General features: G+C 43.9%; 2 long non-coding RNA genes across 2 annotated transcripts in view; one reads left to right on the top strand and one right to left on the bottom strand.

Moving 5' to 3' along the window:
- The window catches only part of LOC142670920 (uncharacterized), a 986-nt gene extending 766 nt beyond the window's left edge, over positions 1-220 (bottom strand). The window contains exons 1-2 of the long non-coding RNA XR_012851777.1: positions 171-220; positions 1-86 (exon numbers count right to left, since the gene is read on the bottom strand). The exon at positions 1-86 is cut by the window's left edge and continues 142 nt beyond it. This is a non-coding gene — a long non-coding RNA (uncharacterized LOC142670920). The remainder of the gene's footprint in view (positions 87-170) is intronic.
- A 49,140-nt stretch (positions 221-49,360) lies between these two features.
- On the top strand, positions 49,361-67,919 carry LOC142670922 (uncharacterized). Its single transcript, XR_012851778.1, has 3 exons — positions 49,361-49,502; positions 67,193-67,353; positions 67,842-67,919. It is a non-coding gene; the product is annotated as an uncharacterized LOC142670922 (long non-coding RNA).
- Positions 67,920-72,089: the final 4,170 nt, after the last annotated feature.

Raw genomic sequence — 72,089 nt, 5'->3', positions numbered from 1 at the left:
TCTCGATGGTTTTCAAGCAATTTGAGGACACATAGGCTTCTGACATTCTCCTGACCGCCTGGCTGGTCACTGGCTTTAATTCAAATCTATACAATAAAAGAAATAATTATTAAAAAAAAGTTTATTACGTTGGCATGTAGAGTGGAAATCTAACCGTCACTAATAATTACCATGTATGAAGTCTTGCTAGATTGGTTGAAACATTGTGTAGCCTTTCTCTGGAGGTGGAAATAAAGAAGTTGCCAATCTTTTTGTTCGCCTTCACAAGCAGAGGCCTCACTATGTCGTGATATATTTCAAACCACTGAAAAAATTAATAAAAAAAATACATAGTTGTTAGATTGATGAACGAAAGAATGATAGATGACAGATGCAGTAGATGACCTTGTACTGTAAGATTCATACCGTTTCCTCTTCTTTATTTAGGGGATTCACACTGCACATATAACGTTGTCCTGATATTGCTAGATGTACGTTCACTTATATTGCAAATTGGATATCACTGCCTTTATGAACGATTAAAATTACATTTTATTATAGATATCAAAAACTAAAAAAACGGCTAAATAGTCATAGAAGTATTTTAAGGCAAAAGCAGGGGGACCAGTAGGGGAACGCAGGTGGATACTGTACTTATCCACATATACCTCCACTTGCATATAGGATTTAGGTCCCGTTAAATTATAGTATAAACCTGGTCGTCCCTGCCACTAGAGCTGTGTCCCAACGCGTTTCCGCACCCCCAATTGGTAGGGTGCGTCATCAGGGGTCACAGTATTTGTTTATGAATTTGAAACACAAATAGGCCGGTTAGCACATGTTGCGTGCTCTAACATCCACCCGGCTCGTGCACGACACTAGTCAGCTGGTCGCACGCCGACCTGATATAGTCCTGGCCCCTCCCACTATCTGGAGGCACGGCCCCCGGTTTACCAATCCCACGCAGGTACGCAGGAATTACGTCACCTGCACGAAATGGGCCTCCGCAAGCGCCGTGATGCCGACGATGGGAGGAGAGAAAGCGTCCCTAGAAACCAGGGATACAAAGGCGGCCATTTAGAAACCTGGCAAGGATTGTTTGGCGATAGATGGCTTTATAAATAGACGGAAGCAGTGACTGACTGTGTAATACAGGAGCTGCAGGACTGTTAGATTGAATGATGGAATTAAAAATGACCAAAGTTAAATGGCATATGACTCGTAGTGTGGCATAGAGCTGGAGTGTACGATGACTCATATAATAGGGATCAGGTCATGCAAAAGGGAACATAGAATAGAATGATCGACTTGCATGTGGTACACCTTAGGTGGCATATGACTCATATCATGGCATTAAAGAGAGGTATGTAATTAGTAGAGATCAGATCAGACCAGTAGCACTATTGTGGAAAACGGGTTATAAAAAACAATTAAAGGACAATTGTTTGTTGAGGCCCGCAGGTTTCACAGTTTGCATATGGAAAATCCATTGGGCCTGTTTTTGTAAAATCCTCTTATTCAGATCACCCCCCCTGGCCGACGATCGTATATGCTCAATCCCCTGAAATAGAATCACATTGGTGTTACCAGCATGGCATTCCCATACATGTCTTGACACCGGAGTATCCTCATTTCTGCGAATGTCCACTAGGTGGTCCCTGATCCTCCTTCTGAATTCCCTTGATGTCTTACCAATCAATATATTGCAGCCCACACACACACACACACACAAAATAAGATATACAACTCCTCTTGTTTTACAGTTAATGAATGATCTATTGTCAAAAGTCCTCCCTGTAGTATGACTCTGAAAATTTTTGCGGCATAGTATGGAATCACACGCCTTGCATGAGCCACATCTAAAAGTGCCCTTAATGTCATGTGTTAACCATGATGTAGATGAGGTAGATTGCAGGTGGCTATGTACCAAACGGTCCCTTATCTTTCTACCCCTCCTATATGTCACCAATGGTCTATCACCCATCATACTTCAAATATCCGGATCTGCTTTGAGAATACCCCAATAGGCTTGGAGTACACTCATCACTTCCCAATTGGAGGAATCAAATGTCCCTATGATGCGTATCTGCTCATCAATCGACCGCTTCCTAGGAGTAAGTAGATCACTTCTATTGAGGTTTAGAGCATGCTGATACGATGATCTCAAGACTTTATGAGGATAACCTCTACGGCGGAATCTATTTTGTAGGTCTGTTGCAGCTATTTTGAAGGCTGTAATGGTGGAGCAATTCCTACACACCCTCAAGTACTGCCCCTTAGGTATTCCCCTTTTCAAGGGCACAGGGTGCCAGCTCTCCCACTTAAGTAGACTATTGGTCACTGTGTTCTTCCTAAACACACTGGTCTGGATACATGCTTGTTCGGTCTTGAATATACTGATACCAAGGAATGTTATTTTGTTGTCATGAATCTCAGAGGTGAAGAAGAGCCCCATCTCATTGACATTAAGGATGGCTACAAATTCGCTAAACTGTTCCCTGGTTCCCGTCCAGAGAATTAAAACATCGTCAATGAATCTTAGCCAAAGAGGATCATAGATGTCCATCTCTCCATGTCCTCATTAAACACAATCTTCCTATCCCACCAGCCCAAGTATAAATTGGCATATGAGGGGGCGCAGGGACAACCCATCGCCCCCCCCCCTGAGCTGCTGATAGTATTTACCATCGAACAAGAAGAAGTTATGTTCAAGGACAAATCTAAGTAAGTCAACTACAAACTCATTGTGTGCCTGAAAATGTATTCCCCTTTCATTGAGGAAGTCCCCTACAGCCCTACACCAAGATTCATGGGGTATAGATCTGTAGAGGGCCTCCACATCCAGTGAAGCCAAGTGTACCCCGGTATCACATCTGATACCATCAAGTCTTCTCAATACATCCATAGTATCTCTAATGTAGGATGGGAGAGTCGACACAAGGGGTTTAAGAATTTAATCAATATAGAGACCAGCATTTAGGGTCAGATTATCTACCCCTGAGACAATGGGGCGACCCTTGAGGGGAGATGTACCTTTATGCACCTTCGGTTAGCTATAAAAGGTGGCATATTGTGGATGATCGCCAAGGATGAATCGTTGTTCATCAATACTGAGCAGATTCAATGATTTACCTTGATTTATTAGTTCCTTGAGGATGTTGCCAAAGGTCCTCATTGGGTCACTTGGTAAAATACGATAGCAATTTGAATCTCTCAAAATACGATGACACATTGTTGTATATTACCTCCGATCCATCACCACAATGTTGCCCCCTTTATCAGAGGGCTTTATGACAATGGTCTCATCTTTTTCAAGTGCTTGTAGAGCAACCATCTCATCTGTCGAAGTATTAAACTTAATTGGAATACTAGAATCCATTTTCCTCAATTGATCAACCACTACATCTAAAAATACGTCAATCGGTGTATTATCATTAACGGTGCATTTCTTGTTGATGGAAGCCTCAAATTAGTAAATGGTCCATCCCCCATATTTTTTTGACCCTCTTGCAGTAGTTGATCAAGTATTCTAAGATGTGGTAGGTCCTCCTCTACAATCCCTAATTCCATGCACTGTCGCCTGTCAGGAGTTTAAAAAAAATAAAAAATTCCATTTAAGCTTGCGCCCAAAGAGATTGAGATCCTTGACCCATGTGAATAGGTCAAATCTATTTGTGGGCACAAATGACAACCCCTTCTTTAAGATGCTGGCCTCTTCTGTAGTCCAGATAAGTGATGAGAGATTCATTATCTGCAAGTCATCCTCCTTATGACTAGAGATCATACTTCTCTCCGGTCTCGTAGGAGGTACTCTGAGATAAGATGGTTCCTGGCTAAAAAACCCTCTCTGTTGGAGTTCTTTCCTCTACCTCTACCCCGTTGGTTCATACGGGTAGGGTTCCTCTCCTGATAGTGATTGCCCCTGAGCCTTCTATTAGGGAGTCTAGGGTTATCTGAATCAGATTGTTCTTGTTCGGAGGAAGAGAGTTCCGTATCCTGTTCTTGACCCCCCACATTCTTTGTACTGTAATCAAAGATTTTGCCCTCCTTAAAGTCAGCGGTATCACAGACAAATTGGAAATGCTTCCGTTCTTTAATGTGTCACGTGAATTTCTCTATGCCCTGCTGGAGTACAACTTCTTTTCTTTCAAAGTCTGGATTACTGGAGAATTTCCTAACTGCTTCAATCCCCTCTTTTAGTTCATTAGAACTGCGGGCCAATAGAACTTTCTCTTCCTCTAATAGAATCCCCATGAACCTTAAAGATGAATCAATAGATTCCTTCTCCCATTTTTTTAGGAGGTAAGGTGACCTTACCCTTGCTGCTGGAATGAGGGTAATACGTAGGCCTCGAGGTACGATCTTATTTTTCAGGTAGGTATCTAGGGTTTGAATCTCCCACCAAGATCTAATATGATCCTTATAGATTTTTGTGAGTTTACTAAAAGAGGCACTAATCCTGAGGTGTTGTATTTGAGACGCCAATTCATTTTTAGAAAATACTTCCTTTGCATCGCTCATCCATTTAGCCACATTAATCTCACCAGTAAGGAAGCCTGCCATCCCCACTGTAATACTGAAAGATCAATAAAGGATTCACACTGCACATATAACATTGTGCTGATATTGCTAGATGTATGTTCACTTATATTGCAAATTGGATATCACTGCCTTTATGAACGATTAAAATTAGATGTTATTATAGATATCCAAAACTAAAAACTGCTAAATAGCCATAGAACTATTTTAAGGCAAAAGCAAGGAGACCAGTAGGGGAACGCAGGTGGATACTGTACTTATCCACATACACCTCCACTTGCATATAGGATTTAGGTCCCTTTAAATTATAGTATAAATCTGGTCGTCCCCGCCACTAGAGCTGTGTCCCCAGAGCTGTGTCCCAACGCGTTTCAGCACCCCCAATTGGTAGGGTGCGTCATCAGGGGTCACAGTATTTGTTTATGAATTTGAAACACAAATAGGCCGGTTAGCACATGTTGCATGCTCTAACATCCACCCGGCTCGTGCACAACACTAGTCAGCTGGTCGAACGCCGACCTGATATAGTCCTGGCCCCTCCCACTATCTGGAGGCACGGCGTCCGGTTGACAAATCCCACGCAGGTACGCAAGAATGACGTCACCTGCACGAAACGGGCCTCCGCAAGCGCCGTGATGCCGACGATGGGAGGAAAAAAAGTGTCCCTAGAAACCAGGGATACAAAGGCGGCCATTTAGAAACCTGGCAAGGATTGTTTCGCGATAGATGGCTTTATAAATAGGCGGAAGCATTAACTGACTGTGTTATACAGGAGCTGCGGGACTGTTAGATTGAATGATGGAATTAAAAATGACCATAGTTAAATGGCATATGACTCGTAGTGTGGCATAGAGCTGAAGTGTACGATGACTCAAATAATAGGGATCAGGTCATGCAAAAGGGAACATAGAATAGAATGATCGACTTGCATGTGGCACACCTTAGGTTGCATATGACTCATATCATGGCATTAAAGAGAGGTATGTAATTAGTAGAGATCAGATCAGACCTGGAGCACTATTGTGGAAAACGGGTTATAAAAAACAATTAAAGGACAATTGTTCGTTGAGGCCCGCAGGCGCAGGTTTCAGAGTTTGCATACAGAAAATCCATTGGGCCTCTTTTTGTAAAATCCTCTTATCCAGATCACCCCCCCTGGCCTATGGTCGTATATGCTCAATCCCCTGAAATAGAATCACATTGGTGTTACCAGCATGGCATTCCCATACATGTCTTGCCACCGGAGTATCCTCATTTCTGCGAATGTCCCCTATGTGGTCCCTGAACACCAATGCGATTCTATTTCAGGGGATTGAGCATATACGACCGTCGGCCAGGGGGGGGGGGGGGGTGAACTGGATAAGAGGATTTTACAAAAAGAGGCCCAATGGATTTTCCATATGCAAACTGTGAAACCTGCGGGCCTCAACGAACAATTGTCCTTTAATTGTTTATTATAACCCCTTTTTCCACATTAGTGCTCCTGGTCTGATCTGATCTCTACTAATTACATACCTCTCTTTAATGCCATGATATGAATCATATGCCACCTAAGGTGTACCACATGCAAGTCGATCATTCTATTCTATGTTCCCTTTTGCATGACCTGATCCCTATTATATGAGTCATCGTACACTCCAGCTCTATGCCACACTACGAGTCATATGCCATTTAACTATGGTAATTTTTAATTCCATCATTCAATCTAACAGTCCCGCAGCTCCTGTATAACACAGTCAGTCAATGCTTCCGTCTATTTATAAAGCCATCTTCGGCCAAACATTCCTTGCCAGGTTTCTAAATGGCCGCCTTCTATCCCTGGATTCTAGGGACGCTTTCTCTCCTCCCATCATCGACATCACGGCGCTTGCGGAGGCCCGTTCCGTGCAGGTGACGTCAATCTTGTGTACCTTGGTGGGATTGGTCAAACGGGCGCAGTGCCTCCAGATAGTGGGAGGGGCCAGGACTATATCAGATCGGCGTTCACTCGGCTCGTGTTCGACCAGCTGACTAGTGTCGTGCACGAGCCGGGTTAATGTTAGAGCAGGCAACATGTGCTAACCGGCCTATTTGTGTTTCAAATTCATAAACTAATACTGTGACCCATGATGACGCACCCTACCAATTGGGGGTGCTGAAACGCGTTGGGACACAGCTCTAGTGGCAGGGATGATCAGGTTTATATTATAATTTAAAGGGACATAAATCCTATATGCAAGTGGAAGTGTATGTGGATAAGTACAGTATCCACCTGCGTTCCCCTACTGGTCCCCCTGCTTTTGCCTTAAAATAGTTCTATGGCTATTTAGCCATTGATATCTATAATAAAATATAATTGTAATCGTTCATAAAGGCAGTGATATCCTCTTCTTTATTTAGAACCAATACTGCTATTTGTTTTGTTGCAGTCTTGTGTTCCTGGATCGATATTACCACGTTGCTGTAGTTTTTTTGTGTTCTTTCTTTCCATTCATTGACCTACAAGATAAATATATTGTGAAAACCAGCACTACACAAATGTTCAAAGACAGCAATAAAAAACAAAGGTTACTTACTGTCATATTTTGGACCACCCTAGGTCGTTGCATTTTTTTTTAAGATAATGAGGGACTCCAAATAATTGACAACTGTTAATTTTTCGCTATCAAGGAGTTCATCGCCATTTTCAGCCATCTTCAACACCCTTTGGAAAGTGGGTCCAGCAACTTTCAACACCGTTCTCAAGTCGTCAGGCTTTGAAACGGTCTCCGATAAGCGCTTATGTCTGTTGAAAGAAAAGAAATGAAATTTAAGAAATGAAAAGGCAGAAGAAAAAATTAATACATATTAAATTATGTTCTTGTCAATCTATTCTAAGACCTCATAAAACTATTCTTAGACTTACTTCTTTGCAACATTCTCCTTGGAACTTCCTTTGCTCAGACTCTTTTGAAAAACTGCAAGCTTGCCGAGGTACATTTTGGCTGCATTGTAGGTCTTCTTGTCTTTGTCACCTAGACATCTGGCATTCATCAGGTAAAAGACGAAACGCTTCAAATTCTTCAGATGATTGAAGACGGTCGTATGAGTGTTTCCGATTGCCAGCAACTTGGCAAAGTACTCGTTTGTCTTCTCAATGTCGTAGACAAATTTCACAGATGGCTTCTTGCTGTCCATGAAATACAGGAAGCGAGCAACGTTCTCTACCTATAATAATGAAATGGGATAAATTAAAAGGAACAGAATCTTACATAGATGTATGTTATTTACATGATGATTTGGTGCTTACCTCCTGCTTGTTTCTGACAACGCTTAAGGTTGTTGCAAGATAGTTATCAAAACCAACGATCAACTCTGAGTTCAGAGAATGCCTCTTGTACAATCCAGCTTCTGATATTTTCTTCCTCAGTGGGTTGTTCCAGGATATCTTGGGATCGTCAGTCAGTGCTTCTTGGTCCATCGCATCATCCTCTTCTTTTAACTCATTTTCTTGCCGTTCATACTTCTCTTCCACAGTGCCTTCATCATTTTCCTTGTCAGAGTCGCTTATCATGATGACTTCTTCTTCCTCCTCCTTTATGACATCCTCTGACTGTTGACAGCTATTAAACAAAACATTATATATTAATATCACATGCAAGGAAAATGTTTCCACAACATGTATAAAGCTTGGAGACAAAACATTTCTCACCTTTTGTGTGGACATTTTTAGTTTTTTTCTTCGACCGCTGGCTGACATTCTTTTGTTTCCGGGGCTTTTGCCATCTCAACTTCAGAATTATCATTTCTGACTGGATTACACCTTAAAAGTGTAAATACAAAATGAATGATATTAGAAACATACATACAAAAATATAAAACAAATACTAATTTTTATAAAAGACCAATACTCTAGTTGTAATAGTGCATACCTTGGCACAGGAGGAGTGTTGATGATTGTGAACCCACGACCACTGAGGAACCCAAGGAGGTTTTCCATTCATTATATTATTACCCAATGGAGCTCCCTTCTCCTCTCTGCCTCTGTGCCTTGGAATGCAAATGCCACTGTATTGTTTCAGCCCAACCCCTGGCCCAGCTATGTGTGAGATTTTCTAATGCACATACCACAGTATTGTTTTAGCTCAATCCTATGCCCAGCCAGTTGTGATTTTTTTTCAATACACATGCCTCTGTTTTTTTCAGCCTAATTTCTGGCTCCAGCCAGCTGTAATGTTTTTACATAGATTCTCCAATCTGTTGTTACAGACAAATATCCGATTTCACTCAGCTACCATTAACCTTAAGCAGCCCACAGACCATTATCGGCCTCCAGGGCTCCCCCACATTACTAACAAGTATATAACTGCAGCCATAAGGCCTTCAGGGCTCCCACACTTCTCTAAGAAGCACCCCACAGCCTAACCATAACAGGCAAGGAAAACAAAATTATGCAGAAAAAATAGAGGAACACAAAGTTACTTACAGTCATATGTCTGACTACCCCTGGCCGTTGCAGATGCTTTAAAACAAGCAGGGCCTCAAGATAAAAAATAATTTTGAGTTGGGGGTGTGGCTTCATGCGTCTGTCTTTTGCAGCTTTGAGGCATTTCAGGAAGGTTGGCTTTGCCACAACTAAAAGCCTCTGACATTTCTGGGGTGTCTTCATATAAGTTGTCAATGACAACTCCTGTGGCATGTCGCCCCCATTGCCACTCCTCTTTTATGTAAGGAGTATTGATCCTTGAAAAGGAATAGATTATGATGTAACACAAATTTGAATAGGAGAATCAGACGTTCAATCAGATCAGGTTCTGGGTTAGTTCTGTTCATATAGAATTGAGTTGCTTCAATTCCATTCTTATGTTCAATTATGGTGTAAAGTGACTCTACATCACATGTCACAAAATAATCATCTGGTCCCATGAACACTCCCTCCAATCTATTGAGGACTTCCGTAAAGTCCTGAATATATGATGGAATTTCGGCCACCAAAGGTTTTAAATAAAAATCTGTAGGTCTTCCTGGGGGGATCTGCTATGTTTTTGTGGATTTTGGGGAGCAAATAGAGGGTAGATATTACTGGTTTGTCTTCAATAAGCCACATTTTGTAGTTCATCAGGGGACAACTATCACGTTTCTGATAGCATGATTTGTCATTAAGTTGCCGAAATACTTTCTTCTCATGTTTATCAATGGGTCATACCACCATGTTCCCACCCTTGTCGGCTGGTTTGATACCCACCGTTTTTAGATTTTTTAATTCCTGCAAGGCTTCTCTTTATACCTTGTGCAGATTGTCATGGGTGCGATGTGGGGAGACAACTTCCTCAACTCACTTGTAACAAGTTTAACCCCTTAAGGACGCAGCCTTGTTTTGGCCTTAAGGCTCAGAGCCCATTTTTCAAATCTGACGTATTTCACTGTATGTGGTAATAACGTCGAAATGCTTAAACCTATCAAAGTGATTCTGAGATTGTTTGCTCAAGACACATTGGGCTTTATGTTAGTGGTAAAATTTGGACGATATATTCAGTGTTTATTGGTGAAAAATTGCAAGATTTAGAGAAAATTTATAAAAAATAGCATTTTTCAGAATATAAATGCATCTGCTTGTAAAACAGACGCTTATACCACCCAAAATAGTTACTAGTTCACATTTCCCATATGTCTACTTTAGATTGCCATCGTTTTTTGAACATTCTTTTATTTTTCTTGGACGTTACAAGGCTTAAAACTTAAACTACAATTTCTCATATTTTTAAGAAAATTTCAAAAGCCTTTTTTTTAAGGTACCTGTTCAGTTCCGAAGTGGCTTTGAGGGGCCTATGTATTAGAAACCCCCATAAAACACCCCATTTTGAAAACTAGACCCCTCAAAGTATTCAAAACAGCATTTAGAAAGTTTATTTAACCCTTCAGGCATTTCACAGAAATTAAAGCAAAGTAGAGGTGAAATTTGCAAATTTAATTTTTCTTGCTGAATTTCAATTGTATTCAATTTTTTTCTGTAACACAGAAGGTTTTACCAGAGAAACACTACTAAATATGTATTGTCCAGATTCTGCAGTTTTTAGAAATGTCCCACATGTGGCTCTAGTGTGCTCGTGGACCAAAACACAAGCCCTAGAAGCAAAGAAGCACCTAGTGCATTTTGAGGCCTCTTTTTTATTAGAATATATTTTAGGCAGCATGCCAGGTTTGAAGAGGTGTTGAGGTGCCAAAACAGTAGGAATCCCACAAAAGTGACCCCATTTCGGAAACTACACCAGTCAAGGAATTAATTAATTTTGACCACACAGGTTTTGAATTGGGCTGTGAAATTAAAAAAATTAAATTTTTTCCAATAAGATGTCATTTTTGATAAAAATTTCTTCTTTTCACAGGGAACAAAATACCCCATTGTGTTGCCCAATTTCTCCTGAGTGCAGCAATACCCCATTTCTGGCGATAAACTGCAGTTTGAGCTCATGGGAGGCCTCAGAAGGGAAGGAGCGCTGTGTGTTCTTTGGAGTGCAGATTTTGCTGGATTGGTTTTCGGGTGCCATGCCAGAGGTATCAAAGAAATGGAAACCCACCAGAAGTGACCCCATTTTGGAAACTACACCCCTCAAGGAATAAATTTATTGGTGTTGTGACCATTTTGAGCCCATAGTTTTTTCACATAACTTATTTGAATTGGGCTGGGAATTCAAACAAAATCACTCCCAGTAAGGGGGGCTGAATACTGGTGTCCTTCCCTTCATATATCCTAAATTTGTAGGTATGCCCTGATGCACTCTCGCACAGCTTATACATCTTCACACCATACCTTGCCCTCTTACTCGGCAGGTAATGGCGTAATTAAAGCCTCCCTTTAAAATGTACCAAGGACTCATCAATAGAAATACACGTCTCGGTGGTGTATGCTTGGGAAAACCAGGCACTGAAACGGTCTAATAGGGGTCTCCGTTTATACAAACGGTCAAAACTGGGGTCGTCTTGGAGTAGGCAATGCTCATTAGGAGAAGCGAAGTATTGCCTCATTTTTATTTTTTTTTAGGTTCCAGTTCAGTTCTGAAGTTGCTTTGAGGGACCTATATATTAGACACCCCTATGAAACACCCCATTTTAGAAACTAGACCCCTCAAAGTATTCACAACAGCATTTAGAAAGTTTATGAACTCTTTAGGTGTTTCACAGGAATTTAGAGCAAAGTAGAGGTGAAATTGACATATTTATTTTTGTCAGAAAATCCTTTTTATACCATTTTTTTTTCTATAACACAAAAGGTTTTACCAGAGAAACGCAACTTAAAACTTATTGCCCAGATTCTGCAGTTTTGAGAAATATCCCACATGTGGCCCTAGTGCAGTAATGGACTGAAGCACCGGCCTCAGAAGCAAAGGAGCACCTAGTGGATTTTGAGTCCTCTTTTTTATTAGGCACCATGTCCGGTTTGAAGAGGTCTTGTGGTGCCAAAACAGTGGAAACCCCCCCAAAGTGACCCCATTTTGGAAACTAGACCCCTTGAGGAATTCATTGTATTTTTCATGGGGTGCATGCGGCTTTTTGATCAGTTTTTATTCTATTTTTAGGTGGCGTGGTGACTAAAAAAACAGCAATTCTACTATTGTTTTTTATTCTATTTTTTTTTACAGCGTTCACCGTGCGCTATAAATGACATATTCACTTTATTCTGCGGGGTGATACGATTATGGCGATATCAGATGTTTATAATTTTTTTATGTCTTATGGCGTTTGCACAATAAAATACGTTTTGTAAAAAATCATTCACTTTTGGTGTTACCTTATTCTAAGAGCCATAACTTTTTTATTTTTCCATCAATAAATCCGTGCGAGGCCTTTTTTTTGCGTAACGAACTGTAGTTTCAATCATTACCATTTTTAGGTACATGCGACTTTTTTTATCTCTTTTTATTCCATTTTTTGGGAGGTGAAGTGACCAAACAATTGTGATTGTGGTACGGTTTATTATTATTTTCTTTTACGGCGTTCACCACGCGGGATAAATAACAAAATAATTTTGTAGTTCAGGCCGTTACGGACACGGGGATACCAATTATATATAGTTTGTTTATTTATCTATTTTTATTAATAATAAAGGACTTATAAGGGAAAAAGGGGGATTTTTACTTTTATTACTTTTAAAACTTTTATTTTCTTATTTTTACACATCTTTTTTTTAAATTTATTACTTTGTCCCACTAAGGGACTTGAGGGCAGGAGGCCCTAATCGCTATTCTAATACACTGCACTACATGCGTAGTGCAGTGTATTAGAATGTCAGCTACTCACTGACAGCAAGCATAGTGGGTCCAGACTTTGTTAGGACCCACTAGGCTTCTGTCGATGGCATAGCCGGACACCATTGTTTGGTGTCCGGTTGCCATAGTTACAATCGCCGGCCGCTATCGTGTAGCAGGCCGGCGATTGTAGCTTAACCCCTAAAAGCCGCGATCCCTATTTAACGCGGCTTTTAGGGGTTAATCAGCGGGGACACAGCGATCGGTCCCCGGTGTAGGAGCTGCGGCAGCTGCTGTACGAGACAGCAGCTGTCACAGCTCCTGTATGTGTCGGGAGGACGGCAGAAATGGCCGTTACTCCCGTGACGTACTATTAGGTCATGGAGCACGAACGATACAGCTACCATGACCTAATAGTACGTCCAGGAGCGGGAAGGGGTTAAAGAAGGCCTTCACGTCAGCCTCAATTCTTTATCATCCTGATGTGTCCCTACAGTTTTCGTTGGAGGTGGACGTCTCCTCTGTTGGTGCTGGCGCACTTCTGTTCCAGAGAGGTTCCAAAGGCAAGAGAGCGGTATGTGGCTACTTCTATAAGCTGTTTTCTCCCGCAGAGCGCAACTACTCAATTGGGGATCGGGAGTTACTGGCCATCAAGCTGGCTCTGCAGGAGTGGAGACACCTACTAGAAGGCGCAGCTCATCCAATCCTGGTCTTTATGGACCACAAGAAACTCACCTATTTTCAGACGGCTCAACGGCTGAATCCTCGTCAAGCTAGGTGGTCGCTGTTCTTCGCTCAGTTCCAGTTTGAGCTCCACTACCGACAAGAATGTGAGGGCCGATGCCTTGTGTAGGTCGTTTGAAACAGAGGACACTGTGGAGTACCCACAGAATATCATTGACCCTTCCTGCATCATCTCTGTCAACCCTCTGCAAGTTAGAGACATTCCTCTGGGAAGGACCTTTGTACGTCTGGCAGACAGAGGAAGAATCCTTCGCTGGGGACACAGTTCCAAGCTGGCAGGTCACACGGGTGCCCGTTAGACCCGAGACCTAATTGCCCGTCAGTTCTGGTGACCCATGCTGCCCAAAGACGTCACAGACTTTGTCTCCTCCTGTACGGTGTGCGCAGCAACTAAAGTTGCCCACTCCAACCAGCTGGTCTGCTCCAACCACTGCCTGTGCCCGATGCCCCCTGGTGACATATTGCAATGGACTTAATCACAGATCTGCCTCTCTCTGCTGGATGCAGTGTGGTCTGGGTGGTGGTGGATTGATTTTCCCAGATGGCTCATTTTGTTCCACTGACTGGTCTGCCTTCTACTTCCCGACTGGCCGGCCTCTACGTCCAACACATCTTCTGTCTGCACGGCTTGCCTCTGCATAAAGATCTGGAGAGCACTCTGCGGTCTCCTCGGTGTAAAGTTGGCTCCTCCTCGGCCTACCATCCCCAGTCCAATGGTCAAGTCGAGAGGGTTAATCAGATTATGAAGAACTATCTGTGGCACTTTACCTCCAGGCAGCATGATGACTGGGAGCAGCTGCTTGATAGAAAAGTTTTAAATTTATGATTACATTATCTAATGAAGACTAAAACTGTGTATCTGTCAAACCTTGACTAACAAAATGTCTAGTATGTTTTATTGTTAAGATAACTGATATTATATATGAGGAGGGGGTAGCGGAATTCCTAAAAAGGGAGATTAGAATTTCCGGACAAAGGTTTAACTTTTAATTAGTTGTCAATTGTGATATATGAAGTAAAATATAAAAAGAACTAGTCCAGACATGTTATTCTTAGAATATGTATAAAAACTCTGTTATTCAGGATGGAGGCAGACATTCTGCCATAATGTCTCCTTATCGATAAGAATAAAGACGTGAATAATCTCTATTCAGGTGACTTCTTGACTCTTCCTTGATAATATAAAATTCCTCTAACATTTGGTCCTTCGAAGCCGGGAATCCAACATCTCCTGACCCCTCGTCTTCCAGAGGACTGCTTACCGTGAACGGGGTGAGTTATTCTATGAGCTCACTAAAAGAAAGACCTCCAGCTAATTGCTGTCAAATAGAGGCCAGTCTTATGGGACTTATGGGGGCTGGAGTGAAGGATTCTAAAAGAACGTATAGAGAGGAATTGAGGATTCGAGTTTTCATCTGAATAAAAGGTAATATAATTTTGTTTTTATTATTTTTCATATTTAGATGTTATAAGGTTATGTGATAAAAAAAAAAACAAAAAAGAAAAGGAAACAAAAAAAACCTAAGTGGTCCTTAGGTACTAAGACTGGGTCTTAGTTATATTAAGCACAGGTCTTAATATAAAAACCTGGGAATAACGGTTCACGAGGTTAGTAGTCCATAGCCTGTGTGAGAAGACTACAGGTAATAAATAACTCCGTGCAGCACGTAAAAGATAAAGTACTTGGAGATTTGGAGGATCTCCTATAGATTAAGGATTATAGAGTATTACGATTATTTGTTGTGTAAAGTTCAATATTGTGGTTAACAGTATTGAATGATTGAGATATGAGGGGAACAGCTGTTTGTCTTTGTATGTGTCTGAATTGTGCTGTGTAAGGTAATGATGTATATATGTTTATGCTTCTGTGAATGTATGATATGAAACATATATGAGACTCCTTGACTGTGGAGAATGAATGTATGAGGGTTAAATAAATAAAACCCTGTGTGTATAAGGGAGTCCAATTAGGTGTGGTCCTAGGTAAAATTCTTACCAGGACAAATTCATAGAAAAGATACTGTCGAAATACCCAGGAACATTAAGTATATGACTGATCAGCATAATACTTGTAAATATTGCTGTGAGTGTGATAGAAAACATTAAGAAATTAAACTTTTTTTACTAACGTATTAACATGGAGAATGATGACATGTCTTGTGGGAGAACAGAAGTTACTGATTCTATTGTGTGAGTTACCAGACAGGGAGTCACAGGAATTCCATCTGTTCTACTAACCATTGTATATATAATAAATTAACCTTTATCGCATTATATTATATAGACATGTGCCAGTGGTATTGTACACTCAGTCTCTCCATCTCCTGGTGTGCATACGTCGCATACGTCATATTGGCTATATAAACTGCTGTAATTAATGCTTTGATGTTCAATCTTCATAGGAAAATTTGGGTTTATATTATAGATTGCAGAATATGTGTAATATTGTAAAATATATAATGTTGTTATATTAATTGTATGTTTGCTGTTTGAATGGATGGAAGTATATGGTATAGTCTCTCTGTGTTTTACAGACTTACCCACCAGAACGTGGATCTAAGTTGAGACATTTTATTATAAACTCAGTGTGTGAAGTGGCGGGTAACCACTCCCGTCCGCGAATCTGGACAGCACTCTTGCACGTCCACGTTGTGACTATTGTTGTGCTCGTAGTCAGGAGTGAGTTAGCGAATTAACAATTAAGAAAAGTAAGATAGAAGTGTATGTATGACTTGTTTTGTATATATAAGTTCTGCATCGTTTCTGTTGGGATTATAAGTGTTTTCTACTGTACTTCTATGTTGTGTTCTCTTGTGATGTGGATGTATGGACTGTTCTGTCACTAACAATACTGTGAGTGGGTAATAGAAGGACCTTTGAAATGTGTGTGAATGTATAAGGCAAGTGAAGGGTTACCCCTGAACTGTCTGTCTGCTATGCGGGACGGTAAAAGTCTCTGAATCCCATAAAAGGTCCGCAGTCTAGTCTAATGCTCCGTGTTACACTCAGTAGCAGGAGTTAGTAGGGAATGTTTGTGTACTGACTGATACTTTGATTCTTAGTATCTATAAGTTTCTCTATTGTATATTTCTGTGCCTGTGCTTGAGTTACTAATCTCTGACTGATATGCTATAGAAGCAAAATGTGACGTGTATTAGTAAGGCTTAGTACAATGATATTGCCTATTAAAGGTGGTCTGACAAGATCTATATTGTGTCCCTGTAGTTTGGGACTTCTGTAGATGAGAGTGAATTTTGGGGTTATGGTAAAACCCCACTGCAGGGGACACGGTGTGTGGCAGATCCAGAAGGAAGCCGTATGATCATAATGATCTAGGCACAGGGTAAGAAAGTATACAAAATGTGGAACGGGTGGAGGACTGTGCTTCCAGCTCCACATTTGGGAGTACTCTAGATATTAAAGTGCTGAAAACTGTTGCTCTGTATTGTAAAAATGATGTAGAAAAGAAAATGTATTATAAATGGTTGGATTTAGTTAACACAGATATTAGAGTGATGCTCTTACAGCAATTATAACCCTGAATGCTTCACCAATGTATTGTATGTCACCTAACATGATGATGATGATGAACTAACCATGAGAAGCAGAATGCTAAAGCCTAGAACAGGGGAATATATCCAGTTAGTGAGTTACAGCAAGTAAAAGAAGTTTTGATTGATGGTTACACTAATGAAGATATCGCCAATGTGATTGGGTTTAGGTGATTATAGAAAGCCTTGAACTTGTACTAGATTGTTGGAGTTGAAGAAACAAAGAGAAAGGTAATAATAATAATAATAATAAAAAATAAAATGTTGCCATTATATTCATCTTGTAGGCAACCAACGTGTTAAAGCTAGTCTAACAAAAATAGCTGAGATCAGAGAAAAGTAGCTACAAGAACAAAAGGTTAAACAAAGACTCCTGGCGGAATAATACCTTTTCTTTCTTAAATCCAGCTAATTGATTTAAAGGGGTTGTCCCAAGTTGATAAATGGAGCTATAAAGCTCCCCCATGTAAAAATAAGAAGAATTCTAATTACCTGTCCGTCGTCCAGCGATGTCGTTTTCTTGATATCGTTGATTGAAGTTGCGGTCGGTCCCTCTTTGTATCCTGCTCGTTGCCTAGGTTCCCGGCCACCGCTATTTACCTTTAGCGGTGGCCGCGCATGCGTAATGACATCCTCTGCGCCCTGAGCAGAGGATGTCATTTGCTCGTGAACGCGCATCTCGGCGCATGCGCAGAAGATGCAGTGGAAGGCACCCGTCGCAAGGAGAAGTCTGCGCTCCGCTAAAGGTAAGTGTGTATATGTTTGTGTGTGTGTGTCGGTGTATATATGGGTGTGTTTGTGTATATGTGTTTGTGTGTGTGTTTATGTGTGAGTGTATATATGGGTGTATTTGTGTGTATGTGTATATGTTTGTGTGTGTGTGTATATGTTTGTGTGTGTGTTTTTGTATGTGTGGGTTTGTGTATATATGGGTGTGTTTGTGTACATATGTGTATGTTTGTGTGTATATGTGTGTGTTTGTATATATGGGTGTGTTTGTGCATATGTGTATAGGATTGTGTGTTTTTGTATACGTGTGTTTGTGTATATATGGGTGTGTTTGTGTATATATGGGTGTGTGTGTCTATATATGGGTGTGTTTGTGTGTGTGTGTTTTTGTATATGTGTGGGTTTGTGTATATATGGGTGTGTTTGTCTACATGTTTGTGTGTATATGTTTGTGTGTATATGTGTGTGTTTGTGTATATATGGGTGTGTTTGTGCATATGTGTATAGGTTTGTGTGTATGTTTGTGTGTGTTTTTGTATACGTGTTTGTGTATATATGGGCGTGTTTGTGTATATATGGGTGTGTTTGTGTATATGTTTGTGTGTGTGTTTTTGTATATGTGTGGGTTTGTTTGTGTATATATGGGTGTGTTTGTGTACATGTTTGTATGTATATGTTTATGTGTATATGTGTGTGTTTGTGTATATATGGGTGTGTTTGTGCATGTGTATAGATTTGTGTGTATGTTTGTGTATATGTGTATATATGTGTGTGTTTGTGTATATATGGGCGTGTTTGTGTATATATGGGCATGTTTGTGTATATATGGGCGTGTTTGTGTATATATGGGTGTGTTTGTGTATATGTTTGTGTGTGTTTGTGTATATTTGGGTGTGTTTGTGTACGTATGTTTGTGTATATGTGTGTGTGTATATATATGGGTGTGTTTGTGCATATGTGTATATGTTTGTGTGTATATGTTTGTGTATTTTTATATATGTATATTTGTGTGTTTGTGTACATGTGTTTGTGTATAGGTTTGTGTGTATATGTGTGTTTTTTGGAGTTTGTGTGTGTTTGTGTATATATGGGTGTGTTTGACATGTGTATATGTTTGTGTGTTTTTGTATATGTGTGTGTTTGTGTATATGTGTGTGTTTGTGTATATATGGGTGTTTGTGTGTATATGTGTTTGTGTATATGTGTGTGTGTTAGTGTATATGTTTGTGTATATATGGGTGTTTGTGTACATGTGTTTGTGTGTGTGTTTATGTGTGTTTGTGTATATGTTTGTGTGTATGTGTTTATGTAATATATGGGTGTGTGTTTATATGTGTTTGTGTATATGTTTGTGTGTGGTTGTTTGTGTGTGTGTAGGTGAGTATAAGTATCGGTATTGTTCACATTGATAACTTTTTTTTATGTGGTTGCAGATTTTGATGTACCAATTGGACTACGTCTTCGATTCGTTGGACTACTGCGTAGATCTACATTTTTTGAAAATTTTAATAAAATGGTTAACGAGGGTTTTGTTGGGGATTTCTTATTTCAATAAAAAAAATTGTCTTTGTGTTTTTTTTTCAAACTTTATTAGTGCCTAGATAATGGCAGTTGGCTGATTGACAGCGTCCATTATAAAGGCGGTACTTAGTGTTAGCCGGTGCAGAGGCTAGCACTAACCACCCATTATTACCCCGGTACCCACCACCACCAGGGGTGCCGGGAAGAGCTTGGTACGATCCAGTACCCGACCATCTGTTGTGATGGTCGGGTACTGGGGCGGCCGTAGGCTGGTATTAGGAGGCTGGGAAGGGCCAAAAACAGTGGACCTTCCCACCCTTGTAATGCTAGGCTGCTGCTGCTGTGTTGTATCGGGCTGGTTATAAAAATGTGGGGGACCCCCACGTCGTTTTTTTTTTACATTTTACAATAGACGTTGGGTCCCCCACATTTTTAATAACCAGCCATATACAAGGCCGCAGCAGCCTGGCATTACACGGGTAGGAGGGGCCACTGGTTTAGTACATTCCCAGGCTAATAACACTGTGTTTGTGGCTGGTTATGATAAATTGGGTGGAACCCCATGTCTTTTTAATAAAAATAAAAAAATAATAAAAAAAAAATTACGTGGGGTCCCCATTTTTATAACCAGCCAGATACAACACAGCAGCAGCAGCCTAGCATTACAAGGGTGGGAAGGTCCACTGTTTTTGGCCCTTCCCAGCCTCATAATACCAGCCTGCGGCCGCCCCAGGGCCCGACCATCACAACAGATGATCGGGTACTGGATCGTACCCAGCTCTTCCCGGCACACCTGGTGGTGGTGGGTACCGGGGTAATAATGGTGTTTAGTGTTAGCCTCTGTACCGGCTAACACTAAGCCTCCCCTTAGTAATGAACCTTGTCACTCAGACAGCGGCCATTACTGAAGTGATAGTAATAAAACTTGAAAATAAAACACAAAGACATAGATAAAATATTTTATTGAAATAAAGCACCCCCAACACAACCCTCATTAACCATTTTATTGATGAAAAAAAAAGCGTCATCATTGTTACTATGAATGTGAGCGGCGCCAAGAAGAAGGAAGATGGCAAGTGACGGGACCGTTCAGAGCGCCGTTAGAACGTCTTAGGTGAGTTTAATTTTTTTATATATTTTTAGTTGTTCGCCGGGTGCTGATGCAGCACCGGTACGGCGGCTACAAACATTACATGTAGTGACAGGGTGGGGGCGGGGAGAAGTTGTTTGCCGAAACGGGGTGAATGTAGTGTAGTGTAATGTAGTGTAGTGCAGTGTATTTTAGGGTTGATGACATTAACGGTAAGTTCGTCTCAATCGGGCTTACCATGCCCGCTTGAGACGAACATTCTCCCGATGTTGCTAGAACTACAGTATCTAGCAACGTCGGGAGCGCGCACACTGAAGAGCGGAGCGGCTTGATTGACATCAAGCCGCTCACGCCCCTTTTTAGAAAAGATAACCAGCACTTGCTGAGTTATCAAGTGTAAAAAAAAAGGCACTTAGGAAATGAATTTTTAACATTTTTTAAATGTTTTAAAATTCATTTCCTGCTTAGAATGTTTTAAAAAAAATTTTTTGTCAACTTGGGACAACCCCTTTAAGGGAATAGCCGGATGGCTGATGATTATACTCCAAACTGTGTTCCAAATTATCTTGTTCTCCATACTTGGCTATATCGGCTTTTATTTGTTAATACGGCTAATGAACTGAAGTATAAGTTTGTGTAAAAAGACTGTTTTGTTGTTGTTTTTATGTACCGTATCTATAGGTTTTAGAGTTATAAATATAGCAGAAATGGAGTTTCATTACAGTATTTTGGCTCGCTGAAGCTTATAGAGCTAAAAGAATAGGTGGGGGCTGAGGGCAGCAGCTGAATGCAGTATATGAGCATGCTAGAAGGAAGGTAGAGAGCTGCTGCTGCTCTCTGTTGAAATATTTAACAAGCATGGTCTGCATAAATGATAGATTGATAAGTTATCAGGTAATAAACTGATAACTTCCATTGTATCTCCCTATAATATTTGGTTTTTCTCCTTTAGACAAACAGTATGCCTGGCTGGTGTTTCCTCAGGGTACAGCACATTCCCCTGATATGGTCATCTGTGCAATGAAAGAGCTGTTGGATAAGTGGTCCCCCGAACACCACTTGTCTATTGCAATATGTTGATAATTTGCTTTTGTGTTGTATCTCTGTTGACATATGTGCTCAGTAAACAGTCTCATTATTGTTGTATTTTTCCCATAGGTTTCCAATAGGTTTACTGTTATCCAAAACCGCCCAGTCCCATACAGCCATTACTATGCCTATGGTTGTAGAGAAAGGAGGGGAAAGGGGGGGGGGGTGCCAGACCCTTAAAGGGGTTGTCCGAGATTTTTTTTTTAAGTACAGTTAGAAATACATTACACATATTAAAAATTGCATAATATACTTACCTGTGCAATCTTGCTTCTGTTCTCCGCTCTGGCTGCTTCTTCCTTCTGGTCACTTGAGCTCTGACGTCACCTTTTCAGCCGCCTCCACTGTCGTGTCGTATCCCGATCACATGGTCTCGCACCAGCGAGACCTCGGATGGTACACGACACGTCACTTGTCACGTGGTGTAGATCGGCTTCTTCTGCTTCACATGCAGTAACGCGCATGCGCTGTCACTGCTGTTCTCGCAGTCCCTGCTGTTCTCGAGATAACAGCAGGGACCGCGCATGCGCGTTACAACAGAACAAGCCGATACACACCACGTCACAAGTGACGTGTCGTGTACCCGGCAAGAATTCAAGATCAACAAAGCAGCAGAGCCGGAGCAGAGAGAGACGTCAACAATCAAGTTCCCGACGGCAGGATCTGGAAACGGGGCCACTTTGGAAAACGTAAGTATATTACAAATGTATTTATTTTTTTAACTTAAATGATTTAATGGTGTTATTAAAAATATTCTGTTATCTCGGACAACCCCTTTAACATACGAACTTGCAAATTACAATGTCTTGTTTGATATGGAACATGAGCCTGATTGTCACAGTTTAATGCAACTTGAATCCCAAGGGTTACCAGGTGTCACTGATGTATTTTGTAGACGGATCCAGATACTGGAATGAGCAGACGGGACATTTCACCACCGGGTATGCAGTAGTGCAGGAAGGTAAGACAGTGCTGCAAAAGTCACTGCCCTCCAGCAGCTCTGCCCAAGAGGCAGAACTCATGGCACTCGCAGAAGCATGTAAGATGGACACAGGTAAAAGGGTGAATGTCTATACAGACTCGAGGAACACCTTTGGAGTCGCACATGGTTATGGTGAGCAAGAGGCTTTCTGACTGCAGCAGACAAATCAATACAACACTGGTTTGCCCCTGGATTTCAGAACACAGCTGCTCGACATGTAGAGGGTTGCCTGACATGCGTCAGACACAACCCTGGTAAAATGACAAGAACACCCAGTAAGCACACGCCTCGCCCTGATTACCACTTCCAGCGACTGCAGGTGGACTACATACAGCTACTCGAGGTAGGTGTATATAAATATGTCCTGTGTATATAATTATGTCCTCATATGTACTGACGTGTTTTCAAACTGGCCTGAGGCATGGCCAGTAACCAAGGCCACAGCTGAAAAACACTGCTAGGGAAATAGTATGCCGATATGGGGTCCCTGAAGTAATTGAGAGTTACAGAGGAACTCACTTCACAGGAGAAGTACTAGGGCATATACTTACTAGCCTCGGCAACACACAGGCATTCCATACACCATATTACCCAAGACGTTAAACATCTGTATGAAGGAAGAAAGTCAGCAATACTCCAAGCACCGAAACCTCTGACAAAAAGGCAAATGATGTCCTTTTTGGGTATGACTAACTTCTGCAGGAGTTGGATAGCCAATTATGCTGCTATTACAGGACCATTGATGTGTTTGATTTATGAGGAACCACTTGCAGCCCAGGATTCCATTAAATGGACTCCTGAAGCTGAGGAGGCAATTTTTTTCCAGATAAAACAGGTTCTTGTGGGATCTTCAGTGCTTGGACTACCTGATTATTCAAAACCCTTTATTCAAACTGCAGATTATAAAAATGGATACATGACTTCAGTGCTAACACAGGAGTATGGGGGAAAGGATAGACCTTTAGCTTACTACTCATCAAAACTCGACCCAGTAGCTGGAGCCTTATTTTCCAGTGTTCAATCAGTTGCAGCCACTGCAGAAGCTATACGAGCTTCCGCCACATTAGTGTTATTTATGATAGAAAAATTTACCACTTTAAATCTTTGATGCCTTCTGCGGAGAATGGTGAACCACATGATTGCCTATCCTCCATAGCAGAGGAGTGTTACCAAGATCAGATCTTAAAGATACTCCACTACCAAATAGTGATCTTATACGTTTTGTAGATGGATCTTGTAAGAACAAATACATCCTACCCAGAAACTTATTCAGATATGCAGTTATATTGAGCCATCGGACAAGGCATGTCTCAACAGGTGGGATGGTAGAAATTATATCTAAAGTGTTCACGGAATATGGCTTTACTAACTCCTCTAAAAATTTTGTTTAAAATTCGCCAAACATAATTTTTAGCTTCCTAAGATATTAGGTATGTATATAGGGGGTGTTAATTTGAATCTCAAAGTAGGTAAGAAAAATTTGGTTAAGAAAAAAATTGTCAGATAAACATATAGTATCTGTCAATATTTCTGTGGGTAGGAGCTATAACAGGTAAATCAGCTCAGATCAAGGTACAAATCCTCCTGAAGAGAGTAACAAGTGTGACATAAAATGTACCCAGTCTAGGTGCCCTGTCCAGAGGGACAGAAAAGTTTTTCTTATACAAAAAATGTTTGTTTGTTTGTTTGTTTGATTGCTTGATGTACAGGACTTGTCAATGAACTGATGGGGCCCAAACCTGAGGGGTGATAGTATAAGATTGGTGATAGTATTATTTTCTTAGTTGAGACCCTATTGTCTGAGGTTTAGAATTATAATGTATGTAATATGCCATAATATTGTGAATAACAACTTGAGGTGTTTTATGTGGAGGTATGAGGTGAAGGTCACTGGTTGTTGTTACATAGTTACATAGTATGTACGGTTGAAAAAAGACACATGTCCATCAAGTTCAACCAAGGGATGGGAAAGGGGAAGTGGGATGGGAAAGGGGAAGTAAAAAATGTCTACACATAGCAGTTAATATTTTTTTGTTCTAGGAAATTATCTAAGCCTTTTTTAAAGCCATCTACTGTCCCTGCTGTGACCAGCTCCTGCGGTGTCTCCTGTCCCTGCTGTGACGGCTCCTGTGGTAGGCTATTCCATAGATTCACAGTTCTCACAGTAAAGAAGGCTTGTCGCCTCTGCAGGTTGAACCTTTTTTTCTCCAGACGGAGGGAGTGCCCCCTTGTTTTTTGAGGGGGTTTTACATGGAACAGGTTTTCACCATATTTTTTGTATGCGCCATTCATATATTTATATAAGTTAATCATGTCCCCCTTAGTCGTCTTTTCTCAAGGCTAAATAGGTTTAGTTCATTTAATCTTTCCTCATAACTTAGATTCTCCATGCCCCTTATTAGCTTCGTTGCTCTTCTTTGTATTTTTTCCAACTCCAGGGCATCCTTTCTATGAACTGGAGCCCAGAACTGGACTGCATATTCTAGATGAGGCCTCACTAATGCTTTGTAAAGTGGTAATATTACATCCCTGTCCCGCGAGTCCATGCCTCTTTTGATACACGACAATATTTTGCTGGCCTTTGAAGCAGCTGATTGACACTGCATGCTGAAATTTAGTTTATGATTTACAAGTACACCCAGATCCTTCTCAACAATTGACTCTCCCAGTGTAGCTCCCCCTAGGACATATGATGCTTGCAGGTTTTTCGTACCCAGATGCATAACTTTACATTTATCTACATTAAACTTCATTTGCCAAGTGGACGCCCAAACACTTAGTTTGTTTAAATCTGCCTGCAATTCACAAACATCTTCCATAGTCTGAACTATATTGCATAGCTTGGTGTCATCTGCAAAAATAGAAATAGTGCTATTAATCCCATCCTCTATATCATTAATAAATAAGTTGAATAATAGTGGTCCCAGCACTGAACCCTGGGGTACACCACTTATAACTGGGGACCATTCAGAGTAGGAATCATTGACCACAACTCTCTGGATTCGGTCCTTGAGCCAATTCTCAATCCAATTACAAACTATACTTTCTAAACCTATAGTCCTTAATTTACCCATTAGATGTCTATGAGGGACAGTGTCAAATGCCTTTGCAAAGTCCAAAAACACTATATCCACAGCGGCCCCTCTTTCTAGGCTTCTGCTTACCTCTTCATAAAAACAAATCAGGTTTGTTTGACAGCTTCTGTCCTTTGTAAAACCATGCTGGCTGTCACTTATAATACTATTTATTGTCACATAATTCTGTATATAGTCCCTCAATAGCCCCTCAAACATTTTCCCCACAATTGATGTTAAGCTTACTGGTCTAAAATTACCCGGCGAAGACCTAGAGCCCTTTTTGAAAATAGGCACCACATTTGCCCTGCGCCAGTCCCTTGGCACTATACCACTCATGAGAGATTCTCTAAATATTATGAAGAGGGGGACAGAAATAACTGAACTAAGCTCTTTAAGAACTCTAGGGTGTAACCCATCTGGTCCCGGGGCCTTGTGTACATTTATTTTATTTAATTTAGCTTGGACCATATCTACATTCATCCAATTCAGTATATCAACTGATATATTAACAGCACCGGCAGCGGCTACATCAGCTGCTCCTTCTTCTGTTGTATATACAGAGCGGAAGAACCCATTTAGTAACTCTGCCTTCTCTTGATCCCCTGTGACCAACTCCCCATTACCACTATCTAAGGGTCCTACATGTTCAGACCTGGGCTTTTTTGCATTTATATGCTTGAAGAATTTTTTAGGATTTGTTTTACTATCCTTGGCCACCTGCCTTTCATTTTGTATTTTTGCTGATTTTATTACATTTTTACAGATTTTATTAAGCTCTTTATATTTTACAAAGGCTGCAGATGTACCCTCATATTTGTATTTTTTAAATGCCCTTTTTTTGTCATGTATTGCCCCTTTCACAGAAGGTGTAAGCCATGTGGGGTTTAATTTGAGTCGTTTATACTTGTTACCTATAGGAATACATTTTGCACTATTACCCAAAGTAGATTTGAAAATCTCCCATTTATCATTTGTCCCATTATTTGACATTAGTTCTTCCCAGTCTATATCCTGAATTGCCGCCCTCATCCTGGGGAAATTGGCTTTCTTAAAATTAAATGTTTTTGCCCTCCCAGCCTGCGTTTGTTTTTTACAGTATAGGTAAAATGTAACTATATTGTGATCACTGTTACCGAGGTTTTCACGAACATTGACATTCCCAACAAGCTCTGCATTATTAGAAATGACCAGATCCAACAGAGCTTCACCTCTAGTCGGGTCTTCCACAAACTGGCACATAAAATTTTCCTGCAACAGGTTAAGGAAATGTCTCCCCTTTGCAGTTGAAGCCGAACCATGACACCAATTAATATCCCGATAATGAAAATCTCCCATTATCACAACAGTACCCGCCTGTGCAGCCCGCTCCATTTGTTTATATATTTGACCTTCTATCTCTTCAGTTATATTGGGGGGTCTATAGATTACACCAAAAGTAATTTTTTCAGTGTTTACTTCGCTTTGTAATTCCACCCACAAGGTTTCAACCTCCTCACGGTCTTCACCCTCTAATGTCTCATTTACACTCACCTTCATATCGCTTCTCACATACAGACATACACCACCACCTTTCCTATTTGCCCTGTTTCAGCAACACCAACTATATCTATATTTTCTTCCAGTATTAAGGCCTCCAGCTCCCCCATTTTGCTTGCTAGACTTCTGGCATTTGTGAACATACACTTTAACTTGCCTTTAAATGTTTCACTTTCACTATCAGAAATGTGATTATTTGACATTTGGGCCTTTTTATTTTTCACTGCTGTTTTGTAACGAAAGGATCTCCTTATCTTGTTGTCTAGTCCTCTCCCCACCGTCTGTTTCTCCCCCCACCAATATAGTCTGACCCCTCTCTAACCTAACTACCCCTTTATTTCCTACATTGGCCTCCCTCCTCAGCCCTATGTCACACATAAGTAAGAAGTACAAGGCAGTAATGAGAGCCCGGAAGTTATGTGACCTGGGTGTCTTTAGGTTTAAAAAAGATGCTGCCCACAATTTATTATATCTGCAGGGGTAAAAGTCCCATTAGGACAGTAAGTGACAGTGCAACAATTATGACCAATATGTACCAGGGAGAAGTTTGGATTATTGCCAATATTAGTATGTTTAGCAGTAAAAAATGTTCATAATATAGAGAAAGTGGCCGACAGATTGGAAACTGTTACAGATTATGTGTTTGATGTTTTGAATGCTGCCCAAGGGGGCATTTGACAAGTAGTTGGCCCAGCCTGTTGCCACTGTATAGACCTTTTTGGCATTATGCAAGACAAGTTTGACCGTAGAGCAAGCTAAGAAAATAAAGTCTGTAAGGGGGATAAGCCCTCTTTTAAGTACCTGGCTTGGGGAAATGTGAGAGTGATTGAAATAATGTTTAAATGAGTTTATTTTGTGCAGCAGCCATCTTGTCTGGAGACCCCGTCTTGTTCTTATGTAGTGAATAAGAAAGACATTGTTCCTTTAAAGAGGCTCTGTCACCAGATTTTGCAACCCCTATCTGCTATTGCAGCAGATAGGCCCTGCAATGTAGATTACAGTAACGTTTTTATTTTTAAAACAACGAGCATTTTTGGCCAAGTTATGACCATTTTTGTATTTATGCAAATGAGGCTTGCAAAAGTCCAACTGGGCGTGTTTAAAGTAAAAGTCCAACTGGGCGTGTATTATGTGCGTACATCGGGGCGTTTTTACTTCTTTTACTAGCTGGGCGTTCTGACAAGAAGTATCATCCACTTCTCTTCAGAACGCCCAGCTTCTGGCAGTGCAGACACACAGCGTGTTCTCGAGAGATCACGCTGTGACGTCACTCACTTCCTGCCCCAGGTCCTGCATCGTGTCGGCCACATCGGCACCAGAGGCTACAGTTGATTCTGCAGCAGCATCAGCGTTTGCAGGTAAGTAGCTACATCGACTTACCTGCTAACGCCGATGCTGCTGCAGAATCAACTGTAGCCTCTGGTGACGATGTGTCCTCGCTCGTCCGACACGATGCAGGACCTGTGAGTGACGACACAGCGTGATCTCTCGAGAACACGCTGTGTGTCTGCACTGCCAAAACCTGGGCGTTCTGAAGAGAAGTGGATGATACTTCTCGTCAGAACGCCCAGCTAGTAAAAGAAGTAAAAACGCCCCGATGTACGCACATAATACACGCCCAGTTGGACTTTTACTTTAAACACGCCCAGTTGGACTTTTGCAAGCCTCATTTGCATAAATACAAAAATGGTCATAACTTGGCCAAAAATGCTTGTTTTTTAAAAATAAAAACGTTACTGTAATCTACATTGCAGCGCCGATCTGCTGCAATAGCAGATAGGGGTTGCAAAATCTGGTGACAGAGCCTCTTTAAGACAAGTATATTAATGCTGATTTTGTATGTTATTAAAGTTAGTTATCCTTGACCTTGGTTCTCATGCGAAACTCAAAGGGAAGAAATATTGTTTAGTGATTATTAATGTATTTACCAAATGAGTAAAAGTATTCCCCACAGCAAGCCCAGATGCTATCACAGTCGATAAGCATTGGTAAAGGAGATAATACCTAGGTTTGGGATACCTGAGAAAATATACAGTGACAATAGGATGCTAAAAAACAAACTCAAGAAAACAATGGAATAGACTGGGAAGAATTGGGTAGATTGTTTACCATCAGTAGTCCTAAATATGCATGTGACTCCGACAGCATCAGGTTTGTCACCTTTTAAAATGATGTATGGTAGACCATTTGTAATACCACATTTAAATCCATTCTCTAGGATGGATAAGAAATCAGATTTTACACTTGTTGAATATATGGCAAAAATGTTAACTAACAGGGAAGTTTCTATCTCTAATTGTATTCCAGGTGACCCTGTACCTGAACCTACGGCCGTAAAGATAATCGAACGTACCTCTTGGATACACTTATCACACTGTAAGGTAGTTAGGGAATTGCCACTATCCTCCTAGGCTATAAAAGACTGATTACAAAGGGTAGTCATTTATTAGAAGTGACTGGTCTCAAACTTCAGTGAAGAAAACATCCAGAGCCTGGGAGGAGACAGGGCAAAATGTTATTAGTTATTTTAGGTATCCTATGGGGGTCCAAGGTGTGTCAACCTAAAGTATGGGATTTCTTATAAACCAGCATATTCAGACAAATACATTTGGATTATCGATGTAAATACCCTAGGGAAAAGGTGATGTTCTTCATGGTCTTCGGCCCAATGGATCACAGCCCATAATGATTATGGATATTCCATGATGTCTGCCATTTTTTTTTTAAAAGAAAAGTTAATTATTATGAAGAAATTTACCTCTCCCTGTACAAGTTTCACCAACTGTAACTAGTTATTTTTGACCTTCTGAAATCCTAATGAAAGGATAAGGAACTATATGCTATAGGAGCTGATGTATCAGGTACTGATCCTATAGGGCATTTCTTTATTGAAGTTAAGAAAAAAGATTTAACTGAAAGTCCTTTAGCCCCGAGAGATAGACCTACCCTCTATATTTTATCTGGCCAACTTCATTTATGAAGATAAATTGGCATTAGAAACAGGTTACAGTGATAAAAACGACCGGTTAGCCTGGATGAGATACACTGTAATCCAAGATAATAGAACTAACTGTATCGCTAGCGTGAAAGCTAGACCACATCTGGGTACAATACCTTTCAGGCTATCAGATAACAAGAACCCACAAGGTCTGCAGTGCGTGTTATTTTTATATAATGCATCATATAATCCAGGTGATCAATTAGTAAGACATTCTCTTTATTGTACCCACCTGTGGGGAGAAATTAAATCCCTCCCTTAGTAGTGGCTTACCCAGGCAACTGCACTTGCTTTCTGAGGAATGGGCAAGGTAAGAAAGTCGGTGTTATGGAATAAATATATGTATAATGTATCTGGGGCCCCAAGGAGTGAAATGTTATAGAGGAGAACATGTGTTACAATAGAATGGGTATTTTAGAAAGGGTAAGAGAGGAAATAGTTTGCAGCTGCTCTGCTGTCTCTCTTGAAATTGCGAACAGATGGCGGTCAATCACTTGACCAACCCCCCTAAGCATAAAAGGGAATACCTTGTGTTCCACCAATGGGTTTTATTGAATATACAGATGACTCATATGTTATGGAATGTTTTTGTTGTGATGCTATAAAAGCGACCACTACAGTTAAATAAAGTCAGAAGGATTTTTACTTTGAGAAACGTCTCAGTGTATCTGTTGCTTCTCCGAGCTCGCCCCCCCCACCTGATTTGAACCTGCATGGAGATCAAGGCGTAACGTGACTCAAATTGCGATCACAGAAATTGGCGCCCGAACCAGGGACTTGACCAGAAGGACGGCACCCCACCCAGGGGATCTCCCGGGACTAGAGTGGCGACCTCCCGGACGAAGGAACGGGCAGACCACTGCTGCAGCAAGGTAAGAAGACTTAATTCTTACAAACTCTGCTCTGCACCTTCCTGTCTGGTAGGTCACCTTCCCGGTAGTACTCCTGAGGAATAGAGGGGCCACATGAGGGTATTTTTAGTGTAAAAATCTGGTCAAGTCTATATGTAATCCTACCCTCAGGATAAAGTGCCTGATCTCCATGACAGTATTTGTATGAATGTTGTAGGAACCCAGTTTTGTGTCACAAATGCATTTTAGAATAAGGAAATTGTTTTTGGAAAAAACTTCCGATAATCCGGCAAATTACCAGAAACATGTGTACATGCTTCAGGTGACTACGGGGATTATGATAGGCTAAATTTTAGCCCGAAAATCGAAAATTTTGTGCAATCTGATAATCTGGCAAAATACCGAAAATGTGTGTACAGCATTGAGGTACTTGCGGGGATTATCATGCACTGATTTTCAGCTCAAAATTCCAGAATTTTCTGCAATCCGATAATCCGGCATGTCAAATGAACAGCTTGATTTTACGTTTTCCTTATTATTTGGATCAGGAATATTTGTCATATTACTGTTATGGTGTGGAGGATATCTCCTTGAGTGGTGTTTAAAGTGAATAAGAAGAAAGTAAGCTAGTTATAAAAGGAATTTAATTCTCTGGCCAGAGTAGAAGAAGGTTTAAAAGGGTTTTGAGGGGATAAGTAACTGTATAAAATAGGTGAGAAAGGTAGTGTGGGACTTTCCCTAACAGCCAATAGCCATAGTGTTTGTTAGTGAAGATAAAAACTGAGAGAGAAGGGTAAGAGTCCCCTCCATCATAGCAGGGCTATGGGAAACAGTCACGGCAAACGAGAGTTTGAGGTATGGCATATGGGTGAGCAAGCACCTGTTAAAAGGGTGTAAGCTTACTAGGGGATCGTAAATCCAGAAATTCACCTATCAGGAAAACTACCCCCTACATAACTTAGGGTCTGCCTATAGGCGACCACTTATAACTAGACAATGGGGAACTGGTGTCCCTATTAAGTACGGAGACTAGAAACTGTCTAAAACAGATGAGAATGGAATTCGTCTGTCAGCTAGAATCTGTAATAAGAGTAAGTACGGAAGCTAGAAACTGTCTAAAATAGATGAGAATGGAATTCATCTATCAGTAGCTAAAATCTGTAACAGGAGTAAGTACGGAAGCTAGAAACTGTATAAAACAGATGAGAATGGAATTCATCTGTCAGTAGCTAGAATCTGTAACAAGAGTATGAGATGAGCACCCCAAAGGACAAACCGCCAAACAGGTAGTAGCAGAAAGAGAAGGTAAAAAGGCAACGCAGGGAACAAAAAAAAAAAAACAAAAAAAAAAAAAAAAAAATTAATGAAAGCATGGGGTCTAGAATCCCATGGACGGTTAGACGCAGAAAAATGGAATGAATGTTGTGACACAAAACGTGGATGGCTGAAAGATGAAAAGTGTCAGAAGAAGTAGTACGAGGAGGTTTCAGGGAAACAGAATGTAAAGATAAGTTTTACTACACTTGTTATAATGAAGGTGGTAAACAAGGAAACGGAATAGCAAGTAGCCCACCGGGGTATGGGGTAGTCACGATGCAGGGACCAGGGGGATGGACGTGTGGAGTGTGTGGTCAGCAGAATCAAGCATGGAGGGATACTTGTTTTGCATGTGGGGCAGCAAGAACAGGAGGGCAAAATCCCCTAGGGATATATCCAGTGGTACCAAGAATGAGTAGCACAAACCCCTTTGCCCCCTCACCTCAACAAGTACCAGAACCATATAAACAAACAATAGGGTTGGCCCCTGTAGTGTTGGCAGGAATAACCCCAGTAACAGGAGGAGCCGAGGGCTCAACGGATGAAAGAGTAGAAACTAGAGCGTATAAAGAGGAAAGGGAAAGACATCAGCGTAATATGAATCAGGCAGAAGCAGCAATGAAGCTTCCCGAGTCAAAAGATACGACGCAAGCATTAGAAAACGTGGGAAAAAGGTTACAAGTATTGACAGACCTATTTGCGACTGAAGCTGACAAAAATTTCAATAAAGGTAGAGAACATAAATATAAGCCATGGAACCCTAGGGATGCGTTGACTTTAGTTCAGAAAGCCCCTGACCCGGAGACAGAGCCTGTCCCTTTTTGGAGATATATAGAAGTAGTAGCTGTTTTAATGTTGCAAATGACCTTATAGTAAATTCCCATATGGTATAATTTAGAATCAACTAGTGTGATAAGAGAAGGGGGAGGTGGAGAACAGCTGCTGGTGAGATAAGAAATGTAATCTTGTTCTTGAAATGAATGGACACAACATTAAATGCTGATATAGATATTTTGTATGACTTTGTGTCATTTTGTATGTATTAGAAAACAGGACCAGCCGACGCCCGGTAATGGCGTCCGTACCTCATGTTGAGTGTGTCCTCATTGTTGGTGGGAAACCCCCTGCGCACTGTTTCCAATGGGAGAGGCTGCCCCCCCCCCTGCCCCTGATGTGGCCACGCCCGGCCCATCCAAATCAGTATGAAATAATCACCTTGTTAATTTTGTCATTTGTAGTGTTTTTTCTATTTACAGAAGTTCCAGTCTAGTTCACTGATGAAACAACACGTAATTATAAGATAGAGATGGTGGCCGACAGATTGTACGGTTAAACATTAACGTAGATAATTCCTATACAATGGTGTGATAAATGATTGCAGATACGTATGTTGTTTTGCCGGCATTGAAAGTGTTAAGTTGTGAGAAGTTGTGAGAAGTTGTGAGAAGCTTTGAGTGTGTGACCCCCCTCCCTCCCCTCTAAAGTGTGCTGTGTTTGGGAGGAGGAGGAGGGGGGCTGACTGGGTGCAGTCTGCAGGGCTGATGAGACAAAGGGATCTCAATATGCACTGCTGAGATATATATATATCAGTAATGTCTACAAACCGAAATAAATTTCTTCTCTTTTGCGCAAGCGCTGTTGGTTATAAAAGTTACGATAATTATGTGTTATGATGTGATCAGATTTCATGTGTTTTGATAATTCAGATGTATTAAACTACAGATACTGTGAGACACGGGGTATTGAAAATGTATGTGCCCCCACCGTTATACTGTTTATTGGTTTGCAGTAATTAATGTTATCAGAGATAATATTTTCTGTTTTATTGAATAACTAACTACAATTGTTTTGTTTTTGATTTCACACATGAGTTATGTCATTGTAAAGATAACATGTTTGTCAGGAAAAAGTCATTTTTGTTTCAGGCTGTTGTACATTACAAGGGGTTAAATTAGTGTTATGTTGAGATGTAGTTTTGAACTCTGCTACATCACTCTCGCAGAGTCCACAAAGGGGGGAAGGGTGAAGGAACTGATTAGGTACAATTTTGGTTTATGTGTAAGAGACCATCCCCCTCCAGCAAAGTTACACAGGAGGCGATGTGACATCACTCACACGAGTTTTTATGGATTTAGATGAGGGAGAAGGCAAAACAAAACTTGTATATTACTGCTATTCTAACTCAAGTACAACCTAAGCATTTGTCAACTGCAAGACATTTGAGATTAACCTGTGCTCTTCTTCTTCCTGAGCAGGTTACTTTACGCCGCTGTACTACATTGAACCCAGCTACCTTACTGCCTTTGGAGCAAGGGGGAGAAGACGTAGGTAAAGTATGGTCACAATTTTTGCCTGAAACTGATGAACATGATTGTATGGCCCTTATGGCCCAGGAAACAGTGGGGTTCGCACATGTAAAAGATACCCCACTCCAAAACCCAGACCCAATACTCTTTGTGGATGGTTCAAGGTATTGTGTAGAAGGATCTTTTCTTACAGGATATGCAGTAACCACCGAAGATGTAGTCCTAGAAGCAGCCTCCTTACCAGCGTCCCGCTCAGCACAAGAAGTGGAGCTTAAGGCCCTGGCAGTAGCATGCCAACATGCAGAAGGAAAGACAGCAAATATATACACTGACTCTCGATATGCTTTTGGGATTGCACACGATTATGGCCCCATATGGAGGGCAAGACAGTTTTTGACCTCTGCAGGTACACCTGAAAAGAATGCAGACTTTGTAAAATACTTGATGGAGACCCTGATGTTACCCACAGAAGTAGCAGTAGTAAAAATTAAAGCTCACACTAAGGTGAGTTCACCAGAGACAAAAGGGGAAATGCCCTGGCAGACGAAGCGGCAAAGCAAGCAGCACAGAAGCTACCCGTGTTAGCAGCCGTATGTCAGATAAAAGATCCAGAGGAAACAAGACCAGCTGTAAGCCCGGAACTACTGCAAAAACTTCAAGGACAAGCAACAGAAGAAGAAAAAGACAAGTGGACGGCCCAAGGAGCAACGCTACGAAAAGATGGCCTCTGGCAGTGCCAGAATAAACTGTGCCTGCCTAAGACAATGTTCCCAATGATGGCCCAGATAACACATGGAGAGACACACCAGTCAAAAACGGCAATGATGGACTTGGTAAACAAGGTGTGGTATGCCCCAGGGTTTAGTGTGATGGCCAGCAGTTTTACACAAGGATGCATGATCTGTGCAACACATAATATTGGAAGAACTGTAAAAGTACCACAGAAGCACACACCCAGACCTATATATCCGTTCCAGAGACTGCAGATAGACTATATTCAATTACCCAAAGTTGGTACCTATGAGTATGTGCTTGTTTGTATTGATCTTTTTTCAGGATGGCCAGAAGCTTTTCCAGTAACCAAAGCTACAGCCGTAGCCCAGCAAAGAAACTGATCAACGAGGTGGTGTGCAGATATGGAGTTCCAGAGATGATCGAGAGCGACAGAGGAACTCATTTTACGGGTGAAATCATGAACTATGTGTTGTCAGCTCTAGGCATAAGTCAAGCCCTACATACACCATACCATCCACAAAGTAGTGGGAAGGTTGAGAGACTAAATGGGACTCTCAAATTGAAAATCCAAAAAGTAATGGTAGAAACCGGGAAACCATGGACCGAGTGTCTACCATTAGCCTTGTTCTCAGTAAGATACACGCCCACAAAAAGAACAGGTCTCAGCCCATATGAGATCTTATTTGGGTCGGCTCCCAGATTAGGATGTTATTTTCCACAGGTGCTCCAAATGCAGTATGGTAGACTAACAGATTATGTATCAACGCTGAACAAACAATTGACCAAGGTGTATGCACAAGTCTTTGCTTCCATTCCAGGTCCTGATTCAGTTGACGTATAAGCTAGAACCAGGAGATTGGGTCGTTGTCAAAAGACACGTGAGGAAGAGCCTTGAACCAAGATTTGATGGTCCTTTTCAAGTCCTACTCGTTACAAGCACCTCTGTAAAGCTCGAAGGAAAGACAAGCTGGATTCACGCCAGTCATTGTAAAAAGGTTCTTCAGCCAGAAGAATGAAGATCTTTGCGGTTGTTGCGGCGGTTGTTGCGTGTGCTCTTATACAAAAAGGCAGAACTGCTACTCCTGTACACGTAATCAGTACAGAATCACTGGAACAGTTCAGGACAGGGTGGGAGAATGCCACAGTGGATAGAAAGCAGGGTAACTACACCTGTAAGGCCAATGACCCGTGTTATACTACAAATGTGACTACAACCGAAGGGACTTGGAGAAAAGGACCACATGGAGGGACTGTGTACCTTCACATAGACAAAACAGCCAACATTAGCATACAAGAAGAGACGGCTGTTGTTTTGTTGTTATGAACCAGATGTACAGTATCTATAGAAATATACAACCAGTAAAAATAGAAATGAAATGATAAATAAGATTTATGAAAGATGCAACAAGGAGAGGCTCAACTCTACGATTGTAATAAAAGAAACTGATGGGATGATATTATGTATGAATAATAGCCAAATAAGAAATAGAAGATATTTTGTATTCTTGATAACAATTTTAAGAGATAGTTTTAAGCCACATATAACAGTACAAAGTCTGGAAAGAATCCCACACACTTGTAAGAGCGCTGTAACCCAACAGCAGAAAAAGAATGTACACTTCAATATTTCCTTCCCTGAATCCCCCAGCTGTCATAGACAAAAAAGAGAATGGTATGACCCGCTATTAGGAGGGGTAGGAACGGGATTAGGAGTATTGAATGGTATACAGGTAGAAACAGTTATGAACAAATGAAACTCAGTGGGAGATGACACATGTACTGCATTAAGGAGAGGTGCCTCATGGTTACCTACTACCTTTGCCATACAACAGAAAGGGTTAACTATAGATGAACTGTTTCTAAATGTTTTTAATGAAAGTATGCTAACCGAATATAGAACATTACAGAATGTATCAACTTTTGTGAATTGGACAGTATGTACGCTTAAAACGATGTGGCAACAAGAACAGATGAATAATTTTAAGAATAAATTGTTTAGTAGTCATGTTAGGCAATGGACAGACATTCTGCCCATAGGAGAGAGAAATGATACGTGGTTATTGTTACAGCCTGAGTATACTGAGTGTACACCTAAATGGTGCGCAGGAAGACTAATAGCATTTCATGTGAAAAATCCTACTCTATTATGCAAATTTATTGTTATGCCAATGGTAATGATTGATCCGGTGACATTATTAGGACAATATTGGATGCCAGAAATAAAAGGAACACACATAGATTCTCAAAATAAGACAAGGAATATAGATTTGTGCCAGCAGTTAACAGAGCAAGGATATGTACGTAATGAACAGTCAGGGATATATGAACCCTGTCTAATGCAGCACCAGGATAATGTATGCGCACTCACTATAATCCCAGAAGCTAACCTACAGGTTTATATTGAAGTAGGTCCACAGCATGTATGTTTAATAACTAACGACAAGCAGACCCTTAGCCAGTTTAATCTCATAGGACCATTTTCAGGATGTCTATACAATGTGACGCATTTGACTTGGGGAACCAAACTATAGTGTTCCTGCCTACTTTAGAAGAAATAATGTCCACTGTATGGGTACCTGAACCTTTGCCCTATGGAAATTTTAGTTTGCCACTGGAAGAGTTAAAACAAGTGTTACAAAAGTCTAAAGACGTAAAGAAATTGATAGCAGCCCATAATGTGACTCTAAGTAAAGTGAAAGTATTGGCTACAATAGCAGCTAGGGAAGTAATAAATTTATCGTCAGCAATAAAAGATGCCAGTGCCCATCACTGGTATGACATATTTACAGGATTTTCACCCACTGCCACTAAGATACTGCATGTGTTATTCCAACCCTTGATATGTTTCATAATATTGTTTATATTGCTTACATGTTTTAATTGTTATACATTTTGCAAAATAAGGGAAGCATTCAAACAGAGGCCTATACATTATGATGAAAGAGTGTTGTGAGATTACCCCACCTACATACCTGTGTGAATCAAGTGAAGAAATGGATCGAAGCCTTGCTATCAGGAGATAGAAGTAGCATTGGAATTTAGGTGTTGGTAAAATCACAAAAGGAGGGATTGTTATGGAATAAATATATGTATAATGTATCTGGGGCCCCAAGGAGTGAAATGTTATAGAGGAGAACATGTGTTACAATAGAATGGGTATTTTAGAAAGGGTAAGAGAGGAAATAGTTTGCAGCTGCTCTGCTGTCTCTCTTGAAATTGCGAACAGATGGCGGTCAATCACTTGACCAACCCCCCTAAGCATAAAAGGGAATACCTTGTGTTCCACCAATGGGTTTTATTGAATATACAGATGACTCATATGTTATGGAATGTTTTTGTTGTGATGCTATAAAAGCGACCACTACAGTTAAATAAAGTCAGAAGGATTTTTACTTTGAGAAACGTCTCAGTGTATCTGTTGCTTCTCCGAGCTCGCCCCCCCCACCTGATTTGAACCTGCATGGAGATCAAGGCGTAACGTGACTCAAATTGCGATCACAGTCGGGAACCTCACTGAGGAGTTTTGTGAAACCACCATAGATATTGGTATCGATAATGGTAATTAGTTTACCAACCAGACAAGGGCAAGGACTGTTCTCTGGTGGCTATGTGGAGGCTACTGGCCAAGTGGCAGGGAAGCTGTACTCTGATTCAACTTCTGATGCCATTCCACTTGTTTTCAGCCCCTGAGTTTCAGAGTAGGAGAAAATGCCCTAGAGACTATCTGAATCGCTATAAACGGTCTATCCCTGGAGGTTCCTTTGACCATAGAATATACATAAATTAAATAGGAGTACCCCGAGGGGTGCCAAATGAGCTTAAGGCCCGAAATCAGATTGTATCAGACTCGAGTCTGTACTTTTCTGGTGGTCTACGATAAATAAGAATGTCGACTGGATTAATTATATTTATTACAATCAACAGAGATTTGTTAATTATGCCAGAGATGCAATAAAGGACATTGCAGATCAGTTGGGACCTATATCTTTAATGACATAGCAAAATAGAGTGGCCCTGGATATGTTAGTAGCAGTAAAAGGGGGTGTCTGCAAAATGTTTGGTATTTTCTGTTGTACTTTTATTCCCAAAAATACAGCTCCTGATGGCAGTATTACCAAGGCATTGGAAGGACTCAATTCCCTGTCCGAAGAACTTGTGGAAAACTCTGGAATAAATGACATCTTCACTATTTGGCTTGAAGGATGGTTTGGAAAATGGAGTAACCACATATCCAGTCTATGGACTTCCTTAGCAGCAGTGGCAGCCATACTTGTAACTCGTGGGTGTTGTTGCATTTCCTGCATAAGGGGACTAATTCAGAGACGTATTGACACTTTAATTACTAAGATAATGTACCAAGAGATTCCAAATGAGGACTTAATAGGATGGCTTGGAAATACCTCATGACAAAATTCTGATGTATGAAAAAATAGGTGGAAACTTAAAGAAGAAAATCTGTTTTGGATGTGTCACATGACATTCCTTCATAAATTTACAACAGGGAGGAATGATAGAAAAGTTTTACATTTATGATTACCTTATCTAATGAAGACTAAAACTGTGTATCTGTAAAACCTTGACTAACAAAATGTCTAGTATGTTTTATTGTTAAGATAACTGATATTATATATGAGGAGGGGGTAGCGGAATTCCTAAAAAGGGAGATTAGAATTTCCGGACAAAGGTTTAACTTTTAATTAGTTGCCAATTGTGATATATGAAGTAAAATGTAACAAGAACTAGTCCGGACATGTTATTCTCAGAATATGTATAAAAACTCTGTTATTCAGGATGGAGGCAGACATTCTGCCATAATGTCTCCTTATCGATAAGAATAAAGACGCGCATCATCTCTATTCAGGTGACTTCTTGACTCTTCCTTGATAAGAATATAAAATTCCTCTAACATATATTTCCGGTGATTGCGCGGTGTGAGGGGTTTTATATTTCCGGTGATTGCGCGGTGTGGGGGGTTTTATATTTCCGGTGATTGCGCGGGGTGAGGGGTTTTATATTTCCGGTGATTGCGCGGTGTGAGGGGGTTTATATTTCCGGTGATTGCGTGGTGTGAAGGGTTTTATATTTCCGGTGATTGCGTGGTGTGAAGGGTTTTATATTTCCGGTGATTGCGCGGTGTGAGGGGTTTTATATTTCCGGTGATTGCGCGGTGTGAGGGGTTTATATTTCCGGTGATTGCGCGGTGTGAGAGGTTTTATATTTCCGGTGATTGCGTGGTGTGAAGGGTTTTATATTTCCGGTGATTGCGCGGTGTGAGGGGTTTTATATTTCCGGTGATTGCGCGGTGTGAGGGGTTTATATTTCCGGTGATTGCGTGGTGTGAAGGGTTTTATATTTCCGGTGATTGCGCGGTGTGAGGGATTTTATATTTCCGGTGATTGCGCGGTGTGGGGGGTTTTATATTTCCGGTGATTGCGCGGTGTGGGGGGTTTATATCTCCGGTGATTGCGCGGTGTGGGGGGTTTTAGATTTCCGGTGATTGCGCAATGTGAGGGGTTTTATATTTACAGTGTGAGGGGTTTTATATTTCCGGTGATTGCGCGGTGTGAGGGGTTTTATATTTCCGGTGATTGCGCGGTGTGGGGGGTTTTATATTTCCGGTGATTGCGCGGTGTGGGGGGTTTTATATTTCCGGTGATTGCGCGGTGTGGGGGGTTTTATATTTCCGGTGATTGCGCGGTGTGAGGGGGTTTTATATTTCCGGTGATTGCGCAGTGTGAAGGGTTTATATTTCCGGTAATTGCGCAGTGTGAGGGGTTTTATATTTCCGGTAATTGGAGGTGTGAGGGGTTTTATATTTCCGGTAATTGCGCGGTGTGAGGGGTTTTATATTTCCGGTAATTGCGCGGTGTGAGGGGTTTTATATTTCCGGTAATTGCGCGGTGTGAGGGGTTTTATATTTCCGGTAATTGCGCGGTGTGAGGGGTTTATATTTCCGGTGATTGCGCGGTGTGAGAGGTTTTATATTTCCGGTGATTGCGCGGTGTAAGAGGTTTTATATTTCCGGTGATTGCGCAGTGTGAGGGGTTTTATATTTCTGGTGATTGCGCGGTGTGAGGGGGTTTTATATTTCCGGTGATTGCACGGTGTGAGGGGTTTTATATTTCCGGTGATTGCGCGGTGTGAGGGGTTTTATATTTCCGGTGATTGCGCGGTGTGAGGGGTTTTATATTTCCGGTTATTGCGCGATGTGAGGGGTTTTATATTTCCGGTGATTGCGTGGTGTGAGGGGTTTTATATTTCCGGTAATTGCGCGGTGTGAGGGGTTTTATATTTCCGGTGATTGCGCGGTGTAAGGAGTTTTATATATCCGTGATTGCGCAGTGTGAGGGGTTTATATTTCCGGTGATTGCGTGGTGTGAGAGGTTTTATATTTCCGGTGATTGCGCGGTGTGAGGGGGTTTTATATTTCCGGTGATTGCGCAGTGTGAGGGGTTTATATTTCCGGTGATTGCGCGGTGTGGGGGGTTTTATATTTCTGGTGATTGCGCGGTGTGAGGGGTTTTATATTTCCGGTAATTGCACGGTGTGGGGGGTTTTATATTTCTGGTGATTGCGTGGTGTGGGGGGTTTTAGATTTCCGGGGATTGCGCGGTGTGACGGGTTTTATATTTCCGGTGATTGCGCGGTGTGAGGGGTTTTCTATTTCCGGTGATTGCGCGGTGTGAGGGGTTTTATATTTCCGGTGATTGCGCGGTGTGAGGGGTTTTATATTTCCGGTGATTGCGCGGTGTGAGTGGTTTTACATTTCCGGTGATTGCGCGGTGTGAGGGGTTTTATATTTCCGGTGATTGCGCGGTGTGAGGGGTTTTACATTTTCGGTGATTGCGCGGTGTGAAGGGGTTTATATTTCCGGTGACTGCGCGGTGTGAGGGGTTTTATATTTCCGGTGACTGCGCGGTGTGAAGGGTTTTATATTTCCGGTGATTGCGCGGTGTGAGGGGTTTTATATTTCTGGTGATTGCGCGGTTTGAGGGGTTTTATCTTTCCGGTGATTGCGCGGTGTGGGGGGTTTTATATTTCCGGTGATTGCGCGGTGTGAGGGGTTTTATATTTCCGGAGATTGCGCGGTGTGGGGGGATTTATAATTCCGGTGATTGCGCGGTGAGAGGTTTTATATTTCCGGTGATTGCGCGGTGTGAGGGGGTTTTATATTTCCGGTGATTGCGCGGTGTGAGGGGTTTTATATTTCCGGTGATTGCGTGGTGTGAGAGGTTTTATATTTCCGGTGATTGCGCAGTGTGAGGGGGTTTTATATTTCCGGTGATTGCGCGGTGTGAGGGGTTTTATATTTCCGGTGATTGCGCAGTGTGAGGGGGTTTTATATTTCCGGTGATTGCGCGGTGTGAGGGGTTTTATATTTCCGGTGATTACGCGGTGTGGGGGGGGGGGGGTTATATTTCCGGTGATTGCGCGGTGTGAGGGGTTTATATTTCCGGTGATTGCGCGGTGTGGGTGGTTTATATTTCCGGTGATTGCGTGGTGTGAGGGGTTTATATTTCCGGTGATTGCGCGGTGTGGGGGGTTTTATATTTCTGGTGATTGCGCGGTGTGAGGGGTTTTATATCTCCGGTGATTGCGCGGTGTGGGGGGTTTTATATTTCCGGTGATTGCGCGGTGTGAAGGGTTTATATTTCCGGTGATTGCGTGGTGTGAGGGGTTTTATATTTCCGGTAATTGCACGGTGTGGGGGGTTTTATATTTCTGGTGATTGCGCGGTGTGGGGGGTTTTAGATTTCCGGGGATTGCGCGGTGTGACGGGTTTTATATTTCCGGTGATTGCGCGGTGTGAGGGGTTTTATATTTCCAGTGATTGCGCGGTGTGAGGAGTTTTCTATTTCCGGTGATTGCGCGGTGTGAGGGGTTTTATATTTCCGGTGATTGCGCGGTGTGAGGGGTTTTATATTTCCGGTGATTGCGCGGTGTGAGTGGTTTTACATTTCCGGTGATTGCGCGGTGTGAAGGGGTTTATATTTCCGGTGAATGCGCAGTGTGAGGGGTTTTATATTTCCGGTGATTGCGCGGTGTGAGGGGTTTATATTTCCGGTGATTGCGCGGTGTGGGGGGTTTTATATTTCCGGTGAATGCGTGGTGTGAGGGGTTTTATATTTCCGGTGATTGCGCGGTGTGAGGGGTTTTACATTTTCGGTGATTGCGCGGTGTGAAGGGGTTTATATTTCCGGTGACTGCGTGGTGTGAGGGGTTTTATATTTCCGGTGATTGCGTGGTGTGAAGGGTTTTATATTTCCGGTGATTGCGCGGTGTGAGGGGTTTTATATTTCTGGTGATTGCGCGGTTTGAGGGGTTTTATCTTTCCGGTGATTGCGCGGTGTGGGGGGTTTTATATTTCCGGTGATTGCGCGGTGTGAGGGGTTTTATATTTCCGGTGATTGCGCGGTGTGGGGGGATTTATAATTCCGGTGATTGCGCGGTGAGAGGTTTTATATTTCCGGTGATTGCGCGGTGTGAGGGGGTTTATATTTCCGGTGATTGCGCGGTGTGAGGGGGTTTATATTTCCGGCGATTGCGCAGTGTGAGGGGTTTTACATTTCCGGTGATTGCGCTGTGTGAGGGGTTTTATATTTCCAGTGATTGCGCGGTGTGGGGGGGGGTTTATATTTCCGGTGATTGCTCGGTGTGGGGGCTTTTATATTTCCGGTTATTGCGCGGTGTGAGGGGTTTTATATTTCCGGCGATTGCGCGGTGTGGGGGGGGGTTTATATTTCCGGTGATTGCGCGGTGTCGGGGGGGTTTATATTTCCGGTGATTGCGCGGTGTGAGGGCTTTTATATTTCCGGTGATTGTGCGGTGTTATATTTCCGGTGAATGCGCGGTGTGGGGGGTTTTATATTTCCGGCGATTGCGCGGTGTGGGGGGTTTTATATTTCCGGTGACTGCGCGGTGTGAGGGGGTTTTATATTTCCGGTGATTGCGCGGTGTGGGGGGTTTTATATTTCCGGTGATTGCGCGGTGTGAGGGGTTTATATTTCCGGTGATTGCGCGGTGTGAGGGGTTTTATATTTCCGGTGATTGCGCGGTGTGAGGGGTTTTATATTTCCGGTGATTGCTCGGTGTGAGAGGTTTTATATTTCCGGTGATTGCGCGGTGTGAGGGGTTTTATATTTCCGGTGATTGCGCGGTGTGAGGGGTTTTATATTTCCGGTGATTGCGCGGTGTGAGGGGTTTATATTTCCGGTGATTGCGCGGTGTGAGGGGTTTTATATTTCCGGTGATTGCGCGGTGTGAGGGGTTTTATATTTCCGGTGATTGCTCGGTGTGAGAGGTTTTATATTTCCGGTGATTGCGCGGTGTGAGGGGTTTTATATTTCCGGTGATTGCGCGGTGTGGGGGGATTTATATTTCCGGTGATTGCACGGTGTGGGGGGGTTTATATTTCCGGTGATTGCGCGGTGTGAGGGGTTTTATATATCCGGTGATTGCGCGGTGTGAGGTGTTTTATATTTCCGGTGATTGCGCGGTGTGGGGGGGTTTATATTTCCGGTGATTGCGCGGTGTGGGGGGTTTATATTTCCGGTGATTGCGCGGTGTGAGGGGTTTTATATTTCCGGTGATTGTGCGGTGTGGGGGGTTTATATTTCCGGTGATTGCGCGGTGTGAGGGGATTTATATTTCCGGTGATTGCGCGGTGTGAGAGGTTTTATATTTCCGGTGATTGCGCAGTGTGGGGGGATTTATATTTCCGGTGATTGCGCGGTGTTATATTTCCGGTGAATGCGCTGTGTGGGGGGTTTTATATTTCCGGTGACTGCGCGGTGTGAGGGGGTTTTATATTTCCGGTGACTGCGCGGTGTGAGGGGGTTTTATATTTCCGGTGATTGCGCGGTGTGGGGGGTTTTATATTTCCGGTGATTGCGCGGTGTGAGAGGTTTTATATTTCCGGTGATTGCGCGGTGTGAGGGGGTTTATATCTCCGGTGATTGCGCGGTGTGTGAGGGGTTTTATATTTCCGGTGATTGCGCGGTGTGAGGGGTTTTATATTTCCGGTGATTGCGCGGTGTGAGGGGTTTATATTTCCGGTGATTGCGCGGTGTGAGAAGTTTATATTTCCGGCGATTGCGCGGTGTGAGGGGGTTTTATATTTCCGGTGATTGCGCGGTGTGAAGGGTTTATATTTCCGGTGATTGCGCGGTGTGAGGGGTTTTATATTTCCGGTGATTGCGCGGTGTGGGGGGATTTATATTTCCGGTGATTGCGCGGTGTGAGGGGTTTTATATATCCGGTGATTGCGCGGTGTGAGGTGTTTTATATTTCCGGTGATTGCGCGGTGTGGGGGGTTTATATTTCCGGTGATTGCGCGGTGTGAGGGGTTTTATATTTCCGGTGATTGTGCGGTGTTAGGGGTTTTATATTTCCGGTGATTGCGCGGTGTGAGGTGTTTTATATTTCCGGTGATTGCACGGTGTGAGGGGTTTTATATTTCAGGTGATTGCGCGGTGTGAGGTGTTTTATATTTCCGGTGATTGCGTGGTGTGGGGGGTTTTATATTTCCGGTGATTGCACGGTGTGGGGGGTTTTATATTTCCGGTGATTGCGCAGTGTGAGGGGTTTTATATTTCCAGTGATTGCGCGGTGTGAGGGGTTTATATTTCCGGTGATTGCGCGGTGTGAGGGGTTTATATTTCCGGTGATTGCGCGGTGTGAGGGGTTTATATTTCCGGTGATTGCACGGTGTGGGGGGGTTTATATTTCCGGTGATTGCGCGGTGTGTGGGGGTTTATATTCCCGGTGATTGCGCGGTGTGAGGGGTTTATATTTCCGGTGATTGCGCGGTGTGGGGGGTTTTATATTTCCGGTGATTGCGCGGTGTGGGGGGTTTTATATTTCCGGTGATTGCGCGGTGTGGGGGGTTTTATATTTCCGGTGATTGCACGGTGTGAGGGGTTTTATATTTCCAGTGATTGCGCGGTGTGAGGGGGTTTATATTTCCGGTGATTGCGCGGTGTGGGGGGTTTTATATTTCCGGTGATTGCGCGGTGTGGGGGGTTTATATTTCCGGTGATTGCGCGGTGTGAGGGGTTTTATATTTCCGGTGATTGCGCGGTGTGAGAGGTTTTATATTTCCGGTGATTGCGCGTTGTGAGGGGTTTTATATTTCCGGTGATTGCGCGGTGTGGGGGGTTTTATATTTCCGGTGATTGCGCGGTGTGGGGGGGGGTTATATTTCCGGTGATTGCGCGGTGTGAGGGTTTTATATTTCCGGTGATTGCGCGGTGTGGGGGGTTTTATATTTCCAGTGATTGCGCGGTGTGAGGGGGTTATATCTCCGGTGATTGCGCGGTGTGGGGGGGGGTTATATTTCCGGTGATTGCGCGGTGTGAGGGGTTTTATATTTCCGGTGATTGCGCGGTGTGGGGGGTTTTATATTTCCAGTGATTGCGCGGTGTGAGGGGGTTTATATTTCCGGTGATTGCGCGGTGTGAGGGGTTTATATTTCCGGTGATTGCGCGGTGTGAGGGGGTTTATATTTCCGGTGATTGCGCGGTGTGGGGGGGTTTTATATCTCCGGTGATTGCGCGGTGTGAGGGGTTTATATTTCCGGTAATTGCGCGGTGTGGGGGGTTTTATATTTCCAGTGATTGCGCGGTGTGAGGGGTTTATATTTCCGGTGATTGCGCGGTGTGGGGGGGTTTTATATCTCCGGTGATTGCGCGGTGTGAGGGGTTTATATTTCCGGTGATTGCGCGGTGTGAGGGGTTTATATTTCCGGTGATTGCGCGGTGTGAGGGGTTTATATTTCCGGTGATTGCGCGGTGTGAGGGGTTTTATATTTCCGGTGATTGCGCGGTGTGAGGGGGTTTATATTTCCGGTGATTGCGCGGTGTGAGGGGTTTATATTTCCGGTAATTGCGCGGTGTGAGGGGTTTATATTTCCGGTGATTGCGCGGTGTGAGGGGGTTTATATTTCCGGTGATTGCGCGGTGTGGGGGGGTTTTATATCTCCGGTGATTGCGCGGTGTGAGGGGTTTATATTTCCGGTAATTGCGCGGTGTGGGGGGTTTTATATTTCCAGTGATTGCGCGGTGTGAGGGGTTTATATTTCCGGTGATTGCGCGGTGTGGGGGGGGGTTATATTTCCGGTGATTGCGCGGTGTGAGGGTTTTATATTTCCGGTGATTGCGCGGTGTGGGGGGTTTTATATTTCCAGTGATTGCGCGGTGTGAGGGGGTTATATCTCCGGTGATTGCGCGGTGTGGGGGGGGGTTATATTTCCGGTGATTGCGCGGTGTGAGGGGGTTTATATTTCCAGTGATTGCGCGGTGTGGGGGGGTTTATATTTCCGGTGATTGCGCGGTGTGAGGGGTTTATATTTCCGGTGATTGCGCGGTGTGAGGGGTTTTATATTTCCGGTGATTGCGCGGTGTGAGAGGTTTATATTTCCGGTGATTGCGCGGTGTGAGGGCTTTATATTTCCGGTGATTGCGCGGTGTGAGGGGTTTTATATTTCCGGTGATTGCGCGGTGTGAGGGGTTTTATATTTCCGGTGATTGCGCGGTGTGAGAGGTTTATATTTCCGGTGATTGCGCGGTGTGGGGGGTTTTATATTTCCGGTGATTGCGCGGTGTGGGGGGTTTTATATTTCCGGTGATTGCGCGGTGTGAGGGGGTTTATATTTCCGGTGATTGCGCGGTGTGGGGGGTTTTATATTTCCGGTGATTGCGCGGTGTGAGGGGGTTTTATATTTCCGGTGATTGCGCGGTGTGAGGGGGTTTATATTTCCGGTGATTGCGCGTGTGAGGGGTTTTATATTTCCGGTGATTGCGCGGTGTGAGGGGTTTATATTTCCGGTGATTGCGCGGTGTGAGGGGTTTTATATTTCCGGTGATTGCGCGGTGTGAGGGGTTTATATTTCCGGTGATTGCGCGGTGTGAGGGGTTTTATATTTCCGGTGATTGCGCGGTGTGGGGAGGTTTATATTTCCGGTGATTGCGCGGTGTGGGGGGTTTATATTTCCGGTGATTGCGCGGTGTGGGGGTTTTATATTTCCGGTGATTGCGCGGTGTGGGGGGTTTTATATTTCCGGTGATTGCGCGGTGTGAGGGGTTTTATATTTCCGGTGATTGCGCGGTGTGAGGGGTTTTGTGAGTGACATTTTGGGGACTTTTTATTCCATATGTTGGAGAATCGCGGCGACCATAAACAGCGACGTTCACATGTGAATTATTTCTGCGGTTATAACTTGATCTATTAATAATTTGGACACAACGGATGCAGCAATTACGTTACTTATTTTTAATTCTTACATCATTTTTTTGTACAAAAAAAACGTCTTACAATGTATTACTATGGTAACCGGTCGGCATAGCGCTGTTTCTTCGGAGGACAGAGGAAGCCGCTATCTCTAACTGATCAGATGCCGCGGTCGCTATTCATCACGGCATCTGAGGGGTTAAACGGCCGGGATTGCGCTGTCTCTGATCTTGGCGGTTGCAGGCGGCTGTGAGAAGCCGTGTACGGTGCAGGCTCCGCTCCTTCTAGTGTGACGGCGCACGTCCAACATAATACTGAAGATCTGATGGTCATCAAGGGGTTAAACCCTCCTGTATTTCATATTTACAGCACTAATAATAAATAATAATAATCACCAGCACTGTGCCAGACAAAAACGCACCAAAACCGGACACAAATGACCTCATGTAACCTTGCCTTACTACTGCATTATGGGAAATTTCCTGACTGATAACAGAGAGAACACTAAGAAAACAGCGGTCATGTACACCCTACAAGTGCTGCTCCACCTCATACACGGCAACAGCTGGAGGACCTGTGATGACGTCACCACCAATGTGACCGGGGAGGGAGGGAATAGAACTCCGCCCCTCATGTCACGTGATCATCCGCTTTCCATTGCGCTTGAGTACCTCTCCCTCAGAGATCTGCGCCTGATGTCACGTGATCATCATCACATGTCATCCGTCCATCGCTCATTAGTCACATCATGCCGCGGTCACGTGATTTTAATATCACAGGTCCTTCATCCACCACGCCTCCTCTCCTCTGATAAGGTCCGCCCCTCCTTGGTCACGTGGTAGTGACGTCATCTCAGGTTCTTTCGCTATTTCGGTGTATGAGAAAGAGAGCAGCGCAGGTCGGGTGTTCTCTCTGTTATCAGTCACCCCTGTATGACTGTGTATACAGAGAGCTGTCAATCATTGAGTGACCCCGCCCACTGGACTCCTAGCCGGGATTTAACCCCTCCAGTGCCGGCCTCTTTGGGGTAAATTGTTATTTCGGATGTTTTGTGGGACGAGTCGTGTTTTGTAATGACATAATATTCGGGACATACAACTTATTCACTGACTTTTATACATTTCTTGTTAATGTCGTTCACCGTGCGGTTTAAGGGACTGTTCACACGTAGCGAATACGACCCACAACACGCAAGGAAATCACCCCGAATATTCACACCAAATGGTGGCCGTATAATCCTCCCGAATATCTACTACAGAAATACAACAAGGCCGATCCTCACCTCTCCCAGCGTTACCATAGCAACACGTCCCTGCTCTTCCGGCTGTGTCCAGGTGACCCCTATAATGATATGTGACCTCTCCGGCCTGTGATTGGCTGCAGGGGTCACATGACGCCTTCTTTTCTATATATGTGTAACCTGCAGCGTTGCTGTGAACACGCGGTGGAGCCGCAGAGGATTCTGGGAACAATGGCGTTTGTGGCGGAACTTGACTTTCCCATTGAACTTAATGGGGAAATTCTGCAACAAATGCGCCGCGAATCCGCGGTATAAATCCGATATCCTGCGTGTTTATAATCCGCACCGCAGGTTAACCCCTTAACCTCCAGGCCAGGTTCTGTTGTCGTTTTTCCCTCTTCGTCTTCTCGGATCTATAACTTCTGTGTATTTCTGTCGGTGCCGCGGTGCGAGGATTAGATTCTGCGGGACGAGTTGTAGATTTTCAGGGCGTCGTATAAAGTATCACATAATGTCACTGCAACTGCAAAACTTCTATGTGGGGGAAATGGGGAGAATCTGTGATTCCTCCAATGTTTTTCGGTCTTATTCTTACGGCGATCACTGTGTTGTAAAAACGTCCACGTAACATTATTCCCCAGGACCGTGCGGTTACCGTGATAACAAATTTCTAGAGTTTTTCATGATGTGCGACATTTACAAAAAAACCTTTTGGTTTCAATTTTTATTTTCTGTCGCCAGATTCTCATAGTTGCCAACAGTCCTGGATTTACAGAGACAGTCCCGGCAAATTACTGTACTGGACGTGTCCCGGCCATATACAATTGTATCTGCATCCTCAGGACACCGATACAGTTAAATACTATGGTGGAGCAGGAAACTATCCGCTCCCTGCTCTGCCATTCACTCCTTCTGGGGTGGAATCCCCGGCCAGAATGTCGGCAACACTCTGACTGGGGATTCCACTCTTATAGGGAGGGCTGTGTGTGTCACTATCTACAGGGGGCAGTGTGTGTCACTATCTACAGGGGGCAGTGTGTGTCACTATCTACAGGGGGCTGTGTGTGTCACTATCTACAGGGGGCAGTGTGTGTCACTATCTACAGGGGGCAGTGTGTGTCACTATCTACAGGGGGCAGTGTGTGTCACTATCTACAGGGGGCAGTGTGTGTCACTATCTACAGGGGGCTGTGTGTGTCACTATCTACAGGGGGCAGTGTGTGTGTGTGTCACTATCTACAGGGGGCAGTGTGTGTCACTATCTACAGGGGGTCTGTGTGTGTCACTATCTACAGGGGGCTGTGTGTGGCACTATCTACAAGGGGCAGTGTGTGTCACTATCTACAGGGGGCAGTGTGTGTCACTATCTACAGGGGGCTGTGTGTGGCACTATCTACAGGGGGCAGTGTGTGTCACTATCTACAGGGGGCAGTGTGTGTGTGTGTGTCACTATCTACAGGGGGCAGTGTGTGTCACTATCTACAGGGGGCAGTGTGTCACTATCTACAGGGGGTCTGTGTGTGTCACTATCTACAGGGAGCAGTGTGTGTGTGTGTGTCACTATCTACAGGGGGCAGTGTGTGTCACTATCTACAGGGGGCAGTGTGTCACTATCTACAGGGGGTCTGTGTGTGTCACTATCTACAGGGGGCTGTGTGTGTCACTATCTACAGGGGGCAGTGTGTGTGTGTGTGTCACTATCTACAGGGGGCAGTGTGTGTCACTATCTACAGGGGGCAGTGTGTCACTATCTACAGGGGGTCTGTGTGTGTCACTATCTACAGGGGGCTGTGTGTGTCACTATCTACAGGGAGCAGTGTGTGTCACTATCTACAGGGGGCAGTGTGTGTCACTATCTACAGGGGGCAGTGTGTGTCACTATCTACAGGGGGCTGTGTGTGGCACTATCTACAGGGGGGGCTGTGTGTGTCACTATCTACAGGGGGCAGTGTGTGTCACTATCTACAGGGGGCAGTGTGTGTCACTATCTACAGGGGGCAGTGTGTGTCACTATCTACAGGGGGCAGTGTGTGTCACTATCTACAGGGGGCAGTGTGTGTCACTATCTACAGGGGGCTGTGTGTGTCACTATCTACAGGGGGCAGTGTGTGTGTGTGTCACTATCTACAGGGGGCAGTGTGTGTCACTATCTACAGGGGGCAGTGTGTCACTATCTACAGGGGGTCTGTGTGTGTCACTATCTACAGGGGGCAGTGTGTGGCACTATCTACAGGGGGCAGTGTGTGTCACTATCTACAGGGGGCAGTGTGTGTCACTATCTACAGGGGGCAGTGTGTGTCACTATCTACAGGGGGCTGTGTGTGGCACTATCTACAGGGGGCAGTGTGTGTCACTATCTACAGGGGGCAGTGTGTGTGTGTGTGTGTCACTATCTACAGGGGGCAGTGTGTGTCACTATCTACAGGGGGCAGTGTGTCACTATCTACAGGGGGTCTGTGTGTGTCACTATCTACAGGGGGCTGTGTGTGTCACTATCTACAGGGAGCAGTGTGTGTGTGTGTGTGTCACTATCTACAGGGGGCAGTGTGTGTCACTATCTACAGGGGGCAGTGTGTCACTATCTACAGGGGGTCTGTGTGTGTCACTATCTACAGGGGGCTGTGTGTGTCACTATCTACAGGGGGCAGTGTGTGTGTGTGTGTCACTATCTACAGGGGGCAGTGTGTGTCACTATCTACAGGGGGCAGTGTGTCACTATCTACAGGGGGTCTGTGTGTGTCACTATCTACAGGGGGCTGTGTGTGTCACTATCTACAGGGAGCAGTGTGTGTGTCACTATCTACAGGGGGCAGTGTGTCACTATCTACAGGGGGCAGTGTGTCACTATCTACAGGGGGCAGTGTGTCACTATCTACAGGGGGCAGTGTGTGTCACTATCTACAGGGGGCAGTGTGTCACTATCTACAGGGGGCAGTGTGTGGTAATATCTACAGGGAGCAGTGTGTGTGGTAATATCTACAGGGAGCAGTGTGTGTGGTAATATCTACAGGGAGCAGCGTGTGTGGTAATATATACAGGGGGCAGTGTGTGTGGTAATATATACAGGGGGCAGTGTGTGTGGTAATATATACAGGGAGCAGCGTGTGTGGTAATATCTACAGGGAGCAGTGTGTGTGGTAATATATACAGGGGGCAATGTGTGTGGTAATATATACAGGGGGCAGTGTGTGTGGTAATATCTACAGGGAGCAGTGTGTGGTAATATATACAGGGAGCAGTGTGTGTGGTAATATCTACAGGGAGCAGTGTGTGTGGTAATATCTACAGGGAGCAGTGTGTGTGGTAATATCTACAGGGAGCAGTGTGTGTGGTAATATCTACAGGGAGCAGCGTGTGTGGTAATATCTACAGGGAGCAGCGTGTGTGGTAATATCTACAGGGAGCAGCGTGTGTGGTAATATCTACAGGGAGCCACGTGTGTGGTAATATATACAGGGAGCAGCGTGTGTGGTAATATCTACAGGGAGCAGTGTGTGTGGTAATATCTACAGGGAGCAGTGTGTGTGGTAATATCTACAGGGAGCAGTGTGTGTGGTAATATCTACAGGGGGCTGTGTGTGTCACTATCTACAGGGGGCTGTGTGTGTCACTATCTACAGGGGGCAGTGTGTGTCACTATCTACAGGGGGCAGTGTGTGTCACTATCTACAGGGGGCAGTGTGTCACTATCTACAGGGGGCTGTGTGTGTCACTATCTACAGGGGGCTGTGTGTGTCACTATCTACAGGGGGCTGTGTGTGTCACTATCTACAGGGGGCAGTGTGTGTCACTATCTACAGGGAGCAGCGTGTGTGGTAATATCTACAGGGAGCAGTGTGTGGTAATATCTACAGGGAGCAGTGTGTGGTAATATCTACAGGGAGCAGCGTGTGTGGTAATATATACAGGGAGCAGCGTGTGTGGTAATATCTACAGGGAGTAGTGTGTGTGGTAATATCTACAGGGAGCAGTGTGTGGTAATATCTACAGGGAGCAGTGTGTGGTAATATCTACAGGGAGCAGTGTGTGTGGTAATATATACAGGGAGCAGTGTGTGGTAATATCTACAGGGAGCAGTGTGTGGTAATATCTACAGGGGGCAGTGTGTGTGGTAATATCTACAGGGAGCAGCGTGTGTGGTAATATATACAGGGAGCAGTGTGTGTGGTAATATCTACAGGGAGCAGCGTGTGGTAATATCTACAGGGAGCAGCGTGTGTGGTAATATCTACAGGGAGTAGCGTGTGTGGTAATATCTACAGGGAGCAGTGTGTGTGGTAATATCTACAGGGAGCAGTGTGTGTGGTAATATCTACAGGGAGCAGTGTGTGTGTGGTAATATCTACAGGGAGCAGTGTGTGTGGTAATATCTACAGGGAGCAGTGTGTGTGGTAATATCTACAGGGAGCAGCGTGTGTGGTAATATCTACAGGGAGCAGTGTGTGTGGTAATATCTACAGGGAGCAGTGTGTGTGGTAATATCTACAGGGGGGCTGTGTGTGTGGTAATATCTACAGGGAGCAGTGTGTGGTAATATCTACAGGGAGCAGCGTGTGTGGTAATATCTACAGGGAGCAGTGTGTGTGGTAATATCTACAGGGAGCAGTGTGTGTGGTAATATATACAGGGAGCAGTGTGTGGTAATATCTACAGGGAGCAGTGTGTGTGGTAATATCTACAGGGAGCAGTGTGTGTGGTAATATCTACAGGTTGCAGTGTGTGTGGTAATATCTACAGGGAGCAGTGTGTGTGGTAATATCTACAGGGAGCAGCGTGTGGTAATATATACAGGGAGCAGTGTGTGTGGTAATATCTACAGGGAGCAGCGTGTGTGGTAATATCTACAGGGAGCAGTGTGTGTGGTAATATCTACAGGGAGCAGTGTGTGTGGTAATATCTACAGGGAGCAGTGTGTGTGGTAATATCTACAGGGAGCAGTGTGTGTGGTAATATCTACAGAGAGCAGCGTGTGTGGTAATATCTACAGGGAGCAGTGTGTGTGGTAATATCTACAGGGAGCAGTGTGTGTGGTAATATCTACAGGGAGCAGTGTGTGTGGTAATATATACAGGGAGCAGTGTGTGGTAATATCTACAGGGAGCAGTGTGTGTGGTAATATCTACAGGGAGCAGTGTGTGTGGTAATATCTACAGGGAGCAGTGTGTGTGGTAATATCTACAGGGAGCAGTGTGTGTGGTAATATCTACAGGGAGCAGTGTGTGTGGTAATATCTACAGGGAGCAGTGTGTGTGGTAATATATACAGGGAGCAGTGTGTGTGGTAATATATACAGGGAGCAGCGTGTGTGGTAATATGTACAGGGAGCAGTGTGTGTGGTAATATCTACAGGGAGCAGTGTGTGTGGTAATATCTACAGGGAGTAGTGTGTGTGGTAATATCTACAGGGAGCAGCGTGTGTGGTAATATCTACAGGGAGCAGCGTGTGTGGTAATATCTACAGGGAGCAGTGTGTGTGGTAATATCTACAGGGAGCAGTGTGTGTGGTAATATCTACAGGGAGCAGCGTGTGTGGTAATATCTACAGGGAGCAGTGTGTGTGGTAATATCTACAGGGAGCAGTGTGTGTGGTAATATCTACAGGGAGCAGTGTGTGTGGTAATATGTACAGGGAGCAGTGTGTGTGGTAATATCTACAGGGAGCAGCGTGTGGTAATATCTACAGGGAGCAGTGTGTATGGTTATACAGGGAGCAGTGTGTGTGGTAATATCTACAGGGAGCAGTGTGTGTGGTAATATCTACAGGGAGCAGTGTGTGTGGTAATATCTACAGGGAGCAGTGTGTGTGGTAATATGTACAGGGAGCAGTGTGTATGGTTATAAAGGGAGCAGTGTGTGTGGTAATATCTACAGGGAGCAGTGTGTGTGGTAATATCTACAGGGAGCAGCGTGTGTGTGGTAATATCTACAGGGAGCAGTGTGTGTGGTAATATCTACAGGGAGCAGTGTGTGTGGTAATATCTACAGGGAGCAGCGTGTGGTAATATCTACAGGGAGCAGTGTGTGTGGTAATATCTACAGGGAGCAGTGTGTGTGGTAATATATACAGGGAGCAGTGTGTGTGTGGTAATATCTACAGGGGGCAGTGTGTGTGGTAATATCTACAGGGAGCAGTGTGTGTGGTAATATCTACAGGGGGCTGTGTGTATGGTTATACAGGGAGCAGTGTGTGTGGTAATATCTACAGGGAGCAGTGTGTGTGGTAATATCTACAGGGAGCAGCGTGTGTGGTAATATCTACAGGGAGCAGCGTGTGTGGTAATATATACAGGGAGCAGTGTGTGTGGTAATATCTACAGGGAGCAGTGTGTGTGGTAATATCTACAGGGAGCAGTGTATGTGGTAATATCTACAGGGAGCAGTGTGTGTGGTAATATCTACAGGGAGCAGTGTGTGGTAATATATACAGGGAGCAGTGTGTGTGGTAATATCTACAGGGAGCAGTGTGTGTGGTAATATCTACAGGGAGCAGCGTGTGTGGTAATATCTACAGGGAGCAGTGTGTGTGGTAATATCTACAGGGAGCAGTGTGTGTGGTAATATCTACAGGGAGCAGCGTGTGTGGCAATATCTACAGGGAGCAGTGTGTGTGTGGTAATATCTACAGGGAGCAGTGTGTGTGGTGCTATCTACAGGGAGCAGTGTGTGTGGTAATATCTACAGGGAGCAGTGTGTGTGGTAATATCTACAGGGAGCAGCGTGTGTGGTAATATATACAGGGAGCAGCGTGTGTGGTAATATCTACAGGGAGCAGCGTGTGTGGTAATATCTACAGGGAGCAGCGTGTGTGGTAATATCTACAGGGAGCAGCGTGTGTGGTAATATCTACAGGGAGCAGCGTGTGTGGTAATATCTACAGGGAGCAGCGTGTGTGGTAATATCTACAGGGAGCAGCGTGTGTGGTAATATCTACAGGGAGCAGCGTGTGTGGTAATATCTACAGGGGGCAGTGTGTGTGGTAATATATACAGGGAGCAGTGTGTGTGGTGCTATCTACAGGGAGCAGTGTGTGTGGTAATATCTACAGGGAGCAGTGTGTGTGGTAATATATACAGGGAGCAGTGTGTGTGGTAATATCTACAGTGAGCAGTGTGTGGTAATATCTACAGGGAGCAGCGTGTGTGGTAATATCTACAGGGAGCAGCGTGTGTGGTAATATCTACAGGGAGCAGCGTGTGTGGTAATATCTACAGGGGGCAGCGTGTGTGGTAATATATACAGGGAGCAGTGTGTGTGGTGCTATCTACAGGGAGCAGTGTGTGTGGTAATATCTACAGGGAGCAGTGTGTGTGGTAATATATACAGGGAGCAGTGTGTGTGGTAATATCTACAGTGAGCAGTGTGTGGTAATATCTACAGGGAGCAGCGTGTGTGGTAATATCTACAGGGAGCAGCGTGTGTGGTAATATCTACAGGGAGCAGTGTGTGTGGTAATATCTACAGGGAGCAGCGTGTGTGGTAATATATACAGGGAGCAGCGTGTGTGGTAATATCTACAGGGAGCAGCGTGTGTGGTAATATCTACAGGGGGCAGTGTGTGTGGTAATATATACAGGGAGCAGCGTGTGTGGTAATATATACAGGGAGCAGCGTGTGTGGTAATATATACAGGGAGCAGCGTGTGTGGTAATATCTACAGGGAGCAGCGTGTGTGGTAATATATACAGGGAGCAGCGTGTGTGGTAATATCTACAGGGAGCAGCGTGTGTGGTAATATCTACAGGGGGCAGTGTGTGTGGTAATATATACAGGGAGCAGTGTGTGTGGTAATATATACAGGGAGCAGTGTGTGTGGTAATATCTACAGGGAGCAGCGTGTGTGGTAATATCTACAGGGAGCAGCGTGTGTGGTAATATCTACAGGGAGCAGTGTGTGTGGTAATATCTACAGGGAGCAGTGTGTGTGGTAATATCTACAGGGAGCAGTGTGTGTGGTAATATCTACAGGGAGCAGTGTGTGTGGTAATATCTACAGGGGGCAGTGTGTGTGGTAATATCTACAGGGAGCAGTGTGTGTGGTAATATCTACAGGGAGCAGTGTGTGTGGTAATATCTACAGGGAGCAGTGTGTGTGGTAATATATACAGGGGTCAGTGTGTGTGGTAATATATACAGGGAGCAGTGTGTGTGGTAATATATACAGGGAGCAGTGTGTGTGGTAATATCTACAGGGAGCAGTGTGTGTGGTAATATATACAGGGAGCAGTGTGTGTGTGGTAATATCTACAGGGAGCAGCGTGTGTGGTAATATCTACAGGGGGCAGCGTGTGTGGTAATATCTACAGGGAGCAGCGTGTGTGGTAATATCTACAGGGAGCAGTGTGTGGTAATATCTACAGGGAGCAGCGTGTGTGGTAATATCTACAGGGAGCAGTGTGTGTGGTAATATCTACAGGGGGCAGTGTGTGTGGTAATATCTACAGGGAGCAGTGTGTGTGGTAATATCTACAGGGAGCAGTGTGTGTGGTAATATATACAGGGAGCAGTGTGTGTGGTAATATCTACAGGGGGCAGTGTGTGTGGTAATATCTACAGGGAGCAGTGTGTGTGGTAATATCTACAGGGAGCAGTGTGTGGTAATATATACAGGGAGCAGTGTGTGTGGTAATATATACAGGGGGCAGCGTGTGTGGTAATATATACAGGGAGCAGCGTGTGTGGTAATATCTACAGGGAGCAGCGTGTGTGGTAATATCTACAGGGAGCAGCGTGTGTGGTAATATCTACAGGGAGCAGTGTGTGTGGTAATATATACAGGGAGCAGTGTGTGTGGTAATATCTACAGGGAGCAGTGTGTGGTAATATATACAGGGAGCAGCGTGTGTGGTAATATCTACAGGGAGCAGTGTGTGTGGTAATATATACAGGGAGCAGTGTGTGTGGTAATATCTACAGGGAGCAGTGTGTGTGGTAATATCTACAGGGAGCAGTGTGTGGTAATATCTACAGGGAGCAGTGTGTGTGGTAATATATACAGGGAGCAGTGTGTGTGGTAATATCTACAGGGAGCAGTGTGTGGTAATATCTACAGGGAGCAGTGTGTGTGGTAATATATACAGGGAGCAGTGTGTGTGGTAATATCTACAGGGAGCAGTGTGTGTGGTAATATCTACAGGGAGCAGTGTGTGGTAATATCTACAGGGAGCAGTGTGTGTGGTAATATATACAGGGAGCAGTGTGTGTGGTAATATATACAGGGAGCAGTGTGTGTGTGTGGTAATATCTACAGGGAGCAGCGTGTGTGGTAATATCTACAGGGAGCAGTGTGTGTGGTAATATCTACAGGGAGCAGTGTGTGTGGTAATATCTACAGGGAGCAGTGTGTGGTAATATCTACAGGGAGCAGTGTGTGGTAATATCTACAGGGAGCAGTGTGTGTGGTAATATCTACAGGGAGCAGTGTGTGTGGTAATATCTACAGGGAGCAGTGTGTGTGGTAATATCTACAGGGAGCAGTGTGTGTGGTAATATATACAGGGAGCAGTGTGTGTGGTAATATCTACAGGGAGCAGTGTGTGTGGTAATATCTACAGGGAGCAGTGTGTGGTAATATCTACAGGGAGCAGTGTGTGCGGTAATATATACAGGGAGCAGTGTGTGTGGTAATATATACAGGGAGCAGTGTGTGTGTGTGGTAATATCTACAGGGAGCAGCGTGTGTGGTAATATCTACAGGGAGCAGTGTGTGTGGTAATATCTACAGGGAGCAGTGTGTGTGGTAATATCTACAGGGAGCAGTGTGTGGTAATATCTACAGGGAGCAGCGTGTGTGGTAATATCTACAGGGAGCAGTGTGTGTGGTAATATCTACAGGGAGCAGTGTGTGTGGTAATATCTACAGGGAGCAGTGTGTGTGGTAATATCTACAGGGAGCAGTGTGTGTGGTAATATATACAGGGAGCAGTGTGTGTGGTAATATCTACAGGGAGCAGTGTGTGTGGTAATATCTACAGGGAGCAGTGTGTGGTAATATCTACAGGGAGCAGTGTGTGTGGTAATATATACAGGGAGCAGTGTGTGGGGTAATATCTACAGGGAGCAGTGTGTGTGGTAATATATACAGGGAGCAGTGTGTGTGGTAATATATACAGGGGGCAGTGTGTGTGGTAATATCTACAGGGAGCAGTGTGTGTGGTAATATCTACAGGGAGCAGTGTGTGTGGTAATATCTACAGGGAGCAGTGTGTGTGGTAATATCTACATGGAGCAGCGTGTGTGGTAATATCTACAGGGAGCAGCGTGTGTGGTAATATCTACAGGGAGCAGCGTGTGTGGTAATATCTACAGGGAGCAGCGTGTGTGGTAATATATACAGGGAGCAGTGTGTGTGGTAATATATACAGGGAGCAGTGTGTGGGGTAATATCTACAGGGAGCAGTGTGTGTGGTAATATATACAGGGAGCAGCGTGTGTGGTAATATATACAGGGTGCAGTGTGTGTGGTAATATCTACAGGGAGCAGTGTGTGTGGTAATATCTACAGGGAGCAGTGTGTGTGGTAATATCTACAGGAAGCAGTGTGTGTGGTAATATCTACAGGGAGCAGTGTGTGTGGTAATATCTACAGGGAGCAGTGTGTGTGGTAATATATACAGGGAGCAGTGTGTGTGGTAATATCTACAGGGAGCAGCGTGTGTGGTAATATATACAGGGAGCAGCGTGTGTGGTAATATCTACAGGCAGCAGTGTGTGGTAATATCTACAGGGAGCAGTGTGTGTGGTAATATCTACAGGGAGCAGTGTGTGTGGTAATATCTACAGGGAGCAGTGTGTGTGGTAATATCTACAGGAAGCAGTGTGTGTGGTAATATCTACAGGGGGCAGTGTGTGTGGTAATGTCTACAGGGAGCAGTGTGTGTGGTAATATCTACAGGGAGCAGTGTGTGTGGTAATATCTACAGGGAGCAGCGTGTGTGGTAATATCTACAGGGAGCAGCGTGTGTGGTAATATCTACAGGGAGCAGCGTGTGTGGTAATATCTACAGTGAGCAGCGTGTGTGGTAATATCTACAGTGAGCAGCGTGTGTGGTAATATCTACAGTGAGCAGCGTGTGTGGTAATATCTACAGGGAGCAGCGTGTGTGGTAATATCTACAGGGAGCAGCCTGTGTGGTAATATCTACAGGGAGCAGCGTGTGTGGTAATATATACAGGGGGCAGTGTGTGTGGTAATATATACAGGGGGCAGTGTGTGTGGTAATATATACAGGGAGCAGTGTGTGTGCTAATATCTACAGGGAGCAGCGTGTGGTAATATCTACAGGGGGCAGCGTGTGTGGTAATATATACAGGGAGCAGTGTGTGTGGTAATATATACAGGGAGCAGTGTGTGTGGTAATATATACAGGGAACAGTGTGTGGTAATATCTACAGGGAGCAGTGTGTGTGGTAATATATACAGGGGGCAGTGTGTGTGGTAATATCTACAGGGAGCAGTGTGTGGTAATATCTACAGGGAGCAGTGTGTGTGGTAATATATACAGGGAGCAGTGTGTGTGGTAATATATACAGGGAACAGTGTGTGTGGTAATATCTACAGGGAGCAGTGTGTGTGGTAATATCTACAGGGAGCAGTGTGTGTGGTAATATCTACAGGGAGCAGTGTGTGTGGTAATATCTACAGGGAACAGTGTGTGTGGTAATATCTACAGGGAGCAGTGTGTGTGGTAATATCTACAGGGAGCAGTGTGTGTGGTAATATATACAGGGAGCAGTGTGTGTGGTAATATCTACAGGGGGCAGTGTGGTAATATCTACAGGGGGCAGTGTGTGTGGTAATATCTACAGGGAGCAGTGTGTGTGGTAATATCTACAGGGAGCAGTGTGTGTGGTAATATCTACAGGGAGCAGTGTGTGTGGTAATATATACAGGGAGCAGTGTGTGTGGTAATATCTACAGGGAGCAGTGTGTGTGGTAATATCTACAGGGGGCAGTGTGTGTGGTAATATCTACAGGGAGCAGTGTGTGTGGTAATATCTACAGAGAGCAGCGTGTGTGGTAATATCTACAGGGAGCAGCGTGTGTGGTAATATCTACAGGGAGCAGTGTGTGTGGTAATATCTACAGGGAGCAGTGTGTGGTAATATCTACAGGGAGCAGTGTGTGTGGTAATATCTACAGGGGGCAGTGTGTGGTAATATCTACAGGGGGCAGTGTGTGTGGTAATATCTACAGGGAGCAGTGTGTGTGGTAATATCTACAGGGAGCAGCGTGTGTGGTAATATCTACAGGGAGCAGTGTGTGTGTGGTAATATCTACAGGGAGCAGCGTGTGTGGTAATATCTACAGGGAGCAGTGTGTGTGGTAATATATACAGGGAGCAGCGTGTGTGGTAATATCTACAGGGAGCAGTGTGTGTGTGGTAATATCTACAGGGAGCAGCGTGTGTGGTAATATCTACAGGGAGCAGTGTGTGTGGTAATATCTACAGGGAGCAGTGTGTGTGGTGCTATCTACAGGGAGCAGTGTGTGTGGTAATATCTACAGGGAACAGTGTGTGTGGTAATATATACAGGGAGCAGTGTGTGTGGTAATATCTACAGGGAGCAGTGTGTGTGGTAATATCTACAGGGAGCAGTGTGTGTGGTAATATCTACAGGTAGCAGTGTGTGTGGTAATATCTACAGGGAGCAGTGTGTGTGGTAATATCTACAGGGAGCAGTGTGTGTGGTAATATATACAGGGAGCAGTGTGTGTGGTAATATCTACAGGGGGCAGTGTGTGTGGTAATATCTACAGGGAGCAGTGTGTGTGGTAATATCTACAGAGAGCAGCGTGTGTGGTAATATCTACAGGGAGCAGCGTGTGTGGTAATATCTACAGGGAGCAGTGTGTGTGGTAATATCTACAGGGAGCAGTGTGTGTGTGGTAATATCTACAGGGAGCAGCGTGTGTGGTAATATCTACAGGGAGCAGCGTGTGTGGTAATATCTACAGGGAGCAGCGTGTGTGGTAATATCTACAGGGAGCAGCGTGTGTGGTAATATCTACAGGGAGCAGCGTGTGTGGTAATATCTACAGGGAGCAGCGTGTGTGGTAATATCTACAGGCAGCAGCGTGTGTGGTAATATCTACAGGGAGCAGTGTGTGTGGTAATATCTACAGGGAGCAGTGTGTGTGGTAATATCTACAGGGAGCAGTGTGTGTGGTAATATCTACAGGGAGCAGTGTGTGTGGTAATATCTACAGGGAGCAGTGTGTGTGGTAATATCTACAGGGAGCAGTGTGTGGTAATATCTACAGGGAGCAGCGTGTGTGGTAATATCTACAGGGAGCAGCGTGTGTGGTAATATCTACAGGGAGCAGTGTGTGTGGTAATATCTACAGGGAACAGTGTGTGTGGTAATATCTACAGGGAGCAGTGTGTGTGGTATTATCTACAGGGAGCAGCGTGTGTGGTAATATCTACAGGGAGCAGCGTGTGTGGTAATATCTACAGGGAGCAGCGTGTGTGGTAATATCTACAGGGAGCAGTGTGTGTGGTAATATCTACAGGGAGCAGTGTGTGTGGTAATATCTACAGGGAGCAGTGTGTGTGGTAATATCTACAGGGAGCAGTGTGTGTGGTAATATATACAGGGAGCAGTGTGTGTGGTAATATCTACAGGGAGCAGTGTGTGTGTGGTAATATCTACAGGGAGCAGTGTGTGTGGTAATATCTACAGGGAGCAGTGTGTGTGGTAATATATACAGGGAGCAGTGTGTGGTAATATCTACAGGGAGCAGTGTGTGTGGTAATATCTACAGGGAGCAGTGTGTGGTAATATCTACAGGGAGCAGTGTGTGTGGTAATATCTACAGGGAGCAGTGTGTGTGGTAATATCTACAGGGGGCAGTGTGTGTGGTAATATCTACAGGGAGCAGTGTGTGTGGTAATATATACAGGTAGCAGTGTGTGGTAATATCTACAGGGAGCAGTGTGTGTGTCACTATCTACAGGGGGCAGTGTGTGTCACTATCTACAGGGGGAGTGTGTGGCACTATCTACAGGGGGCAGTGTGTGGCACTATCTACAGGGGGCAGTGTGTGGCACTATCTAAAGTGTGTGTGGCACTCTCTACAGGGGGGCTGTGTGTGGCACTCTCTACAGGGGGGCTGTGTGTGGCACTCTCTACAGGGGGGCTGTTTAAGGCACTGTCTACATGGGACTGTGTGTGTGTGGTACTTTCTTCAGGGGACTGTGTGTGTGTGTGGTGCTATCTACAGAGGACTATGTGTGGGGCTACCTGCAGGGGGGTGTGTGTATGTGGCTATCTGCATGGGGGCTGTGTGTGGCACTCTCTACAGGGGTGTGTGTGTGGAGCTATGTACAAGGGGTGTGTGTGTGGCGATATCTACAGGGCACTATTTGTGGCACTATGTTCAGGGGGTGTGTGTGGTGCTATCTACAAGGGTGTGTTTGTGTGTTGCACTCTGCAGGGGGGGTGGCATTATCTACAGGGGTGTGTGTGTCACTATCTACAGGGGGTTGTGTGTGGTGCTCTGCAGGGGGGGGGGGAGCTCTCTAAAGGGGGTGGTGTGGCGTTATCTACAGTGGGGTGTTCGGCGCTATCTACAGGGTGTGTATGTGTGTGTGGCGCTATCTACAGGGGGAGTGTGTGGCGCTATCTACAGGGGGAGTGTGTGGCGCTATCTACAGGGGGCTGTGTGATGGCTCTATCTAAAGGGTGTATGTGTGGCATTATCTACAGTGGGGTGTGTGTCACTATCTGCAGGGCTGTGTGTGTCGCTGTCTACAGGGGTGTTTGCGTGGCACTATCTATGGAGGGCTGTGTGTGTGACACTATTTACAGGGGGGGGGAGTGTGTGGCACTATGTACAGGTGGTTGTGTGTGCGGCACTATCTACGGGGGTTTTGTGTGGCGCTAACTACAGGGGTGTGTGTGGCACTCTGCAGGGGTGTGTGTGTGGCACTATCTACAGGGGATTTTGTGTGTGGCGCTATCTAAAGGGGGTGGTGTGGCGTTATCTACAGTGGGTTGTTCGGCGCTATCTACAGGGTGTGTATGTGTTTGGCACTATCTTCAGGGGGAGTGTGTGGCACCATCTACAGTGGGGTGTGCGACACTATCTGCAGGGGTGTGTGTGTCGCTATCTACAGGGTGTGTATGTGTGTTTGGCACTATCTTCAGGGGGAGTGTGTGGCACCATCTACAGTGGGGTGTGTGGCACTATCTATGGAGGTCTGTGTGTGTGGCACTATTTACAGGGGAGTGTGTGGCACTATCTACAGGGGTGTGTGTGTGTGTGTGTGTGTGTATCTACAGTGGGGTGTTCGGCGCTATCTACAGTGGGGTGTGTGTGTGTGTGTGTGTGTGTGTGTTTGTTTGGCACTATCTACAGGAGGGTGTGTGTGGCCCTATCTCTAAAAGGCGGTGTGTGTGGCATTATCTACAGTGGGGTGTGCGGCGCTATCTACGGAGGGCTGTCTATCTACAGGGGGGGTGTGAGGCACTATCTACAGGGTGTGAGTTTGGCACTATCTACAGGGGTGAGTGTATGTGTTTGGCACTATCTACAGTGGGGTGTGTGTGGCACCATGGACAGGGGGTTGTGTGTGGCACTATGTACAGGGGGTTGTGTGTGGCACTATGTACAGGGGGTTGTGTGTGGCACTATGTACAGGGGGTTGTGTGTGGCACTATGTACAGGGGGTTGTGTGTGGCACTATGTACAGGGGGTTGTGTGTGGTAATATCTACAGGGGGTTGTGGCGCTATCTACAAGAAACAGTGAGTGGCGCAATTTACAAGGGGCACTGAGTATGGCACTATCTACGCTGGTTTTTACGCTGCCAGTAGCGGTCAGCACATATCTTCTCGCCCTAGTGATAAAGTGAGACATCACCTGCCTGTAAACAACCACATACCCAGAGAGAGATACCGGCCACCATAATGGTTGTCAGCCAAACTAGTGCAGAATATTTGGTCTGTTTATTAATATGGAGAAATTCTGGGAAGCCACGCCCCATAACCCACATCCACCAGATAAGTCATGCCCATAAGCCACACCCACCAAAGAAGCCACATCCTAAGTGTCCCTGGGGAAAGAAATGTTGGCAACTATGTATCCAGAGCCAGAACTTTTTAATTTTCTGTCGATGGAGCGGAGTGAGGGCTTATTTTTTGTAGGACGAGTTGCAATTTTTTGATCACTTTTTAATATTTATTTTTTTTGGAGCTTCTAGTGTTTTTTTGGGGGTTTTTTTTTCTTGCATCGTTCACCGTGCGGGTAAATAACCTTTTATTATAATCCTTCTGTTCACGGATGCCGTGATACCAGTTATGTTTATTGTTTGTGTTCTTTACGTTCCTTTAAAGACAAATTGTGAAAAGGTTTTATTTTATATTTAATATTTTGTAGAGAACTAAACGCTTTATTTGAATATTTTTAGCAAATTGTATTACTCCCCTGGGGGACGTGAACTAGTGACGATTAGATCGCTGGTACAATACACTGTAATACTAATATCGCAGTATATCGTGATTAAGATTAAGGGGTTAATAGGAGCAGAAAGATGGCAGAATTTCATTACCCCCCAGGCTGCGATGACAACCATCTATACCCCGTGATCGTGTTGTGAGGGGCTGATGATCTGTCAGAGAGGACCCCCCCCCCTCTTTCTTACAGCTTAGATTCTGCAGTCGATATTGACCACGCCATCTAAGTAGTTAAATGCCCGGGGTCGGCGTTCCCTCAGGTCTCCAGCCTTTGCAGCAGGTGTCAGGTCTTCCCTATGTCACGTGAACAAGTCCTGAGCGGTAAATGTCCTGTGCAGGAAGGGGTTAAATGAGTAAAATACAAGTTTATACTGAATCTTATCCCACAAAACAATGTATCACTCTGCTCCGCTCCACCTGCGCTGTAACATAAGAGATCACACTGCATGTTCCCTCTATATAATGTCACCTCAGCTGCTGCAGAACCTCACAGTTCATATCAAACACTGACTGCATAGTGTGCACCACGTCTTGTGAGATGTCAGCAATGTCTCCGCAGTATCCGCCATGTGTCCGGATGTCAGGAGTCAGGTCTTCATTGTCTGGGGGGGAATTTCTTCATTTTACTCTTCTCACCTGAGAGATATGCCATAAATGTCTGATATATGGGGGTCCCAACTCTATGCGGAGAACGGGGTCCACCGACCCGCCTGGTGAGGTGATGACTACATCCAGGTGGAGAATGAATGGAGAGGTGACCACACATGTACACGACTCTCTCCATTCACTTGTATAGGAGGTCCAGAAACAGCCGAGCACGGCCACCCAGAGGTGGAGCCGCATCTATCAGACATTTCTGGCATATCCTGGGGAGAAAAGTCCGTGTTGGGAATACCCCTTTATTCCATGTGGTGACGGCTCTGAGAAGATGTTTCTCTCAATGATGAATAAGTGAGGTTCTGTATGTCACACATGATGTTGTCCCCTGTATGATCTCCATCTTCTCCTTTCTTCATAAAGACGTCTGCAGTACTAGATCCTCCAGTTCCTCCAGTTTTCTCATCTTCTCCACAACGTTCCTTCTCCTGAATGACCCACCAAGGATGGACAAGGACAGGAATGAGATGAGCAGAAGAATATTAGACTTCACCTTGGAGATCATCTACCTGTTGAGCGGAGAGGTAAACTTTTCTACATTATAGAACAAGGCACACATAGGGAAGGGACAATACATAATAGGAAGGAATAGGAAGAATCCAGTGTCCTGTATAACAGCGTCCAGACCTTCCAAGTGACATCAAGAAGCCACCAGCAGAAAAGCTGAAGATCTGCCACCAATATGGTCAGTTATGTGTCATGTCACCAATGCAGCAATAGTGATGTTGTAGAGCAATGAGAATGAAAAGGAGCCAGGAGGATCAGGATGACATCTATAGAAACATAGGAGATGACGGCAGGAGGAGAGCACATGGTCCATCTAGTCCGCCCAATATTATTACTTTTTAGTTTTGGCCTCGTTCTATTTTCTCAATGTCTTTTTGTAGGTGAGGTCTCCAGTATTACAGATGTGGGGTCACTAGAGCTCTATACAGCGGGGTCACAATCTCTCTCTCTCTACTGAGGGGGGAATACTGTGTTCAGTTCTCTAAGTGTCTCTCTCCATACACAGGAGTACACAATAGTGAAGAAGACATCGGGTGACTGTACGACTCCCATCATCCATGAGTCAGGAGGATGGAGCAGTAGTCAGAGCCCCATCACAGAGCCTCCCCCTCACTCCCGGATACATGAGAAGAAGATCTTAGAACTGATCTACAAGATGACGGAGCTGCTGACTGGAGAGGTGACACTGCTGGGAATGCTGGGAAATTCTACAGTAACGGCACTGGAGGTGTCTGGGTGATGACTGTATCATTGTGTGTGTCAGGTTCCTATAAGGTGTCAGGATGTCACTGTCTATTTCTCCATGGAGGAGTGGGAGTATCTAGAAGGACACAAGGATCTGTACGAGGAGGTCATGATGGAGGACTACCGGCCGCGCACATCACAAGGTAAGAAGATATAGATATTATATTTTGTTTGTTTATTTTTTGAAGTATTAATTTCGTCATGTGCAGTATATACAGACATGTGATTCCTGATCTCTGATCACACGTTCCTCGCTTTGCGGCAGTGCTGCACTAGGTTATGTTCACACGCAGAAGTTTCCATATTTCTGAATGCGGTTCTTTCTGCAGTAGGTACATGAATTTGTAGTAACCACGTTCAGATGAGTTGGACAATCACAGAAATTTCTGCCACCATTTCTCCATTTGGGAATAATACGAGGTCTGGAAGTTCTCAGTTATGAAGAAAGGCCATCAAAACTAAATGTATTTCCTGTTGAGAAGAGAAGGTTGAGGGGGAGGGGATATCTTTATATAAAAATGGAAACGTCCCTATAAAACAATGTAATAAATGATTATTTTCATGGACCCGCAGAGAACACGGGGTCACTGCTTACAATTAAAGGAAATGCAATTTCATCACAAAGTCCTAAAGCCGCACATCACTGTCCGAACCGTAAAGTCATGGAACCTGCTCCCACAGGATTTGGTAATGGTAAAGTGTGGCGAGAGATATAAGAAAGGGTTAAAGATCTTCCTTGTAAGACACAATACACAGGGTTACTGGTAGTAATGAGGAATGTGGATCCAGGGATCTGTCCGATTGTAAGTAACACAGGTTGAACAATGTGTGTGTGGAGATATAATTCTTTATTTATTTTACACTCCGTTACATTTTATTTTAAACATTTTATTGGAATGGAGTTTCAGGGGAATCGAACTCAAGAACAAGAGGAATCCAGCAGCAGGACGCTAGAAATGCAGAAGACCTGGTCAGGGTGGTCATGGACCGTTAAACTTTACTGTTAGGGTATGTTCACACGGCAGCGTCCGTTACGGCTGAAATTACAGTTCTGTTTTCAGGAGAAAACAGCACCGTAATTTCAGCCGTAATGGCATGTGCAGGCGTCTTTCGCTGCGTCCATTACGGACGTAATTGGAGCTGTTTTTCTATGGAGTCCATGGAAAACGGCTCCATTTACGTCTGAAGAAGTGACAGACACTTCTTTGACGCGGGCGTCTTTTTTACGTGCCGCCTTTTGACAGCGGCGAGTAAAAAAAATGACCGTCGGCACAGAAAATCGTAAGACCCATTCAAATGAATGGGCAGATGTTTGCCGACGCTTTTGAGCCGCATTTTCGGACGTAATTCGGGGCTAAAACGCCCGAGTTACGTCCGTATATAGTGTGTGTGAACTCAGCCTTACTGTGCAGGGAGAAGCTGCCGCTCATTACAAGCCGTTCTCCCTGCAGTAACACTACTGTCCGAGCTGTGCGCAGTACTTTTCCCCCTGCATGAGCACAGCTCCGGACAAGCAGTGAGAGGGTTAAAGAGCAACTTCCCTTGTATTATATTGTTGGGGTTCATGTGATTGTGAGTTGTGTAATATTACATACATATTAATTATGTGACCGCCCGCAGTGTTGTCCGGTGATATGAGCTGATTGTTGGATCTTTCAGCAGCAGGACCCATGGCGTACGGCTACTCTCTGGACCAGCCTCCTTTTTGAGAAGATTTGTCCAGTTAGAAGGATCCATTTAGTGTGGATGTGTCCGGTCTCTTATGTTCCTCTATCAGAGGGCAGTATAGGATCGGGGGGTAGACGCTGAGATCTGGGATATAATGTTTTCAATGACATCATTCAGTATTTTCATCTAAAGAACGGTATAAATGCTGCCAGGACTTCTAGAGAAAAGCTGTGAGTCCTGCTTCCCCCGCCCACACAGGATGATTTTTCTTTGTCATCCTGCTCATAAAATCCGAGAGTTTGTCAGACGTTCCTGATGGGGTCAATGCCTGAGCTCCAAACAGACGTTCCTTACTTTACCTCCTGTCTGTGCTGAACACGTAAGGAGCGATGCTGGAAGGGTAAATATCAGCCCCCTGTCATTTGCGGTATGAGCTTCTAACCTTGTGTAAGGAGACCAGACGCCCTTAACCCCTTCAAGACACAGCCTGTTTTGGCCTTCAGGACACAGCCAATTTTTTCAAATCTGACATGTTTCACTTTATGTGGTAATAACTTCGGAATGCTTTTACCTATCCAAGCGATTCTGAGATTTTATTCTCGTGACACATTGGACTTTATGTTACTTGCAAAATTTGCTTGATACATTAAGTATTTAATTGTGAAAAACACCAAAATTTAGCGAAAAATTGCAAAAATTAGCATTTTTCTAAATTTATATGTATCTGCTTGTAAGACAGATAGTTATAACCCACAAAATTGTTGCTAATTAACATCCCCCATATGTCTACTTTAGATTGGCATCGTTTTTGGACATCCTTTTATTTTTCTATGACATCACAAGGCTTAGAACTTTAGCAGCAATTTCTCACATTTTCAAGAAAATTTCAAAAGGCTATTTTTACAGGGGCCAGTTCAGTTGTGAAGTGGATTTTAGGGCCTTATATATATTAGAAACCCTCTAAGTCACCCCATTTTAAAAACTTCACCCCTCAAAGTATTCAAAACAGCATTTAGAACGTTTCTTAACCCTTTAGATGTTTCACAGGAATTAAGGCAAAATAGATGTGAAATGTTCAAATTTCTTTATTTTTTTTTGCAGAAATTCATTTTTTATCTATTTTTTTTGTAACACAGAAAGTTTTACCCAAGAAACGCAACTCCATATCTATTGCCCAGATTCTGCAGTTTTTAGAAATACCCCACATGTGGCCCTAGTGCACTTATTGACTGAAGCACAGGCCTCAGAAACAAAGGAACACCTAGTGGATTTTGGGGCCTCCTTTTTATTAGAAAATATTTTAGGCTCCATGTCGGGTTTGAAAGGCTCTTGCGGCACCAAAACAGTGGAAATCCCCCAAAAGTGACCCCATTTTGGAAACTATACCCCTTGAGGAAATTATCTAGGGGTATAGTGAGCATTTTGACCCCGCAGGTTTTTTGCAGAAATTATTGGAAGTAGGCCGTGAAAATGAAAATCTACATTCTTTCAAAGAAAATGTAGGTTTAGCTAATTTTTTCTAAAGGACTAAGAGGAGAAAATGCACCACTACTTTTGTAAAGCAATTTCTCCCGAGTAAAACAATACCCCGCATGTGGTCATAAACGGCTGTTTGGACACACGGCGGAGCTTAGAAGGGAAAGACCGCCATTTGGCTTTTGGAGCTCAAATTTAGCAGGAATGGTTTGCGGAGACCACGTCGCATTTGCAAAGCCCCTAAGGGACCAAAACAGTGAAAACACCAAAAAAGTGACTCCATTTAGGAGACCACTCCTTGAAGAATCCATCTAGGGGTGTAGTGAGCATTTTGAACCCACAGGGGTTTCATAGATTTTATTAGAATTGGGCAGTGAAGATAAAAAAAATCCTTTTTTTACAATAAGACGTAGCTTTAGCTCAACATTTTTCATTTTCTCAACAAATAAAGGAATAAAAGAACCCCAACAGTTGTAAAGCAACTTCTCTGGAGTACGGCAATACCCCACTTGTGGTCATAAACTGCTGTTTGGGCATACGGCAAGGATCAGAAGAGAAGGAGTGCCATTTGGCTTTTGGAGCACAGATTTTGCTGGATTGGTTTCTTGACACCATGCCACTTTTGCAAAGCTCCTAAGGTACCAGTACAGTGGAAACTCCCCAAAAGTGACTCGATTCACGAAACTACACCCCTTGAGGAATTCATCTAGGGGTGTAGTGAGTATTTTGACCCCACAGGTGTTTCATAGATTTTATTAGAATTGGGTAGTGAAAATAAAAAAAAATCCTTTTTCTTCAATCAGACATAGTTTTAGCTGAAAATGTTTCATATTCTCAACAAATAAATGAAAAAAAGCACCCCAAC

This window comes from Rhinoderma darwinii, assembly GCF_050947455.1.
Source record: "Rhinoderma darwinii isolate aRhiDar2 chromosome 1 unlocalized genomic scaffold, aRhiDar2.hap1 SUPER_1_unloc_21, whole genome shotgun sequence".
Lineage (NCBI taxonomy): Eukaryota > Metazoa > Chordata > Amphibia > Anura > Rhinodermatidae > Rhinoderma > Rhinoderma darwinii.
This window is presented reverse-complemented; position numbering and strand designations above follow the sequence as displayed.